This window comes from Pinus tabuliformis, chromosome J (genome assembly GCF_031772625.1).
Source record: "Pinus tabuliformis cultivar Carrire ecotype Pingquan chromosome J, CPIR1, whole genome shotgun sequence".
In the NCBI taxonomy this organism is placed as follows: Eukaryota; Viridiplantae; Streptophyta; class Pinopsida; order Pinales; family Pinaceae; genus Pinus; species Pinus tabuliformis.
The window spans coordinates 1,509,623,301-1,509,695,389 of record NC_142295.1 but is presented as its reverse complement, the minus strand read 5'-3'; the positions used below and the strand labels follow the sequence as shown (position 1 = coordinate 1,509,695,389).

General features: G+C 36.3%; 1 pseudogene; it reads right to left on the bottom strand.

Annotated features, from left to right (window-relative positions):
* Window positions 1-33,601: 33,601 nt before the first annotated feature.
* LOC149233173 (cytochrome P450 71AU50 pseudogene) lies at window positions 33,602-40,950 on the bottom strand (annotated as a pseudogene).
* Window positions 40,951-72,089: the final 31,139 nt, after the last annotated feature.

Genomic DNA, 72,089 nt, shown 5'->3' with positions numbered 1-72,089 from the left:
GAGTCGAGTTCCCTTGACCTATTCATGGCAAGAATGAGGAGGAAGGCCTTGTTGTGGTGTAGAGGAGTGAGGCCATGAACTTATAGGAAAAGTGTGAGCTAACCTTATCCTTTGCTCGGTCAAAAATCTAGTCAAGGGAGGGTTTCAATTGGTAGAACCATATTCCCCCTCGCATGATTGGTCAGAATGACGAGGCAAAAAATATGTAGAGCCAATGCCCAAAAGATAATTTAAGTTGAAGTCAGGGACTTGAGGGTAAAGGGCACCAAAGTTCTATCAAGTGTTGGTGACAAAAACTTCTTCCTTCACTCGAATCCATTAGGCGGGGAAGCTACCAGAGGTGGCCACCCCAGAAGCCGAGAAGGTTGGAATCCTGGAGTGTTGTTAGATGGATTTCTTAAGGGGCTCCGGGTTCAAGGGTTCCCGTTTACTTAGCAAAACCAAGTGTCAACCTAGTCATCGGGGAATCCCTCACTTTCCTTAAATAAGGCAAATGACGACTTATCGTGAAGGTTGAAATGACATCATCATGACACTGTGAAGGAAATGTCATAAGCATTTTGGGAGTGTTTGGTACCCAAAGCAGCCACACACGGGTGACATGTGGACCTCTTGCAAAACGACACAGTGTGGGTGATGTTGACATGATGTCTTCCGAGCGATGGTGAGACCCCAGAGGTCAGAAACCTTGTAATTATGGATGGATGAAGGTCCTGAGAACCGTAGGTTGCAGGGATTTTCAGTTGAAAGTGCACTGGTTGACAGATAAATTCTCTGTCACTTGGGGCCGTTAACCCAAAAGTATTCTGATAAGGGCATCAGGGTTGTGGAGCCCACAGGGGCACTAGTGGATAGTGTGTGGATGGTTGTGTGGTAGCTGGAATATTGGAAGTCCTTAACCATTATAGAAAATAATATCGAAAGTGTCAGGGTAACAAGATGGATAGAGTATGGGTGGTCAGACCCACACCAACATGGCAGGTCATTGATGGGAAAGAAGGTCATCATCGTAGAGTAGTGGTCTGTCAACCGAAAGGTCAAATTTCGGGGGGAACCTCAACTTTAGAGTTCAAGACACGCTGCGCGTCCTAGAGTCATCACATGCCAGCCAAAGGATCGAGATTTCGAAGGCGACTCTGGATTGCAATTTCAAGGTGTGTTGAGGACCCAAAGCTGCATCGAATTAGTTAGTGAATATATATATATATATATATATATATATATATATATATATATATATATATACCCGCATTCCTTGAATGAAAAATGAAGGGATCAGGTACATTACAATATTTTATTTTGGAATTTATTATAGGTCAAAATTCGTATTCACTACAAAATATTTAAGGGGAAAGTCTAAGGGCACCTATAAATGGTCACATTCCAAAACATTATTTTATTTATGGATTTTTCAAATATATATTAGAAAAATATTACATCATTGTAAATATTTTTCTTTTAGAATTTTTAAATAAATTTATTTTTCTTCTGAGTTTGTAGTTTTTAAATGGAAAACTCAATTTGGTGTTGTAGAGAGACATAAGCTGCTCCGCGCGCGCCTCCCCCTGGCCATGACGGCCCTCTCACCTTCCCGCCGCCCCGCGCCTTGCAGCAGGGCTGCAAGGCTCTGCGCCCCTGCCTGGCCTCCTGCCCTCGGGCCCGCTCTCCTCCCCCTCCCGTACTCCTTGATCCCTTCCCGTTTCTTTCTGCCTCTTCTGACCTAACCCCGGTTCAGCTCCGCTCCTGCGCCTAGCAGCGCTGCTGCTAGGTCGCCCAGACTCCTTCAGTCCCCCGTTCTTGGCGGCCATGGGCCCTTCTGGACCGGATCAGGATGATCTCATGAAATCCTTTGCCTCCCTAACACAGGAGAACTCTTCGGAGAGAATCAGGCCTGTCACTTCTCGTTTTGTCAAAAAAATGGATGAGGTTCCAGAAATCCCGCTTCCCCCCGCCCTTCCAAGGAGAGCGGCGGTGGCTCTTGCAGACAGAGGCCTGGTTGGCCAGTTCATGGGCTTATGGCCCTCCCCTCGCACTGTCCAGCGATGGGTGGAAAGAAATTGGAATTCGATGGTTCAAGGCAAGATAGCGATTCGATTCTGCGGAAGAGGGTTCTTCACCTTCCTCTTCGAATCCATGGAAGACTGAAACTTAATCTTCAGGAATGGCCCATACTTCATGGACACGAGAGGCCTTTACCTGAACAAGTGGACTCCCGACTTCGATCCGGAGATGGACGTACCTAATGCTGTTCCTGTTTGGGTCCGGCTCCCGCATCTGCCCCTCCACTGCTGGGGGGACGAGTCAGTGAAAGCAATTGGAAACGGAATAGGGAAGTATATTGACAGATCGGAGCCTAAGGAGAACATGCATGCATGCGCAAGAATTTGTGTCGAAGTGGACCTGGGAAAAGGACTGCCAGAAGCCATCAAGATTAGAGTCGATCAATGGACGCACCTTCAGCAAGTCGACTATGAACAGCTCCCCTTCAAATGTAAGGTATGTCATGAGTACGGTCATTTCGCTAACAGATGTAGTAAAGCAAAGGCAAATCTCTCTGATTCTAACATTGAAACAGCAGAAGAAGTCTGGGAAACTGTAAAGAAAAAGAGGCCCAACCCCCCACAAGGAAACAACAAGAACCCCCCAGTAGCCCCCATCCCCTCCACCCAATCAGGCCCGGCCTTCCCTTTATCCTCTAACCAATTCGAAACCCTATCTGACGCTGACCCAATTTCCCCTCCCCCATCCCCTAGAGCCCCCCCCGTGATTCCCTCTTCTCCCCCGCCATCTTCCCCCCCTCCCTCTTCCCCTCCTCATACAATAGAGAGAATTCTAACCAGGAACAAGTCCAAAGAAAGCAACACATCAGCAGATCCCCCAAGAAAAGTGGGAAGGAAATCAAACAAGGAGCTAAGGGATGAGACGGCAGCAAAAGAAATGACCACAGGGATTCAACAACCAATGGATACCTATCTGGACAAGACGAGAGGAAATGGGGAAAAAGGGAAAGAGAAGGGAGGTACCCACGCCAAGACTACTAAATGATGAATTTGGTCTCTTGGAACTGTAGGGGGATGGGCTCCTCCCTCAAACTTAATGCAGTCCGCGATCTCCTTAAATCCGAACACCCAGACATCCTCCTCATCCAGGAGACCAAAATAAGTGAACAAGATTTCGAAAATTTCCTAAAAAATAGCAGAACTCATGAAGGAATTGCAGTTAGCGCATCTGGCGCCTCAGGTGGCATAGGGACCATCTGGAACAAACAAAACTGGAACCTTTTAAATCAAAGACAAAGCAGCTGGTGGATTCGTTCAGACTTACAGAATACGGCAAAGACAGAAGAATACACAATCTACAATGTTTACGCTCCCCCTCACTTCAGGGACAAGGATGCTTGCTGGAAGTCAATTGCGGCAGACCTTCTGGAGACCCAAGGCAGAAGCATTATCCTAGGAGGGGACCTGAACTTAATAAGAAATGCCGAAGAAAAAATGGGGGGCAACTTTTTGGCGGATCCCTCAAGGGAAGCTCTAGAAGAAATCACTCTAAACCACAACTTGGTGGACTTCCCTCCTCAGAATGGGCGCTTTACCTGGTCCAACAAGAGAGCAGGCCGAAACAACATAAAGGAAAGATTGGATCGTATCTTGATCCAGGACAGAATAGTTGCTAATTTTGCATGCATCAAAAGCCTCATCATCCAAGGTTACCTTTCAGACCATAAGCCTGTTGCACTAAAATTGGACAAAGGAGCCAATTTGGGCCCGCTTCCATTCAGATATAACAGAGCATGGGACAACCAGGAGGAATTCCGAGACCTGATAAAAGAACAGTGGGCAATAGAGATAAAAGGATCTCCGCACTATGTTTGGGAAACCAAAATAAAAGTCTTGCGCTCAGCCATAAAACATTGGGCCAAATCCAAATCAATAGAAGGAAAAAGAGCTAAATCAGCGCTCCAAGATAGGCTCACGCAGTGGGAAGAAGAGAAAGACAGCAGACAAGATACGGAAGAGGAGCTAGTCAAAGAGATGGAACTTCAAAAGGAAATCTACAAGCTGAACAGAAGAGAAGAAGAAGAACAAAGGCAAAAATCAAGGTGTCTATGGCTAAAGTCGGGAGATAAGAATACTACCTTCTTCCACAACAATCTGAAAATGAGGAGAGCTGGCAATAATATCGACAAAATTATTGTGGAGGGAGTAGAATTAAAAGAACACAAGGACATAATGGAGGCCGCGACCGCGCACTTCCAAGATCTCCTTACCGCGGACCAGCAAGACAGTGACGGTTTGGAAATACTGAACACCATGGAAAGTAAAATCTCAGAGGGGCAAAATTTTGAGCTGGACAAAGAGATCACTGTCGAAGAGATAGAGCATACAATACGCAACATGGCCTCAGACAAAGCCCCGGGGCCAGATGGCTTCACTGTGGATTTCTATAAAAATCACTGGGACATCATCAAAAAGGACTACATCAGAACAGTTAGAAACTTCTTCCATAAATGCAAGATGGGAGGCGGAATGAAATCATCCTACCTAGCCCTCATTCCCAAAGAGCTCAACCCTCTCTCTTTCAACCGCTTTCGCCCTATCTCTCTCTGCAATGTCTCCTACAAAATCATAACTAAGATCCTGGCCAACAGACTTAAATCTATTCTTCCCTCCCTCATTTCTGAGAACCAAGGTGGTTTTGTTCCTAAGAGGCAAATCGCCGACAATGTAATCCTCATCCAAGAAGCTATCCAAAGCAGTATCTCTAGGAAAGAAAAGGGCATGATACTGAAGTTGGACACGGCCAATGCTTTCGATCGAGTCAATCATTCCTTTCTCCAAGCCGTCCTCAAAAAGCTTGGCATATCTGAGCTGTTCATAAGCAGGGTGAGGGAGTGCATATCAGGCAATTGGACTGCCCCCCTCATAAATGGAAGACCAAGCCCAGCCTTCAAAAGCTCAAGGGGTCTAAGACAAGGGTGCCCGCTCTCTCCCTTCCTTTTTATTCTCATGGCGGAAGCCCTCAGCTCGAAGTTGGAAAACTTGAGGAGGAAAAAAGAAATAACGGGGATTGAAATTGTCAGAGGGCTGAAAGGAATAAATCACTCCCTGTTCGCGGACGAAACCCTCCTCATAGGAGGTGCCTCTTGCATTATGGCGAGGAGATTTAAAAAAGTCTTGGATCTTTTCCTTCTTGCCTCGGGAGGCAAGCTAAACAATAATAAATGTATGTTATACGCCTGGAATGTCCCTAACCACATCATCCATCGCATATCTCTTATCTTGGAAATTCCGGCTCAGCTGAATTGGTCCCACTTCATGTATCTGGGGCTTCCTTTGGCCAAAGAGACAATCAAATCAGGGATTTGGGTCAAAATCATTGAAAAGCTCAGAGGCAAATTACAGTTGTGGGGAGTGCACTGGTTAAACTTAGCTGGCAGGTCGACCCTAATCAAGTCCATCCTCACCTCTCTCCCCATCTATCAGTTCGCCATAGCTCTTGCCCCTGCCAGTGTTCACAAACACATGGAACTAATAATCCGCAGCTTCCTGTGGCAAGGAGGCAAGCAGAATACCAAGAAGTTCAGCTTGGTTAAGTGGGACAAAGTTATCCTCCCTGTGGAAAAAGGAGGGTTGGGAATAAGGGTCCCAAGGCTGGCTAACCTAGCATTGGGCTTCAAGCTCATATGGAGGATCCTAAATGAAAAAGGGGCATGGTGGACTACTATAGTAAAGAAGAAATACCTGAATGGCCAAAACAGTAACATCCTCACTGAAAACATTATAGAAAGACATGGTACCCCAACCTGGAATCTGATCAAGAAAACGCTCCCCCTCTTCAAACCTTTCATCTCGTGCGCTCCAGGGAATGGCAGGGAGGTTAATATTTGGAATGACAGAATCATGGGGTCCCAGGCGAGGGGCACAATCCGCCATCTGCATCCTCTCCATCGGTGGATGGATGAAGCGAATTACACTTCTCTCTTTGACATTTCTCTATGGGATCAGGACTGCTGGGCAGGCTGGACCCCCCTCAATCTCCCCATGGACTTAGCAAAGCTTTGGAATGAGCTCAAGAGCTCACTAAGTGGCTCAGCCCCCATCAACAAAAGGAAGGAGGACAAGTTCGTTTGGGATCCTAATGGAGGAAATTATTCAGTTAAAGAAGGTTACAAAGCCCTCCAGGATATCTCAGAAGCTAACAATTGGCCTTTGTTCAAGGCTGTCTGGCGCCCTGAATGCCTTCCCAAGATTAAATTTTTCAATTGGACTCTCCTGCATGGCAAAATTTTAACAGCTGAGAACCTCAGAAAGAGAGGTATACAGGGTCCTTCCATGTGTTGTTTGTGCAGACTAGCTGAAGAAACCATCAAACACCTCTTCCTTGAATGCCCGATTTCTAAATCCTGTTGGCATCTCCTCTCGGGCGCAATCTCCTCCGAAATCCTCCCCACCCAGATCTCGACTCTTCACAAAAACTGGGCTAGAAGAATACATCAACCTAAAAAAGGAAATCTGATAGGGCACAGGATCTGGAACAGCATCCCTGCAAACCTGAGTTGGCAAATTTGGATTGCTCGTAACAAGTGCATCTTCAATAACGAAAAACCATCCATAACAAGTATTGTAGCTAAAACTATAGCCTTCACGGCTGAGTATTTCGAAGCAACAGGGATCAACCAGAAAGACATGGAGGTTGCGGATGATAGGCTTAAGGAATGGCTGAGCAAATTCAACCTCAATTCAAGTCCTTATGCTTATATCTGAAAAAGAAATGATAGCCAGAATTGGAAGCTGCGTGGTACTGAAGAGGAAATCAACAACTGGTTAAAAAGCCAAAGGAGACCTATCCTGTACTTCGATGGGGCTTCAAAAAAGAATCCGGGACAAGCCGGGGCAGGCGGGATCATAAAGGATCCGCAGGGGAATACTATGGTTTCTTTCGAATGGGGTTTAGGCCATTTGACTAACAACAAAGCAGAGGCCTATGGCCTTCTTCTGGGCACGTCTATCTTAAAGAACCTCGGCCTCCACAACCCCCTCATCCTAGGTGACTCAGCCATTACAATCGCTGCCATGTCCACAGGGAGAGATTTTAATCAACAGGCCCTTAACAACATCAAAATCCGAGTCATGGAGAATATCAGAGATTTAGGTGAGGTGACATTCAAACATATCCTCAGGAACTTCAACAAAGATGCAGACCAGCAAGCGAACCAGGCGGTTAGAAGGGAACTGGGTCAAGTCAGGGAGAATAGTTTCATCTATGTCAGGGATATTCCGTAGCATCAAGCCTCTCGCGGTCCCGAGTCACTTCAGGCAGCAAGGAAATCTGATCGTATCTCCTCCAAGATCACAAAGTAGCACTATCGGGCACCTGAGCGGATCTCTTCCTCCTCGGGCCTCCAATTCAATCACCTTTCTCAGAAAATGTGTGACTTCTCGTCCTTCCGAGGCAGACACTCTCTGCGTCATCAGTAGAACCCATACCTCCCCCACGAGTTTTGACAGCAGGGTAATCATCGCCCTTGACCGTTTCCTCCTCACCCTTGGACACATTCAGCTTTCCTCCATCAGCGCCATCGACCTTCTTCCCTCTTTAAATATTGGGCATGCCCTCGACTCCTCGCCAGACTGTGATCAAGTCTTAAGAGCTCTCTTAATCTCTTGGTGCATCGCAGATGATTTTCCTCCGCCAAAGCCTCGGCTCTTTAGAGACCTCAGGGTAAGACTTTCTCATCTGTTTCTGTTGCCTACTAACAGTGGTCCTTCTTTTTTTAGCAGTAACTGGAAGCAGGTAAGGATAGTCCGCTCTCTATTAAAGCTTCAGCTCTTCAGAAGCCTTGTCCCTTCCACCACGTTCCCTGGCCCCCCCATCAACAGCACGACCTCTGGTTTTATCCTGAGAGCACCGCCCCTCTGTCTAAAGCCTCAGCACTCCCGCAGTCAAGCTCCTCTCACAGCAGTACCTGTCTCTTTAATCAACAGCGAATCCTCTGACTTCATTCATCAGGCCAAAACGATGGAGGACAAGCAAGGCCAGCCTTCCAAACAGGGCCCAAACAAAGACCCTATGGCGAATCTCTTCAACAGCAAAGAATGCAATATGTGCATTGCACATACTGTTATGATCAACAGCATTAAAAAACAGCTAAAAGAATTAACAGAGGACTACCATGCAGATAGAGAATCCAAAAGAAAGAAGCTGGGGAAACGAAAAAAGGAGATTGAAGATCTGAAGGACCGCTGCATTCACATGGAGGCGGTAATTGATCATCTCCGCACTCTCACTGAAAGCAACCAGGCAGAAGCATCGACTAGAGCCAGCGCCCAGAAGGATGATTCGGTCACTCCACACTTTCCGTGATTTATGCATTGCAAATTTGTTTTGTTAGTAGGATCCTATGTAAGGCAGTATAGCCGTTTACTTTCAACTTTGTTTACAATCACGAGAAGCAACGAGGATTGCGGGTCTGTGTACCCGATTTTGTGCCTCTGCTCTCATACTCTTCCTCATTATGTAATAGCACTTCTTTCAGAAAGTTTTTTTAATATATGAGTAGCCGACATTGTAAAAAAAAAAAAAAAAAAAAAATGAAAACTCAATTTTTTCTTTGGCATATTCTTTTTTTGGAAAATTTTGAGTTAAATTACTTATTTGGCATTTTTTTTCTACACAAAATAAATTAAATGACTTATTTTGCAAAAACAAATCATTAATTTAGTAAATTTAAATGAAATTATATATGCTTTAATCAATTTCAAGTTTTTTAAAATAATTTTTTATAAAAATTTCAATTTTAAAAATTATCCTTTACAAAACTAAAAATAGTTAATCTTTTTAGATTTTTCATTTTAATTATTTATTAGAACGATTATAAATTTTACTTTTTTGGGATAAAATCAAATTAGGAATATCTAAATATATAAAAACATTTAACCATTTCCATTTTACAAAAATTCTAATACTCCCTCATACAATTTGTAATCAACCAATAAAATACCTGCGAAATTTTCTATAATCAACATATTAAATACATATATACTCATACAATTTGTAATCAACAAATGAAATAAATGCGAAACTTTCTATAATCAATATATTAAATACATATAAGAAATATAATTCAATTTCTAATAGAAAAATATAATAAATATAATTATATTTTTAATGGAAAATATAAATATCGTAGAATTATATCTTTTTGTTTACTACATAGAAAATCTTTTATTTATATATATATATATATATATATATATATATATATATATAAAATTAAAATCCTCAATTTCAATTTGCTTTTAAAAACTTGATTTAAATATTTTAAATAAAAAATTAAAAATAAAAAAAAAATATTTTACTTTCCTTATTTATGTCAAAATGACTATGAATACTAAATTTGATTAATAGCCAGGCATGAGTAAAGGGGTATTTCATCAATCCCCTTAAAAAAAATTAATGGTCATTTCATTAATTTTGAATTCTAAATATTTAAATATTAAAATTTATTTATTTTTTAATAAAATTTTCATTGAAAATTATATTTTCATAAAACTGGGTAAACATCATGCAAAATTTTAAAAGTCGAAATCACACTTTCAAATCCAAGTTATTTCCTGTGCAGCCAGGAACAAATAATGGAACGTGGTCGAAGTATTATATGAGACAAAACATATCATCTTATGATTCTCATGATAGTTTGATGATGGATCATGTTTTTGGTTTGAATTAGCTACCATCATTAAAGTTGATATTTTGTTCATGTAAACTAAAATAAAACAAAATAAAAATTAAAAAAAATAAAAATAATATGAATTTGTAAAAAAAATTACACTTGAAAATTTGGATCTCTCTCAGTTCATATTAGATCTGTATCTAAGATAGATCTATCCTAGTTTTATTTTCAATATTAACCATTTATTTTTATTTAAGATAATCTGAAAAAATGAAAGATAGAAAATAGGAAAAAAATGCAAGTAAAATCTAATAATATGAATGACAAAACCCTAAAACTCAAATGTAATGTAAAAAATGAGCTACTAGATATTAGTAGGCTTCAAGTGATCTCCATATACCAAGAAATTTATAGGTTAATCATTGTTCCCCTTCCATCCAAATTTATTCAACAATAAGTATGTCTAAATTAATCCTTATAATAGATCACAAAAAATAAATCTTTTAAATGAATTCCAAACAAATTATCATCATTATAATAATAACTATTCTCCAAATGACCAATTAATATTATCAAATTAAATTATAACGATGAAAAAATATATATTTTAAAATTTTTACAAATTTTTAAATATAAAAGTTAATCTTCTATGTAATTTTTTAATACAAAAATTCCAATTTTTATGAAAAGTTACCCAAAAAGGGGAAAAAAATGTATTGTAAATCTTCTTGAGGCGGTAGATGGATGCTTGCTACTTTAAAAAAGAAAAAGAAAAAAAGAGAATTATAAATTGTTTCTGAGTATCATGATTGGAATAAAATGAGTGCAATATAAAAATAAGTTGTTTTTAGTGTGATTTTTCAGATTTTCTAGTCTCTGAATTTTATGGAAAAATTTGAGGTGAAATCTTGATTTGTGTTATTTAAATTCAAAATTTGAGGTGAAATTTTGATTTGTGTTATTCAAATTCATTTTTTTGACTGTATATACGGATTTAGCACCGTTAATGCAATTCAATCATGCTAAGTTACCCATCAAACTTATGATTTCAATAAATTCCTACCTAATTTTACAGAAATTAAACCAAAAAAACTAAACTAGAAAATTTAGAAAAAAAACAACTAGTGTCCACACCACTTAACATTGACGATAATGAATTCTTGGTCATAAAGCATCAATGATGTTCTTATAATTGAACCTGAGAATTACAGGTATTCCTGTCATGATCTTGCATGTGTTCAATAATTTTGACTGGCTACCAAAAAATTCCAATGCAACACTTCGACTGACGAAAACGCACGACCAAGAAACACAATTGCAGCTTGAGCAGTCACATGACCGATGCGAAGGTCTGATGACGCCGGGGACCTTTAGAAAAAAACAAGAGTAGATCTGAAGAGTCTCTGTGGCCGGGGCATGAAAAGTTATTTAGAATGCATGTACGTTCATCAAAGATCATTAAACACATTATCATTCTCTCTCCTATATGTAAATAAATACTCTTTTCAAAGTAGTGTTAAATAGAGTCAATAACAAGTTAGAATCGAACAATAATTAAAAAAGACTATAGAGTAGTCAATACTTGAGATTTAGTTTAAATAGAGTTTAATAAATAAAAAAATAATAAAGACAAAGATTTCATCACAAAATAAAATCACTAATAAAATATTGTATTGTTGAATGTCATCACCAAAAATTAAAAAAATTAATTAACTAATATTGTTTATATTAAGATACATATTTTTTTATTGATATATCTAATTGTTTATAATTAAATTTCTTAAAATATGTTTTTAATATAATAATAAGTTATTTTACATTAAAAATATTGTGAAAAATTTATAATTTATGAAAAGAAAAAACTTTAAAGAAGAAAGAAATAAAATTAGTCACTAATAAAAATGGAAGGCATTTTTGCTATCAAATTCTTATTTGTAATGATAAAAAAAATTATGACATTTAAATTTATTAATTTAAAATTTATAAACTTTTAAAGAAATTTTATGATTATAAAAGTTTTATAATCTACCAGACCAAAGAATCCATCACAGTTTGTTATTGTAAGACCCATTCATCAAAATCAAATTTGAAAATGACATGACACGTGAAAAATAATAATAAAAACAGAAAAGTTGAGAAGAGAGGATGTTATGGCTTCGTGACTCTGATTCATGGGTAGGAGAGTTCCAACGTAGATTATACTACATCTACTAATAACAACGAACAAATACCCTTAACTCATCTCCTCAATAAGGCTTCTAAAACATCATATATTGGTTCAATGTATGTTTAGTATTGTGGGCAATTTTGGTATGAGTGTTAGTGTTTGATTGAATGTTTTTGAAGTTGCTAGTTGAGTTTATATCTACGAGAAAATAATTGAATTTGTGTTTCAGTTTGGATTTTTGTCAAGTTTATGTTTAGGTTGAGTGTAATTTAGATTTGGTTGGTTAGTTTAAATGTCCATGGATGAGTTTGGTTTTGATAGGATAATTGTTTCAAAATATTATTGTTGTTTATAAGTTATTTTTGAGTCAAATCTTAGGGAAATTTTGCAAGAAAAAAGAGATTCAAATATCTTTTGGGCAGAAGTCTAAGCATTAATCTCTCTTAAAAATTTTAAATGCACTTATGTACCTACAAGTTTAAAGGGAGGGGGTTTGATCCCCCGACCTCTTCCTGCCTCACCCTTTTTGAATTGGAAATTTCCATACAAACAAATCAAATTAGAGGAAGGGTTCAAACCGGTGACCTCTTCCACCTCAAATTTTGGTATTGAACTATAACGAAAATCTTGTTATTCGAGGATGAGGGGTGGAAATATATATATATGGGGCTTTCCACCCCTCATCCGCAAATAGTGCATGCAAGTAACCACCATCAAACAACTTGAAGCACCTACCTCCCAACCCCTCTAAATGGTCCTATCATCCAAGAATATCATTGCTCACGACATGAAAACCTCCTTTAGTGATGGTTTCTACCATTTCTTACCTTACCACTCATCAATCATCGCTGTCACTTCTCTATTAGTTTTTGCAATGCAAAGGGATTAGGGGCATATCTTACCACTTGTGTGGAGCCATCATAACTATTCTTGTCCACCACCAAGGGTTTTGGTTTTTGTTTATTTAATATGTAGTTTCTTATTTTATTTATGTTAATTTTTTATTTTTTTCCCATACATATATATATATATATATTCCCAAGGAAAATTTATGATTTTATTAATGAAAACAAAATTACATGTTGCACATGCTTGAAAGCATTCCATCATCTAGTCAATGATTGATGATCATAAATTCTGTCAGGCCAGGCAGTAACTCTCCAAAGGCAGAAAAAACTGATTTGTGTTTATTCCATAGGTAACCCATTGTTATATACAATAGGGAGTGATTGTTCAGTTCATCTCCCGATGACTGTTCACCTTCCCAATTTATTTATTTACATAAAATTCCCAATCATGAAGATTAGGTGTCAATATTCCCCCTCTTAATCTGAAGGGATGTTGGTGAGTCCAAGCATCATTCTGAATCGTTCAAGATTTTCCTTTCCAAGTGCTTTGGTGAAGATGTCTGCAATTTGCTCATTTGTGGAACAATGACGGAGATGGATTGTTTTGGCCTCAACATGATGTCGAATCAGATGATATTTAGTATTGATATGCTTTGTTTGATCATGGAACTTTGGGTTCTTGGCCAAATTTATTGCAGAGGTGTTATCAATCATGAGTGGAGTTGATTGTACTTGTTTTACCTGCAAATCTTCAAGAATTTTCTTGAGCCACACAATTTCTTTCGTTGCTTCAGCTTCTGCCACGTATTCTACTTCTATTGTGGAATCTGCTGGAACTGATTGTTTGCGTGATCTCCAGGAGACAGCTCCTGATCCAAGACACATAGCATATCCTAAAGTAGATACCCCAGTTTCTTTGTCTCCATCGAAGTCCGAATCAGAGTATCCAATCAAGCTGAAGTCGTCCACCTGTGTATACTTGATTCCAAGGTCTTGATTTCCCTTCAAGTACCTTAGAACTCTTTTTGCAGCAGAACAATGTCCCTCACAAGGCTTTTGCATGAACCTGGAGAGGATTCCAACAGTAAATGAAATTTCTGGTCGGGTAGTAGTGAGGTAGATGAGACTTCCTACAAGCTGTCTATACTTTGTTGCATCCTCAAATTCCTTTCCTCCAATAGATGTGAGCTTTAAGTTTTGTTCCATTGGAGTAGAAAGAGGATTGCATTCTGTCATGCCAAATCTGTTTAACAAATCTCCAATGTATCTCTTTTGAGAAAGAAATATGGCTTTTGGATGTTGGGTTACTTCAATGCTAAGATAGTAATGAACATAGCCCAAATCAGTCATTTCAAAACTTTTCCCCAATTCCTTCTTTATGGATGCAATGTAGCTTTCATTGTTCCCTGTCATTAAAAGATCATCTACATATACCACAAGATACACAACTGTTTTTCCAACTTTCTTGAAAAACAAAGTTGCATCATCAGGATCAAAATGATTGAAGTTGAGTTTCAGAAGATGCTCAGTTAGTTTTTCATACCAGGCTCGCAGTGCTTGTTTGAGGCCATACAAGGACTTCACAAGTTTGAATACTTTATGTTCATGTCCTTTCACAGCAAATCCTTCAGGCTGGGACATAAAAACATTCTCTTTTAGATCTCCATTCAAGAATGCAGTTTTTACATCCATTTGATGGAATTTCCAACCGTTCTGAGCTGCTAGTGCAAAGAGTGTCTGGATGGTGGCCCATTTTGCTGTGGGGGCAAAAGTTTCCTCATAATCGACCCCTTCCTTCTGTGCAAAACCTTTTGCCACAAGCCTAGCTTTGTGCTTGTCAAGTGAGCCATCAGCTTTGTACTTGTTCTTGTAGACCCACTTGCAGCCAATTGGTTTGGTTCCAAATGGAGGATCAACCAGCTTTCAAGTGCCATTCTTTATGAGAGCATCATACTCCTTTTGCATCGCTTCTTTCCATTCATCATGAGAAGCAGCTTCTTTGAAGGAAGTTGGTTCAAAATCTGTAGACAAGTTCAATTCACAATCATAAGTAACATCCATATCAACAGGTGAATTAGAGTCATCTACATCACCTCCATTTTGTCGGTTTGAATTTCTGGTTCTTGTTTTTCCAATTTCATCAGGAAGAACACTTTCAAGTGTCTTTTTCAACCACTTTGGGGGACCTTTCTGAGATGGTCCAGGCTGCTCTGTTGATTGAGTTGGGACTGAATCAAGATTGAGTCTCCGAATTTTATCAATTACATCACTTAAAGCATCATCCGTTGTTGGAGTTTCATGCAGGGGAGATTGTTCTTCAGAAGAAGATTCCACATGTTGATCTAGTATAGGAATCCCCCTTTCAAGATGTGGAATCTGATTATCAAATTCTTGAAATGATTTCGTTTTTGCGAATCTATCCAAGCGATCAAGTTTCCGCTCAACAACATTGTCAGATTTGGATGATTCAAGAAAAATGACATCCCTAGATACAACAAACTTTTAATTTACTTCATCATAGAGGCGGTATGCTTTAGAGGTGTTTGAATACCCCAGGAAGATACACTTACGACTTCTAGCACCAAGTTTGTTTCTATGTACCTTTGGTATCAAAGCATAACAGGTGGAACCAAAGATCCTGAGATGTTTTACCGAAGGGACATGTCCATACCACAATTCATAAGGAGTCTTGTTTCTTATAGCATTAGATGGACATCTATTCTTTATATATGCAGCACATAGAACAACATCAGCCCAAAACATTATCTTTACATTTTTGAAGAAAAGCGTGGACCGTACCATATTCAAGATTGTTCTATTCATTCTTTCAACTACACCATTCTGTTGGGGATTATAAGGCACAGTTGTTTGATGTTTGATCCCATGTTGGCGAAGTTAGTGTTCAAATTCATTTGATGTATATTCTTTTCCATTATCAGTGCGAATAGACCCAATATGAGATTGTGCATCATTTTCAATCCATTTATGAAAATTCTTGAATGTTTGAAAAGCATGAGATTTGTTCTTCAATAAATAAACCCAACACATTCTAGTGTAATCATCAATAAATGTCATGATATAATTATTTCCATTTGCAGAAGGAACAGGCATTGAACTACATAAATCTGAATGAATGAGTTCAAGCTTCCTATGTGCTCTTGAATGTGAATCATGAAAAGACTGTTTGTTATGCTTTCCTAGAATGCAAGCATCACATTGCTTATGTTTCCTAGGAATTCTAGGCAAACCAACAACACCATTTTTCTTAAATAAGCGGAGACTGTCATAGTTTAAATGTCCAAATCTAGCATGCCATAATAAACTTGATGGAAGTGTACCTTCTTCATGATGAGTAATATATGAGAAATGTTTTGCATGAGCAGAGGTTCCTTACAGTTTGAGAAGTCTTTCTTCTTCTATTCCCCTCATGACAAGTGAGTGGTCAGATGCTTTTCTTACCTCAAGTTTTCCATCAAACATATGAATGGAGTGACCTTGCTAGCGGATGTAGACCAAGGACAACAAGTTTCTCTTGAGCTGTGGGAGATATAGAACATGATCCAGAAGAAATTCTAGAAGACCAAGCAGTTTAAGCCTGATTGTGCCAAGCCCTGATGGCTTGATTTTTGACTGATCTGCAAAGTATACTGCTCCATCAACATTGTTAGTGAAATCTTCAAAAAAATCTTTTCTATGAGTCATATGACAGGTTGCTCCTGAATCAAGCAACCAATCATTTTTCGAAGAAGCAAGTGTAGCATTAAACAAAACTTCATTTACTCCAATGTTACATTGTGCCTCAATATAGTGAGCGGATCCAGGTGCTATACCTTTGTCTGTATCATCAATTTTACCTTTCTGCTGGTTTCTTTTCTGCTCAATTTTGTCCCATGGTAGCTTGCATGTAGAAGCATCATGTGATCCATTTTGTTTGCAGCGAATGCAATGCAGATCTGCCTATTCTCCTTGAGAATGTCTACCCCCCCTGCCTCTGAAGTATCTTCCTCTTCCTCTTCGTCCACCTCTTCCTCTTGTAGAATCTTGAGCAGGATGCTTTTCTTTATGAGCAAGGCACACAGTCTCTTCAGAAGATTTAGGAGCTGTCTTCTTTCCAAAGGCTTTTTATCTTTCAGCAACTTTTTCACAAGAGAGTCAAAGGTTATATCTTTAAGATTTCCATTTGCTTGTAAAGACTCAAGATAATTGGAGTAGGTAGGATAGAGTGCCTTGAGAAAAGCAATAAGAGGGGTATCCAGCACAACCTTAGTGGATTTAATATCATGCATTATAGACTTTACTTCAGATTCAAGAGCAAGAGGATCATTATTTTTCAGTTCAAGAGTGAAGAGTTTAATCATGAGCTGAACAACTTCAAGTGTAGAATGTGAGTCATAGAGTTCTTTCAGCTTTTTTAAAGCTTCAAAGGCAGTTGAATATGATGAAATATGGCGACTTACTTCTTCATTTACAGATGCTGCAATTAATGCATAGGCTTTTCTGTTCTTGTTTTCCCAAATGACGAGTTCTTTGTCTGATGTAGGCTGCACTGGGTCATTGTCTACTCCGACACACACTCCTTTCCACAACTCATTGAAGATGAGGGTGTGTTTTATCATCCTGGACCATTCAGGATAGTTCTCTTTGCCAGTGAGAACTATTCCTACCATAGATATGATTGAATGCATTCTCTAAAAAATACTTCTGCTGATAAAAAAAACTTTTTGCTGATAAAAAGAACTTCTGCTGATAAAAAATACTTCTGCTGATAAAAAAAACTTTCTACTGATAAAAAGAACTTCTGTTGATAAAAAATACTTCTGCTGATAAAAAAAACTTTCTACTGATATACAATGGAGTTGTACTCAAAAGGGCAACTCTACTGATTTCAAATTCTTTATGCACTCTGTTTTTTTTCTTTTTCTTTTTTTTTTAAATGTCTCCAAAATTTATAAAATATCTTCCCCTTTCATTTTCTTTTAGTGGGATTCCTTTTCTCGAGACAAGTGCAAAGAATAATGTTGAAAAAGCATTTATGACCATTCAAGTTATTCTAGTCAAGTAATTACTATAACCCAAATTTTCGCAAATTCTGACCGAAATTTTTATTTTCTGAACAAAATTATAAACTCTTTACCCATATCAAAATAGGTTTATAAACTCTTTAGCCATGTCAAAATAGGTCAAGGAATCCATTCCAGAGACGTCTGCTGTAATCCGCAACATTTCCACCTTTTAAAGGTCAATCAGCTAATGAAAATCACCCCAATCGGTCAAGTAATTCTAACTCTTTACCCACAATGTTTTCCCGGATGCGCTCAGCTTCAATACACATTCAATGCTCGAATATAGTGAGCGGATTCAGCTTTAAAATGGCGTTAGTAATGCAAACGCATTCAGGCATTCAAACATTAATAATGTTGCGCATTCAATAAAACGATAATACCACTGCCGTGAGCACTGAGAATTCAAAACTCAAAAACGATAATACCACTGCGTCGATGGCAATTGAACAGGCGTTCGCAGGAAGGCAAAACGTCAATCGCCGTTGCCGGGGATCGAACCCGGGTCACACTTGAGTACTGCCGTCGATTTTGAAGACCAAGAAGAAGGCTTCCCCCCGCTCGGCAACCGGTCTGCATTCCATCCCAACAAACAGCAAATTGAACGACCGTAACCCCGATGTGCAGCGAAGCCGATTGAATCTCAGCCTCGAGGGTGCATCCCTCCCCCAGATGAAAAAGATCAGGAACCACTCCTTCAAAAACGCACACAATGAACACTCACCGAAGCACTCTCCAGAGTTTTGGGCAGTATCTGGACTGATCAATTATCATGGAAACAGCAACGGCAAAGGCGCCGCCACTGGTGAGAGTTCAGGAGATTGAAAGATGATGATGGCAATTGAACAGAGCGACAGTAGTGCTGGCATTCAGAGCTGGTATATCGGCCTCAGCGTTAGGTAGACAACGTTCTGCGTGCCACCTTAACCAGAGAGGGCGAGGAAGAAATTATGGCATGGTCTGACTGCTCAGAGAGCGACAGAGGCAGAGGTAGAGTAGCGCTCTGGACAGAGGCAGTGGCAGCAATGATCAGGACAGAGGCAGTGGCAGAAATGATCAGGAGTTACAACTATTTTTAGAACTGGCTCTGATACCATGTCAGGCCAGGCAGTAACTCTCCAAAGGCAGAAAAAACTGATTCGTGTATATTCCATAGGTAACCCATTGTTATATACAATAGGGAGTGATTGTTCAGTTCATCTCCCGATGACTGTTCACCTTCCCAATTTATTTATTTACATAAAATTCCCAATCATGGAGATTAGGTGTCAACAAATTCATACAAAATAATCAACTAGTCAGATGAAGAGAATAGATTAAACTTTTCTCCATTCCCTTTTTCAACCTTTCGCCATTCTCCTTGAGATGGTAATGGGGAGACGATGGCTAGTTAATTTCCTTCTTCTATTCTTGGATTTCCTTGTCTGAATTAGAATTATCTGATGTGTGATGACGTTTGTATCCACTAGAATCCTTTGCTTCTAATATCCTGGCTAGCTGTGTCGCAGTGACCTGTAAATCAGTTGGTTCTTGAGATACTTCCCCCTTTCCTTCATTGTCTTGTGATTTCTAATTTTCCACATTGGCAGTGGATACTTTTTCTACTTCGTCCTCTTCCTCATCTAGCTCATTTGGTCGAAATTGCCATCCTTTGGGCTACTTCCGTGGTTTCTTCTTCCTTCGTGGTTCTTTCTTGGCTTCAGGGCACAAGTTTTGTAGATTTCCTATTTGTCAGCATATTTGACATATAAAGGTTGTGTTCTCGAAATATAGGAGCTAAGTCCAGTTCTACTTGTTGTGTATCAATTGTATGTGATCCCATAGGCCTTTACTGAGGTCCACTTATACGCATATTCGAGAAAAAGTGTAGATTTGTTCCTCCATTCTTTGTGTATCTATCTTTATGTATCGTCCTACAATATTCACAATGCCTTCTAGCACTAGGTCATGCCAGAAGTGTAGGGGAGGCTATAAAGTCTAACCACGATGACATTTTTTATACAGTCATGGTGTTTGCATCAAATTTTGGGAACCATGGGGTAATGAAAAGTCTCGTAGATCCCCAAAACCATGGGCCTTCCTAAAGTACAATTTCTTAATCCTTCGATGATACTTTACGATGAAGAATCCTTTATAGCAAAGATGTATTTCATATTTTGTTGTCCATTTTGTGAAGATCCACTAGAATAGACCCATTGGTTTTGGCCATAAACTATTAAATCTGCAAATGATGGTTTGGGCTTCATAAGTTGTGCATAGATTGATTGTCTCTAAAATATCTATGACTAGTTGTGGAGGGTAATTCACTTGTTCCACTATGTATGGACTATGAGTGTTAGGAATTTGTTCTCGCCATGTTGTAGTTGTTAGATCCCCTTGTAGAAAGTTTTTGCATAAGAGACCGCCCTTGATAAGTTCCTTGTTTGTTTTTGTACCCTTGGGTAAACTTGATCCAACAACCTCACTTACTGCCTTTGACTTACTTGAACCCACAACTCCACCTCTCAGTCTCAGATTTTGGATGATGGTGGTCGCAAGATGAATGTTGTAATCTTGTAGAATCTGATAATCTTGCAGAGATCTTTCACCATAGATCAGATTTTGTAGATGCGTTGAATAGCCCAGATTGATCATGATGTTCTGCTTCAGTTGAGAAACCTTGTCCAATGTTTGTACTGAAACTTATGATGATTTTCGAGCAGGGGTTTTTAAAAAAATTTGTATTGTATTATGTTCTACCAATTCTTCCTGATCGAGGGGGACATATGTTACAGTTTTAGTACCAGTGATATATGTCACCTCGGAAGCCTCCAATGAACTCTTCGCTGTGGGCATAATCCATATCGTGTTACGTTTTCTAACGAAATAGGGTCGAGCCGCATAAAAGGGTTCTAGTGGGCATAGATTTGATTCTGATTCGACCTAGCTGAGAGAGAAAAATTTTGGATCTAAAATGGACAAATCTAGCATAGATTGACTTGGCATTGTACTAGTTATCTACATTTCCGGTGGTGCCTCGATGAAATAGATAACCTCTTCGACAGAGATAAAATTCGGAGTAAGTTGATAAGATATCTTAACAGGTGCAATCACAGATGCAAATATCCAAAACCAGGCAGTGAAAAGGGTAGATCTGAGTGTGCATTGACGTGTCTCTACATGTGTGTATCGAGCCCAGAACAATAAGTCAATTAGAAGATAGAAATTTTCCTCCCTTTCGCAGATAGGAACCAAATCAGAAATGTTGTCTGTAAGAAATTGAAGGGAGTTCTCATGGCTTACCGATCTATCCAGCTCAATACAAAGGTTCTAGATATTTCCATCTGCATACTGGGCAGGAGATGCAATCCCAATGTCAACAATCTCCTAAACTATAGAGATCTTTGAAACCCTAGCTTTCTTCATCCTTTGAAGGTAAGCATAGTTTCGATTCGCATCATGGTGGAGGAGGGAGTTGTAGACGCTTATTCTCTTGATAGATCCTCCGTCGCAAATCTTAACCTTTGCCTCAAGCCTTCCATTGCCACAGATCACCAACTCCTCAGATGCTCTGTTGCTGCAGATCTTCACCATCACAGACCTATTTTTGATATCTTCATATCTTAATTCAATTCTCTTTGTTTTTTCCTTATATATATATATATATATATGAATTTAATAAATAAAAAAATGTATATATACTTGAAACGCTATATTAAAAATTCATTTTTCTTGCATCCTCAAGGTTATTGGGCAAAGTAATATTATATATTCCTCATGCAAAGGTGGTTTTTTTACCATGTTTAGGAAATCACACAAAAGCATTGAACACATCTACAACCATAATACTTAGTAATTCAACCTATATTCTCATAAAAAAATCAAGAGTTATATGGGCGCTAAATTTCTCCTTGAGGTAGGTGTTAGAAGGGGGCATAATTGGACGCCTCCATGAACAAATTTCACCAAATCAAAAGGAATATATTTCAGTTATATTGTAGCAACATATCAATTCTAGAATTTGTTTCAATTTTTTGGTTTAATTTAGAATCCCCCGAATCCCCACCTATATTGGCCTTTCAATTATTCGTTTGCATAACTTTTATAAGCCCATATCTCACTTATCATAAGTTGAATTGGTGCCAAGGGAAAGGCACATGGAATATGGTGTGAAACAATATAACATGAAGGCAACATTTAGGTCTCCATAAGTTCCACAACACCTGAGTCAAAGGAAGAGGCTTCATAACACTATGACTAAGTGATCATTCAGTCTCTTTGCATCATGGCTATTGTGCTTAACCTTGAGTTTAGTGGGATGGATGAATTTTCACTCATTTTAGTATATATATCACTTATTTTTCACTTGTTTTCCTCCTAAAGGGCCCCACATACCAAAACAAAAGCCCAAAAAACTCCAAAAACATTAAAAAACAAGAGGTAGGGATCCATCCAACAAGAGAAAACAAAAATATCTAGTTGTTGTACTTGCATATATACACATGTGTTATATGTGAGTCTATGCATGAAGCTGGGTTACACTTTTTGGCAAGAAAGGACGCATTTTAGGTGTAAAACAACAACTCAATCGAGCCATTTTAAGTGCTTTATTGAGCAATCTTTCAACCTTCGATCGAGTTGTTTGAGGGCCTAAATATAGCTCGATCAAGCATTAAAACAAACCCTCGATCAAGCTCTTGTGTAACCCGAGGTTATTTAGGAGCTTGATCAAGCCTTAAAGGTAGATCGAGCATCCGTTTAACCACATTATGGGCTCCATCAAGGTTTTCTTAAACACTTAATCGAGTTATTTGAATTTTATAACTCAAGTGCTTGATCGAATGTTTTAAGTGCTTCATTGAGCTCTTGTGGTCATAAAAATCACAATTTTAGTATCGCTTTTGTAGATTTCTATGCAACACCATCTTTTACCCTAATGGACTTAGGGCGGAATTTGTCCTTAAGTTGAGGAGTTGATCATGTTGGATTCGTGAAGGAATCCTCTATCCAATGACATGTGAGTTTCACATTTTTGAATTCACGTGATATTTTTCATCTAATTTCTTTTAACAATAATGTTTGAAATTTTTTGGATAGTTTCGAAGGGGTTGAATAAAAAATCAATAACATAAAATATACACAATGAAAAATTTTCAAAAAATACTAATATCTCATTTACGAGGCCTTTTCAAAAGGGTATTCTTGGTTTTTCAATTTATTTGAATAGTTGAAAATAAGCTTACGTGAACACGTGTTTGAAAAATGCAATTGAAATATTACTTCGCCAAGTTTGAAAAACAATAAAAAATATATTTTTGCATAACTTAGTTCTTTTTGTGTAGATCATATATATATATATATATCACATTTTAGACTAAGTTATGCAACAAGAATACACACATACCTCTTAAGGTGTGTGAAAATTTGCAAGGACAAACATTTCATTTAATGAAAAATTGACAAATCATACGACACTAGATTCATTTTGCAAAAAATATCATTAGGGCAACATCATCATTCTTTACAAATTTCCTTTCTACCCCGAATCAAAATTCATAACTCTTATTGAATTTGAAGGCTTCAATTTGAGAAAAGAGTAACATTTTGAAATTTGATCACAACATTTAGCCCATAAGTGTAACTTATATTCATAAATTCACCAATTAATTAGATATATTTCAATTTTAGTTTTTCTAACAAAGAGACATGACTGTAAATGCAATACATGATCTTACCTCATGGATGGTTCGGTATTTTCATTTATGCATTGACAAAATTTTAGAATACTAACAATTAAAGCCAATGAATTCTCATGAGGGGCCCCTTGAAAAGTTGTCTTTCCCATATGAATTGAGTGAGTTCTTGATTCACATTGGTTTTACTATATATTTTCAATCCTTTGAATTCTGAATAGTTTAACCAAAATTAGAATACTACACTACTTAGGTAATCTCAACCAAAATCCCTTGTGGTGACCTTGATCCCATCCCTTTCAACTTGTATCCTATTGTCATCTATGCAACTTTAATATCTTGAAAGAGTTAGTGATCAGAAAGGGCCAACCCCTCCTTTAAACTGCATGGAGCACTCATTGTTCCATTAAAGTGGTGTATGCCAACTCACTCAACTTATACTATTTACAAGATAAAAGATATGTTCCTACTCAAAAGGACCTTCATAACCGAGTGGTAGCTTGCTTGCTTAATTATCTAGATTGAAATATTAAACCAATACATAGTTAAAATAACAAAATTTGCATTAGTCCACCCAACATCTCAATAATATTATTTTGGAAACCAATTACCCTTTTTCCATAGCTATAATAGCTTATTGAGGGGATGGAATTGAGATTTGAAACCCCATTTTTATACACAACTACCCAAATCATTTTCTTAGTGATTTTGATTAGTTTTAGGGTAGTTTTAAATCCATTTGAAGTGAAAACATTTTGTATTCACAATGTCTAGTCATGTTAAATCGTGTTGCTATAGCTTTCCTAAGTATTTTGTAATCCTAAATTTGATAATTTTACACAAGTTATTCACTATTTAATTGGTTTCAAAATCAATAATTGAACTCAGTAATAAGTTTAGACTATCTTTCCAATGTCACAAGGAAGTGAACATCTTTTTGTTCACTTATTTTAGTTCACAGGTTTGAAAATCAACAAGCTCATTCTTGCAACTCCTTCCCAAAAAAACATATTGTCCTTTTTGGCAAACTAAACAATTAAGGGAGGACAATATCTATGTTGGGCGGTCCTAATAGGGCTTGCACACAAGTCCTCCACCTCTCTTTCTTCCCCTTTTCATCACCTTAAACACAATACCATCTAACGTATATGTAGCTTATGCCTTGTGCTAAATTACCAAAGAGATTGTGATTGGCCTCACTACAAGATAAGTGAGATTTGTCTCAATAAATAATTTTTTATTATAACAAGCACTAAGGGATTTATTAGTACATCCACATTTTAAGTATTTTATAAAGCTAACATCATTCTACCTATTCATATAAGAATCCTAGTAATGAAAATTCCACCAGAAATTCAAGAAAAACCTAATGATACACAAAATTAATCGATTTATACCTATGTAACAAACCAAATAACAAAATACAATACGAAAAATGAAAAGAGGACTATGGAAGATATGACAAGCTTGATAATCTTTAGATAAAGTCTTATATTATATAAAATTTGTTGTAGGTAAAAATTCTTATTCACTACAAAATTTATTAAAAAAAATAAAGTTTGAGAACATTTATGAATGACATTTTCCTAAATATGTTTTATTTATTTATTTCAAATATATATTAAAAATTATATGAGCACAAATTTTATTTTCTTTTAAGAAATTTTTAAATAATATGTTTTTTTATTATTTTGAGTTTGTGGTTTTGAAATCTTAAATCTCAATTTTGTTCTTGTATGCACTCTTTTTTCTTGAATTTTTGAATAAAATAATTTATTTTATGGAAAAGCTCGTTACTAAAAATCAATTCTATATGCATTTTAATAAAATTGTCTCTTAAATATTTATATGGCTTACCATTTCATGCTTTCTTTTTAATAATTCTTTAGAAATTTCAGTTGAATGTATAATCTTTTCTTTAGAACCAATAATTCTTAATATTACTCTTTTGAGTATAAAATCAAATTATGGATATTTTAACATATAAATGGATATAAATTTTTATTTACCATTAGATAATCATCCCAATTTGACTTACACGGTTACACGGATACCACTTTGCTATAAAATTAATTTTATATAGATATAATATGAAAATGAAATTCAATTCAAATTTTAGTGGATAAATATATATGTTTTTGTTGGAATTATAGATTTATATTTACTGCATAACAAAACATATGGTAATAGAATGACTTCACAAACGTTATTATCATACATGTGAAGTAAAAAAATATTGAAAAGACATAATTGACCTACTTATATATAATTTTTAATTGTAACTCTCACATTTCAATATGTTTTTGATTGAAATTCTGAAATTTCAATATGTTTTGAAGATAATGTTTTGAGTATTTTTTACTAAATTGAATTATAAAAATCTAAATATTAAATAGATATTTATGTGAAAATAATTATAAAGAATAAATTTAATGAATAAAATATCATTAATCAAAAGAAATAATTTTTTTAAATGTTTTAAATTAACCATTTGCTATTATATAATTATTATATTTTATATTTATATGTCTATTATTGATCGAAAATTATAATAAGTAAATAAAATTGAAACATTTATATTATTATTATTGAAAAATCAATATTTAATATAGTTTTATACATCATTTTATCATAAACCTATTTAACATATTATTTGGCATGTTGATAATTTATTTATTTATTTATTAAATTTCGATTTGTAAAACAACTATTGACATATATCTCAAACACATAACATTTACTATTATTTGAAATCTTATTTAAAAAATCCCACACACACACATAAATTTCTCATCATAACTTTTTATTAAATTTCAATTGGTAAAACAACTATTAACATATATCTCAAATACATAACATTTACTATTATTTGAAACTAATTGTAACTCTCAAATTTCATTATGTTTTTATTGAAATTCTGAAATTTCAATATGCTTTGAAGATAATGTTTTGAGTATTTTTTACTGAATTAAGTTATAAAAAAAAAATGTATTTAGATTTTAATTATTAAATAGATATTTATGTGAAAATAATTATAGAGAATAAATTTAATGAATAAAAAATCATTAATCAAAAGAAATAATTTTTTTTAATTTTTTAAATTAACCATTTACTATTATATAATTATTATATTTTATATTTATATGTCTATTATTGATAAAAAATTATAATAAGTAAATAAAATTGAAACATTTGTATTATTATTGTTGAAAATTCAATATTTAATATAGTTTTATACATCATTTTATCATAAACCTATTTAATATATTATTTGGCATGTTAATAATTTATTTATTTATTTATTAAATTTCAATTTGTAAAACAACTATTGACATATATCTCAAACACATAACATTTACTATTATTTGAAACCCTATTTAAAAAAAAAAAAACAAAACAAAACAAAAAACAAAAAACAAACGCGCACACACACATAAATTTCTCATCATAACTTTTTATTAAATTTCAATTGGTAAAACAACTATTAACATATATCTCAAATACATAACATTTACTATTATTTGAAACCCTATAAAAAAAAAAAAAAAACAAACACATACATTTCAACTAAAGTAAAGGAAATATTAAGTTAAATAGTAGCCAAACAATTTAAAGATGATATATAATCATAATGATAAGCAAAAAACAAATAATTTTCAATTGTTTATGTAAACTAGACCCTCAATGGGGCACAAATTTTAGCTTACTTGTTGAAACATTTCCATTTTAATAGCTCTGGTTTGATTTTAGCAACAGCTTGCATTAGAATATCAATCTTTCTCTCAATTATAGCATTGATATTGGGCATGGTCTTGATCTAGATCTTTGAGTCTCATCATTATACATATCTCCATTCACATTATCATTCCTTTTGGGACGTCAATGCTTCTTCCTTGCTAGTTCATTGTCTAAGAGACTTTCTTCCATAAACTAAAACATTGAAGACATGAGTGCTAAAACATTGAAGACATAATTCAATCAGGCAGCAACATTCTCTAAAGTCAATTCCTTATTAGTCCCTGTGCAAAGGGCCGGTAGGGACTATAGTAATCGGTTTTCCGAATATGCATTAGTACGACACTGAAACCAAGGACTTTTTTTCCCTTTTAACCAAAGTTTGTTTATATTACTGAAATTCTTTTTTCCTCTGACCAATTACTGTACTTAAATCTTATATTTTAACCAATCAAAGAAATCATAGTCTTATTTGGCCTCAAATTGAGGCATTCTTCATTTTAAAGCTTAGAGTAATAAGTAAACGCGTCATATAAATGTTCATATAAATGAACGTTGGTTTAATGCTAGCATTAATTTATAGACATTAAATGTCTATAGTGATATGTCTGTTACTATATATCATGTATGAGAAACAAGCTAGAATGTTTGACATGTCATTGCAGCTTCCGTGTCAAATTTGCAGCTTGCATGAGAACCCAATGGTGCATGCTTGACAATTGTTGTTCGCTTGAGAATCTGATCTGGGTGTGGTCTTCCTTGTTTTAAACCTGAACTCCCTTTGCTGGCCTCACTTTGTTTCACCTTCCTGGTCACCTAGTAAATGCTGTTGTTCCGCTGGCTTCGTTCATTGGTTTCTTGTAGGTCACCTGGTAAATGTTGTTGTTCCGCTACATTCGTTGGTTGGTTGCTTGTTACTTACAGATTAATGTAACAGATTAATGCTGTTGTTCAGGCGGCTTCGTGTTCGGCCTGGCATCCTCTAGAGATGGAAGAAGCAGAGGTTATACCTGGTCGCAACCTGGGACAAGGTTTCATAAGATATTCATACGATCGCTGATTTTCTTCCTCCTAACCTGCATTTGATGAGGATTTAATAGAAATAAACTTCTCTGTATTATTAGATATGGAAAGAGTAAATACTAGTGTTATTTACGTAGTTTTACCCTTTCTGCAAGGCTATGACTATCGGTAGCCTGTCCTCTTCCTGCTCTTACGTATATGCAGTCATTTCCAGACTTTGCACTTGGTTCCTTCGCCACAATATTGGGCAGCAATCCCGGAGTGACCTGCCTGGTAACATCTATGTCGGTGCTCGATTTCTTCTGAAATCACAAGTCAATAATAGCGTGCCTTGTCCTTGTTATTCTAAAAACAAGATGACTGTCAACGTAAAGGAATAAAATATGATTTTATGGAAAAATGTAATCACTTAGTGACAAGCCAAGAAGTTCCATTGTACAATTTTAAGCACGTCACCTATAAAGTCAGTATGTGGAAGTTAACTTGGCATGCATCCTACAGGAACTTCATGGTGATTTGAAAATGTAGTTGATATATTCTTGGATGTAATTGTAATCCATATTGTGTTGAGTGGAGAAAATAGTAAATACTGCCCAAACACACTGCATTTGGCAGACAAGAAAATGGACTACCACTTTAACTCGACAGAGTTGCCTAAGAAGAGGAAGTGGGAAGAGCGGAACTTGACAGATCTCGCAGCTTATTCTCGCAGCTACTAAGCTAACGGGCAGCTTTGAAAAATGGCTACGGCATCTGCGCTATGCTAAGATTTGGTGCGGAACTGAAAGCATATATTCAGAATAGGATAGCTTACCCAATTCCATGGATATTTCATCTTCTGGAAGAGGGCTTCCTAGAATGGCTGAGTCTGTATCAGTGTAATAACAATCTTCTCGGCATATGTATTTGTACATATGAATACGAGCACAAGCCGTAATAGCAGCTGCAATTTGTACAGCAGATATCTTAGGAGGATTCCAATCCAGGTCTGAAACATGTGAAGCATTGCAAAGGTAACAGTAAGTATGGAATGAACTCGGCAAGGAGAGGATTATATTTCTCACACATGCGAATTACAGAAAACAGAAAAGGATTATATTTCACACACACGCGAATTACATTCATTTCTTACAGATCCAAAGGCATCCACCCTAACCAACATCCATAACCCGAAATCATAGCTAGGAACAGAAAAATACGCAGTTGGAACCTGGGTCTGTGAAGGCTAGGAACTCTAGCTTGGTGAGTAAAAAATTCCGGAGAAGTCGAGCAACAATAGCGTGAAGTGAACAGCTATGTGAAACCCGCCTGTAACGAAGCCAAGAAAATCGATTACCATTGTTTTCAAACGTAAGGAATTTTAAAAACCCTAACGAATTAACTGAGATATCAGTTTCCTTTCTGTGCTTGAGGAGTACACCTGGAAGTGGTCACCAATAAGCCGCTAGCCGCACTGGTAGCCTGGCCTAGCAGAGGATTTATCCCCTGGAAACCTGTAGTGCTGCCTGGCATTTATGCCCTTCCTCCTAAGTACACGAAAACCCTGAGTAAACAGTAAGACTAGATTCTTATTATTTGTAGCATGGTTCTGGCAGTGTGTTGCAGGTCTGGAGAGCCATGTTTCTGGCACAAGTGTTGCAGATTTGGAGAGCCATGGTGGTTCTGGCAGCGTGTTGCGGCTCCAGAGAGCCATGGTTGACCCTCCTTCATAGATCAATTTTCAAAAGCGTTCATCCCTTACTTGGCCTTGTTTCCCACATTCCGTAAAAACACGTCGCTGCGTACAAACACGTTACTGCATGCATGTGATCACATGTCTCCTGTGTAACGTGTCACCTCGTCGTGAAAGTTATTGGATTTCACTTGGGTAGAATATTGTTGTTATAAAAATGCGTGAACTATCTAAGACTTCTGTTAACGGAAATTAGTGTTATTAAAATGTCTAAATTAATCTTCAAGTTTAAACCTATATTTTCTAATGCATTCTAATCAAATTTATATAAAATAAATGACTTTGAATATTCCTATCAAATATCCTACTTTTTTCAATCGTTTTTGGAAGAATCTGTATCTTCGGCCCTTAACAAAACATAAATGCAGCCAATACCGGGCTGTCCACGCAATATTTTCTCCAAGAAAACTGCACCAAACAAATAGCAATTAAATTCATTATCATGAAACCCAAATGTACGTAAATATCAATTTAACATTCATAATGCCTGAAATACTTTTACCAAGGAAGTTGATCGATCCAGTCACTAATATCTTCTTGTCCTTGAGAAATCCTGAAACCTTGGACGCCATCTCTTACTTAACACTAGACAAATCTGGAGCTCCCACTGAAAGTATCAAAAGCAGATAGGTGCATCTGATACATATTGTTCGTGAGTATTGAGGAGTTTTTTTATATGTTTAATTTAAAATAAAATAGAAATTCACTCCTTCGCGTTCAAATCTTATTTTCTCCAAAATAAGAAGTGTACGCAAAATATTGTTCCCACAATCGAGGCAGCTATGATACATGCGACCTGCACTCAATTGCTTAATTTTCATCATTGAGAAGATCGTGCAAAGTTGAAGATTGTTTCTAATGACATAATGATATATAATGACTATAAAGTAGAAAATTGGGACTCAATACGTGTGCAATTTGTGTCCTGACTGCTGCCATTTTCAGGCCATTTCTTGGTAGACTTTGTTGGAAAATCCCTAATTCCACGCCTTCCAGAACTTTGGATCCTGCTCCAGCGTCAATTGGATAATTTTCACAACAATGGAGGAAAGCAAATCATCAAATTCACCTATTGTTCACAAATAATACACGAATGGAATCTCAGTCAACATAGCAGTAAAGGAAAACGCATTTTGAAAATCATAAATCTCACGCACTTAATCTTAGTCAATCTGGCATAATACAGTGTCCGCACTAATATGCTTATTTAAATAAAAATTATAGAGAGGAATATGCTTATTATATGTTTTTTTTAAATATGATTCTATATATGATTGTATCTGGCTAAATACAATGAGAATGCAAAGAAATTTTCCGTATTACATCTGCTTGAACACATGCAATTAGAAATTTTCCCTATTACATCTGCTTGAACACATGCAATTACTAATGCAAGGTCAAAAGACTATGCAAGTGGATCATGTAGACACTATGCGTGGCGTACCTTTCTTCCCTATTACATCTGCTTGAACACATGCAATTACTAATGCAAGTTCAAAAGACTATGCAAGTGGATCATGTAGACACTATGCATGGCGTACCTTTCATTCCCACCAGATTCGGCTGCTTCTGTTTTAATTGCTTCTGTTTTCTCTTCAGTTAGCGGCAGGGACTTGCTGCTTTGCAGCCTCCCTTGTTTCTCATTGAATTTAAATGATCAATTTTCCAATATTATAGACCCGCAACTTCCATAAAAGTATAATCATTTAGATTGAAAGAAATAATTCATCAACATTTCAAGTGGATAAGCGCAAAAAAATAAAGTAACACCTAATTTTTAAAGGATATTAAATTAAAATCTAATCTTAAACGCATACTTATTCAATCTTGAAGTTAAAATGAAAAATAAATTCCTAACCTATCAATGCTCTTAATAATTCAATGCTCATTTAGTAGTTAATAATTATTATGCGTTTGGAAGTTTGAGAGATAGATTAATGGATAATCACAAACATTTGATGCTTAATTCATGTAGCATGTGAAAATTTGTTAAGAACTCCATTACCCAATAAATTAGCCATTGAACTTCAATCTTTGATGCTTCATGGAGAAGAATCATCACCATTTAAAGCTCGATGTTACAACTATAATGATTTTACACAAATGATGGTGATTATTCGAGGAAGACAAATCTAGGGAGAATCAATTGACTCTTTCGTGCTGCATTAGAGGCTGTCCATCATTTGGTTAGGGAGCAGCTCACTGGGAGATTAATTCTAAAGGGTAGCTTTTTAGCTATTGTACTTTTGATTATATATTAATGGAATTGTCTTTTTATGAGTATATTATTATGATTATGGTTAAAGTTTAGTGAAATTTTAGTTTAAATATTACTATAATTATTTGTTGGAATGACGCTTCTGTGATCCATATTAAGTATGAAAAAATTTTCGGTGTAAATCACATTATAAAATATTTGTCCACATGTTTCGAACTAACGAGAGTGTGGTTCAACAAGTTGAAGAATCAGATCATGGTTGCATTTTAATAGGGAGAACAAATCTTCCAACAACTATTTTAATAGGGAGAACAAATCTTCCAACAGCTAAGATTGACTAGGAAATGGCTACAAGCCACTGATGATTATATTTGACTAAGTAACAGCTAACTTTGACTAGACAATTAGACTAGACATGGACTAAGGGATAAGGACATAGACAAATATGTATATTATTAAAATATATTTTGGGTTTTGAATGTTAAATTAATGATTTTATGAATATTTCATTTTAATATTATAATGCTTAACTAACTTATATTAAGAATAGTTATAGGAAAGTTAATAAATAAGTAAAAAGTTACTATGTTTAAGTTAAAATGTTTAATAGTGATTAATATTAATAATAGTGTGTATCTATTACCCTAATATCACTATAACTGTAATACTAATATTATAGATTTAAAATTATATTATTATTATCTAATAGTTAGTAATAGTATTATCCTAATGTTACTAATGGATTGTATAACCTATTAATAGAACCCAATAATTAAACATGTATATTTAATTTATCTAATAAATTTTAGATTAATAATCATTTATAATCTCATTATGATAGTCATAAAAGGGGTCATCAAATAAATCTAAGGGAAACGAACGGATGGAAAATTATAAAAAGACTAGTAGGACAAAAACAAAAATTATGGACTTATAACTCCTAAAACTTTGACATTGATATTATAACTTTAATTATTATAATATTCTTATTTAATAGTTAATAATGGTAATGTTCTTCTTGATATTAATATTGTATAACTTATTAATAGAGCCTATTAAATAAAACTCAAATCATTCTAATAAACTCAGAACATGGGTAAGAAGGGTAAGAAGATGGGAAAAAAATCAACTAGGAGGAGAGGGCGGGGATCCAACAACAGTTGATCTTAGACCAGTTATTTCTATTGAGATTGTTTGCCTTTTTTTCAATGTCAATTGCTTTTCTAAACTTCTGATAGTGAAAATAAAAAACCTTCGCAATAACTTAAACCTCCTCGATACAACTATGATACTTGGTTGTCTCCGCGATGTCCGAGCAAAAGACCGGGTCCTCCCATGTTTTAGGTCCGAAAACATGTGTGGCTTCGAGAGATCTATTATTTCAACACGACATTAACCTAAGCCAAACACGATAAACATGTGTCTATTTTATTGAAACCAAGGAAGACCGTTCGGAACGTCAACATAAAATCAGAGTACAGAGAGTCGAGGAGTTGGAACAGCCACGAGTTCATAAACCCAGGGCAGTGTCAGTCCATTAAACCTTTCACTCATATCCAACTCCTGCCCATTCATCTTCCCCGAGAGCCTCCAGTTGAAACAGTGCAACAGCTGCCCCATCCCAAACTCTACAACCAACATTCCTAATTGTTGTCCGGGGCATCCTCTCCGTCCCGCTCCAAATGGAATCCACTCAAAGTTCTGAACATTTACATCCACCTCTTTCGCCCCAGTTTTTTCCTGCATGAACCTCTCTAGCTTGAAACTTTCTGCATCCTCCCACGACTTTGGATTCCTCCCAATCGCCCAAAGGTTGAGCAGAACACAAGTGCCACCAGGGATTTCATAGCCCGATACACTGTAATCCTCCAAAGATAAATGGAGAATGGCAAGAGGCCGTGGTGGGTGGAGTCTAAGCGTTTCTTTCACCACAGCTTGTAAATTAACGAGACAAGGCAGATCATATTCTTGTACCATACGCTCCATTCCAACCATGCGTTCAAGCTCCTCCTCAAGCTTCTTCAGCAATGGCGGGTTTCTCAGCACTTCGGACATTCCCCACTCTATTGCAATCGATGACGTGTCCGTTCCCGCGGCGAACATATCCTGCAAAGACAACGTACACCAATCTCTACTTTTTAAAAGTCATAGAAATTGAATGTTTTATTGTGAAAAAACATTTGATGTACAGCAATGACGCCTTTAATATGTTTTCGTTTAATTTGGAATTCTGTATCATTATCTGCACAGATTGCAAGCAAAACGTCCACAAGATCAGGGGTGACGTTGGGTCATTCCGCGCAACGTGTTCCTCTATCACATTGTTGAAGAAATGGTCTACCGTCTTGTGTATTCTCTTAAATCGCCGTCCCAAACCTTGCAAATCCAGCCACGCCAAGTATGGTATATAATCTGCGATATTGAAAGTACCGGCTAACAGAAAACTTTCTTTGACGCTCTCAATTGACTGTTGGTCTGAATACTTTCTACCGAAGGCCATCCTGCAGATAATAGAAGTCGCAAGTGTTGACACAGCTTTGCTAATGCTTACGAGAACATGAGAACCCTCAGTTCTGCAATAATAGAACGAATCATAGCCGACACTTCCTCTTCTCTTATGAAGCGGAAGGACTCCAAGCTTTTGGAGCTGAGCAACTGTAAAACACAGATCTTACGCATTTGTCTCCAGTAAGGACCATACGTAGCATAGCCCACGTTAGAGAAATTATATGACAAATACTTAGCAGCCATGGATTGAGGTCTTCCAGCGAAAAGGCGATCATTATTCTTGAGAAATTCCTTGGCCATATCTGCGGAGGAGACGACTAGGGTGAGGGCAGAGGACCCCAGGCGCAGAGACATGAGAGGCCCGCATTTGAGAGAGAGAGTTGCTAGGGCTTGGTGTGGAAGGTGTCTGAGCAGGAGGTGTAGGTTTCCATGTTGGGAATTTCTGATGATTCCGAACAAAATTCAATAGAGCATAACAATGCTCTGATACCACTGTTGGGGTTTTTTTGGTAAAATCTCAAAAACAAACAAACTGAACACACACAGAGACAATGCTCTGTTTTTCTCTCCACAAGATCTTTGCACAGGGAAGCTTAAATTTTTTTTCTGAGAACAGAGTATTACACACCCACACAGAGATTTGTATTCATTAAAATTTAATGCCTGATACATATTTATTAAAATTTTTACATTACATTCACAAAAAAAATCTTTACTCACACCATACGATTCTCCATGCTTCCTCCTAGTTTGGGCAACCAACCAAAATTACATTTCAACTTGGTTTTTTTTATACTCTGCTTGCTTCACTCTACGCACTGCTCTGCGATATTTCACCTTACTTCACACTGGTCAACAAAAAACATTACCTAAGCTTATGCGCTCCCCCCATTTTTCTTTATGCACTGCTGTGCAATATACATTGGTTTTTTGTTGCTGCCTCGTTCTTCAAACGGTCAACACACTAAAAATATTACGGCCCTCCCATATGCAAAAATACAACAATACAGAGCACGTTTCTGTTGGGCTCGTTATATCAAAAAAACACATAAAACAAAACATATGTAAAAACAAAACGAACACGCACAATTACATTTTACGTGCCGTAAATAAAAACTTAAATGTTCACCTACTCATATGACACTTTATTAAATGCCTTAATAAAAGAGAACTGCTGTCAACCAAACTTGTTTCACTTCCATGCAATGTTTTTAATGTAGGCTCGTATGCAGGTATGCAAGTTTCATTGATGGATGGCGGAGAACGACGAAGCAAATCGGACGGTGGACAAGGATATCGGAAGACCTTTTGCTGCAGAACGATAGCGTCCGATAAACCTGTACGGAAGTGGAATTGGCTGAGGACGCGTGGCTGAAATTTGTTGGATCGGAATCGATTATATGGAAACTACTTTCACCACAAAAGCGGTCCGAAATCTGTCAGGCGGTTTGCTGGTTTCGCTGAGCGGTTTCGGGGTTGTACGTGCTGGCTGAGTTGCTGTCCACGCTGCGTCCACGGTGCCTGCAGTTGGAATTAATATTCCAACACTCCCCCTTAATTTCAACTGCTGAAAATAACATCTTCCTCACATAGAGAGATTCACTAACTGCTGTTACAAAAATATCTTCCTCACATAGAGGGATTCACCAACACTGCTTCTGATGCAGTTCCACAAACAACAAAATAGTCTTCCTCTTAACAGAGGGATTCACTTGAGACTGTGCTGAAGAGCACCTTCCTCATGACAGAGGGATTCACCAGTGTATGCTAAAAAGCATCTTCCTCTTGACAGAGGGATTTACCACACTATGCTGAAAAGCATCTTCCTCTTGACAGAGGGATTCACCAAAAGACAACAGATCTTCCTCTTAACAGAGGGATTCTCCAACATGCCTTCTTCAGAGGCACTTCAATCTGTCTCTTACATTCATTTAGCACATACGCGCTGCAGCGTATTGCCTTTTGTTTTCTCAACAAAACGACTGCAAAGATTTCACGTTGTTGTGTTTTCTTTGCATTGCATTTCATTTGTGCTACTGCGCATTCCCTTTCTGTTGTTTTCACAATGAAAAAATACCAAAACTTCACGTTGCTGCCTGCTCCCCTTCATTGATTACAATTGTACTGTTGCTGTGTCTCACTTGCATTTCAGATGCAAACAACAAAAAACTGCATTTACATTTTCTGCTGCAAAGAAAAATTTCTTTTACATGCGCTGCTGCCCATTACATTTCGTTTTTTTTAACAAAAAAAACTTCATGCTGCTGCATTTTTCATATTCACATTGCTATGTGTTTTTACTACATATTCTCCAACAACAGAAACAAGACTTACATTACCCTTTTCACTGCTGTGTGAAAAATTTCATTGCATTCTCAAACACTGGGCATTTACGCTTTGTTGCGTTTTGCCCTCTTCTCATTTTCCTCTCACTGATTTGCGTTTTCATTGCCAATATAAAACATTTCCATCTGCTGTGTATTACACTCACTCTGCTGTGAGTATATTCTCTCATATTACATAAAAGGAAAACTACATTCCATTGCTATGCATTTCAATCCATGTGTTCCACAAAAAAAAATTCCATGCTGCTGTGCATTCTAATCCATGTGCTCCACACACAAAAGTTTCCACGCTGCCCCTGTTCTATGTTTTTCCTTCGCACTACTGTGCGTTCTACTGCTTCTCATTTTTCTTATCGCGATGCTGCACTTCACATTTCAACGCTGCCCCTTTTCCTTCTCCGCACTTCTGTGCATATTGCATTGCATATGTGAAAAAAAATTACATTTTTCAACACCGCTGCGTATTACATTTCAGAGGGATTAACAAAAAGATTTCATTTGCGCTCTGCTACGCTGCAATACATCCTCCACGCAATCTCCATGCCCTGCAGACTTTTCTTCTCTGCTTTTATGGCAGATTTAATTCCATATCTCTCCCCTATAAGAAGATCTTCATCAAAGAATGACTGTTAATAGAGTTCAGCAATTATGATAAAAAATTACAGGCTCCCCTTAACTGTATGCATCATCTTCTTTCAGCAAAGTTTTCTCAAAAGAAACTTAGATCAACTAGGGAGCTCAAGGGACTTTCAGGCTGTATTTCCTTCTTTCTCCATACTTGTGTAACTTTCTTCTTTTGCATGGGTCTAGCTTGTGTAAGAGCCCATGTTAAGTTACAATCACGTGCCATATGCCTAATGTTATGACACTTGAAACATTCTACATTGTTCATGAATAAGAATTCATGATTTATTCTTGCAAAATTGTTTCTTGGAGGTTGTCGAAGACCATAACATCTATCTCTATGAAATGCTCTACAGTCTTTTGCCATATGACCAAAGTTTGAACAATAATAACAATAACCAAAAAATGAACTTTGGTACCTTGGAGATGGAGGTTTCCTTGATGTGCTTCTGAAGCTTTTCTGCCTTGTGATCCCTTGATGATAACCATTGCCTCTTGCCTCTTTGACATCATTAACATTTCTTCTTGGAGTTAGTTTTCTACTTGGAGTAGGATTTATTCTATTGTACCCATGATCTTTCTCCTTGACTTTGCTGGAACTAGGAGCATCACCATTTCTTTCTGGCTTCTTCACATCTCCTTTGCTTAAAGCATCTTCATTCTTGTTTGAGGGTTCACCTACATACCCGAGTCCTGATTTATCAGATGGAGATCTGTGATAGCTGAGCATGTCATCCAAGGCTTGAGAGCTCTTCATGATTTTGTTCATCCCTTCAACCTTTTTCCTGAGGAGGACTATTTCTTCTTCCAATCTTTCACATTCATTATTTTTCTTTGTAAGTTGTTCCTCGGTTTCTTCCTTGCTACGAGTAGCTTCAGCTGCTACTATTTTAAGGGAGATAATATCTAACTTCAATTTGGAGATTTCTGCTTGACTACTCTCCATTCTCTTTTCAGATTCTTGTGCCTGCTTCCTGGCTTCTTGTAGTTTAGACTTAAGGGAGGAGACCTTTGCCTTGTACTGTCCAATCTCTTCTACAAGTTTGTTCACTCTCTTGTGCCTTTGTTCAAGCTGACTTGACAATATATCTTCCTACTTATTTGCTTTATTCAACTGATTTGTCATTGATATGACTTCTTCATGATGCTTCCTCTTGCTTTCATCAAGTTCCTTCTTAAGCTTGACGAGCTCTTCATCCCTTTCTTTTACTTGAAGTTTAATGAGGTCAACCTTCTCACATTCAGCTTCTATGATGGGTTCAGAATTTTCTTCTTCACTGATGGTCATGGTCAGTGCTCCCTTTGCATGAAGGTCATGAAGTCTGTCCCATATCTCCTTTGCTGATGAATATTTTCCTAGATTCTTCTTTACAGAATCAGGCAGTCCATCCAAGATTATTTTTGCTGCTTGTGCATTACACTCCTTGGATTCTCTATCCATCTTGCTATCATCAATCACTGATTCCCAGATTTCAATCCCTTCAGACTGTAAGAAAGCCCTCATTTTTATTTCCCATATATCAAAGTTCCCATCGAACCTTGGAGCCTCAAATAGAATGCTTTCAAATAGATTGTTTTCTATTTTAATAGAAGAGGGAGACACAACCTTAGGGGGTTTGGACACTTTCTTCCTTGACCTTGCCATTCTTAACTATGTTTAAAATACCTGACTGTGTTTTTAAAATGACTCACTGTTTCTTCAACAGCAACACAGAAAAAAAACTTTGAGGAATACCTGGGTTCTTTTGCCTGAGACTTCACTCTGCTGGAGAAGACTTACTGCTGCAACAAGATTCTTTCCTTCAGCTTCTTTGACACTTTTAAAGAGACTGAACCAGCTTTGTCACCATCAAAGAGCCTGGACCAGCTCTGGTACCACTGTTGGGAATTTCTGATGATTCCGAACAAAATTCAACAGAGCATAACAATGCTCTGATACCACTGTTGGTGGTTTTTCTGGTAAAATCCCAAAAACAAACAAACTGAACACACACAGAGACAATGCTCTGTTTTTCTCTCCACAGGATCTTTGCACAGGGAAGCTTAAATTTTTTATTTTATTTTTTCTGAGAACAAAGTATTACACACCCACACAGAGATTTTTATTCATTAAAATTTAATGCCTGATACATATTCAGTAAAATTTTTACATTACATTCACAAAAAAAAATATTTACTCACACCATACGATTCTCCATGCTTCCTCCTCGTTTGGGCAACCAACCAAAATTACATTTCAACTTGGTTTTTTTTTATACTCTGCTTGCTTCACTCTACGCACTGTTGTGCGATATTTCACCTTGCTTCACACTGGTCAACAAAAAACATTACCTAAGCTTATGCGCCCCCCCCCCCCCCCCCCCCCATTTTTCTTTATGCACTGCTGTGCAATATACATTGGTTTTCTGCTGCTGCCTCGTTCTTCAAATGGTCAACACAGTAAAAATATTACGGCCCTCCCATATGCAAAAATACAACAATACAGAGCACGTTTCTGTTGGGCTCGTTATATCAAAAAAACACATAAAACAAAACATATGTAAAAACAAAACGAACACGCACAATTACATATTACGTGCCGTAAAAAAAAACTTAAATGTTCACCTACTCATATGACACTTTATTAAATTCCTTAAAAAAGGAGAACTGCGGTCAACCAAACTTGTTTCACTTCCACGCAATGTTTTTAATGTAGGCTCGTATGCAGGTATGCAGGTTTCATTGATGGACGGCGGAGAACGACGAAGCAAATCAGATGGTGGACAAGGATATCAGAAGACCTTTTGCTGCAGAACGATAGCGTCCGATAAACCTATACGGAAGCGGAATTGGCTGAGGACACGTGGCTGAAATTTGTTGGATCGGAGTCGATTATACGGAAACTGCTTTCACCGCAAAAGCAGTCCGAAATCTGTCAGGCGGTTTGCTGGTTTCGCTGAGCGGTTTCGGGGTTGTACGTGCTGGCTGAGTTGTTGTCCACGCTGCGTCCACGGTGCCTGCAGTTGGAATTAATATTCCAACACTGGCGACCACAGTGGGAGAGGACCCCATATCTGCGGAGGAGACGACTAGGGTGAGGGCAGAGGACCCCAGGCACAGAGACATGAGAGGCCCGCATTTGAGAGAGAGAGTTGCTAGGGCTTGGTGTGGAAGTTTTCCGAGCAGGAAGTGTAGGTTTCCAAAGATCGGCAATGGAAACGGCCCCGGTGGCAACCTCCTTTTTCTCACTTGGAACAAGAATGCGCATGACACCGCTAATGCAAGTAGGATAGGAAAGGAAAATTTTATACAAAAATCAGCACATTCCAGCACTGGCCGCTCAGAACACAACAAATTTGCCATTGCTAGCAAATTAGCCACCCACAACGAATGAGGTACTCCATAGGCTCGTCACATCTATATATAACAAGAATTGGATCTGGCACTCCTAAGTGGAGTCGTCTACCGAGGCGGAGGAATTGTCGGAATCCGGGAAAAAAAATCAAAAAATCTTGTAAAAGCAGTGTTTGAATCGTGTTTTTGATGGTGGGAATGGATTCAGCACCATCACAAATGTTTAGGACACCTAAAATTTCGAAGTTTAACAACTATAATTTAGATTTACAAAAATCTACAAAAATCCTTGCCAAATATTACGATAAAAATTTCCATAAATTTCTAAGCTATTCCTGCAGCTAGTTAGACTACGGCGTCCTGAGTTTATGTTCGAAAGTATACTGTAAAATGATGTGATTGACCGTAACTCTGCACCTGTAAACCAGCCGGAGGAACCGCATTTTCAAATAAATAAATAAATGTAACTAACTTCGTAAGTTTCATACGCACACACTGCCCAATAGAAAGGTATGACGACCTTCATAAAATTAAAGATATTTTGTTCACTAATACCGCCACATTGTCGACATTTTCAATCTGCCACGAAACTGACAAGAATTCTTGTCGCCCTTTTATAAGACAAGAATCTCGGGAGTAGATGTCTCTCTTTTGCTGAAAGTTGATTAATATATGGAAGCGGAGTAATTGTTTTAACAGTTAAAAGTAGCTGGAATTTAGGTAAAAAAATTTCAAAAAATCTTGAAAATGTCGTGTTTGAATCATGTTTTTGATGGTAGAAATAGATTCAACTCCATCAAAAACATTTTGGACACCTAAAATTATGAATTTTGACAGTGTTTAATTGAATTTACAAAAATCCTTGTGAGATTTTTTCAAAATATGGCCGAAATTTCCACAACTTTTCAGGGCAAAACGCATAATTTGTAGACTATGGTAAAAGGTAAAGTTGCCAAGGAAAGAAGAAAATCAATGGTATCTAATAAGTATGGTTTGTCAAGTATGTTATACTTAATATATATATGATTTTACCATCAATTCATAACATAATTCTTAATATAAAGATCATTAGAACATAATAAAAAAATTGATATGGGAAATGTTTTTATTTTTTATTATTACTATTTTTACATAGTTAAAAAAAATTGTTATAATTTAGTTGCGAAATAAGTAATAGGGATATTTTTATTACTATTATTTAAGGTAAATTACATTACCGAGAATTATTAGCTAGTAGTCTATAAGGGACAGGTTTTTCTAGTGCTATATGCTCTTGCGTTTTCCTTACTTTTGAGGAAAATAAACTCTTAGCCAATCAGAGAAAAAAAAAACACTTATGACATTCCATAGGAAATCAAGAACAAAATGCCAGATATATATTATATCTTAAACATATCATGAAGCTTAACTAAATCTTATTTGAACAAGATCAAACAGTTTAAAAGACAAAATAGATAACACATTACTATTAGACACTTCCGAGATGGATACTAACCCAAGATCTAATAGCAAAGCTTCTTGGATAACACACCCCAAAGCATTATTTTCACTCTATGTATGAAAAATTTGCACATCTTTATATTGCTCATTATATTTCTCCTATAGCTAGAAGATTTTCCTTTCACTCAATTCTAAATGAAGGATTCTTAAGACAACTCTTCCATTAAACTAGTCTACAAGGACTTTTGAATCTCATACTGTAACGTCTTGCAGATGTGTGACGCGTTTGGGCACTAGGCGAACCGGGCACGCGTGCGGGTAGGCGACGAGTTGGAGCGCACAGTGGTTGTGCGACGGGCGCAACACGGGTGCGACAGACTTGTGATAATACTTGCAACGATATACGATACAAATGAAAGTGCGATGGAGTTTATACCCGCTTGCAGCGTTTGGCGATATACTTGAGGCCGACTTGCAATGGAGGGTGGGCCGACTCATGTGTTGTGCGTTGAACGACGGCTAAGGGGTGTGCGCACGAAGGTTGGGTGGTTGGCTGGGCAAGCCCCACCCACACATTGCGATGGCTATATATGAGTGCGTTTTGGAGAGCATCCAATCATCATTCATTCGATCAACACTTCACACAAGTAGTGCACAGTTCAAGTGCGCAGAAACAAGAGGAGGTGAGGCGCATATCTCATGCGCTAAGTCTTGGTTTAGTCACACGGTTGGTGAACGCACTTGGAGTTGGGTGAAGGTGTTGGGCAAGGTGTGCCCGTCGGTCGGTTAAGGCATGCACGGTGAACGTGTGGTTCCTGATTTGTGCGATGGCTTGGCATGGGTGTCTTGGCGACTCGGGTGAGCAGCTGCCCATCATGCAAGTGTGCACGAAGGCTTGTTGGTGTGTTGAGTTGTGAACAGAAGTGTGTCTCGGGTGGAGGCGCCCCTATGTGGCGACTTGGAGGCACGCCCAAGTTGGGCAAACAACACGATTGTGCGACGAGGTGAACGAAGGGTTGGAGAGTCGTGCGGCGACCGTGCGGAGGCACCGACGAGCTGAGCAACCGAGTTTGCCGAAGTTGTGAAAATTGACTAAGTGTAAATTTTTGGTTTCCCAATATTTAACTTATACATTGTAAAAGTGAAGATTGTATAATATATTGATATCGGGCATACTCATATTGCAGGGAGTTGCCCCTCCCTTTATACTGTGCAATTGTCTTCTTCGTTTATAATTGCTGATGTTAATGAATGTGTATGGGTATTCATTAGTATAAAGAAACACACTAATAATACTTGGTTGCGAAACACAAACTAAGTAGGAAAAGTTGAATGTTAGGCATAGTCCACGAACATAAGTATTGGTGAAAATAAACTGTTCGGTGGTGCCGCACCTCGCTATAAGCGGTTGGAAGACTACCGCAGGTGTAGGGGCGTGACAGTTGGTATCAGAGCTGATATCCTGGTTGAAGCTGCTACACAACTTCACTGAAGTGAAGTTGGTATCAGAGCTCGGTTGGAGCTGGTGTTAGAGCAGGGTTGCTCGTGACGAAGTGCAGGTGTGGGTACACTTGGAAGCTTGACAGCTGATGACAGTGGAAGCAGGTACTTGCAGGTGAAGGAAGCTAGTTTCACATACAAGTGGAACAAGGGCTGGTTCATGGTTGCAGGGAACTTGGTGAAGCTGGTGAATGGTGAAACAGGTTTAGCAGGGGTGAAGCTTAGTGCTTGGGCCAAGCTGAACGACAAGGCATGGCAGGTTTGGAAGAATGCGAAGGGAAGCTCTTGCTTACCTTATACATGTTGAAGTGATTGAAAGAAGAGAATCCCCAGATTCAAAAGGAACTTGAAGTCTTGGAAAAGAATGTTGAAGAAAAACTTCTTCAACTTGGTTGGACAATGGAGCAAGATGAAGTTGCAGATTTTGCTAACAGGGAAGAGGAAGCCGTGATGATTGAGGATGTTGCAGATGTGACAACGATGGAGGGTGAACTTGAGATTAATCAAGTTGGGCCAGGATCGTGCAGTTTGCAGACATGGATGGATGAGGATACTCATATGGGGGAACCTCATGATGATGATGTAAGTACTATTGATACTTGTGTTTCATTTGAGCATTTGGTAGATGGACCGTATACAGGGAAGACAAAGTCAGTTTGCCGATGCTAGGGAGCATCTTACCATGGATGACTATGATGAGACCTTGTATGGAGAAGCAAGGATTTTTTATTATTGCAGGACTTGTTGGGGTTGTTTGTGACCTTATGATAGAAGGTGCAAAGGCCCGTGACAAGGGAGGAACATGATGATCGTTGCGGAGGATTGGGTCATGCTTTAGCCACTTTGGCTAAGTGCCCGGCATGACCCATGAACAGATTGGAGGAGGGCACACACTTGAGGTATGATGATACTTGGGTGGACTTCTCATGGCCGAGACCAAGATCAAGTCTTGGTGGAACCTTTAGTGGGGGAGCTATGATGGAAGGGACTCGTGATGATGATGATATGGTTGGGTGACCGAGTTCACTAGACCGAAGATTGCAGACTTGGATGAGGATGACCAATTGTTGTGATGGGTCTACCTGGTTGGACTACATGGGCAACTTAGTCATGGACATCAGGTTGGAGACATGGATCATGGAGCATGGGCATCCAATGAGGAGTGCCAAGGCAGGGATGTTGTGCAGATGGATTTTCTAGTGTGACATGGAGACTTATTACTTATGAGCCGATGGAGAGGTTGTGCACTCTTGTACAACAAGGCCATGGATTTGGATGGAATTGTGAGCAGACTATGGAGCATTTATACTACGTGGAGAGCTGAGGCATCTTGCAGAGACCTTTGGGCCGAGACTTCTATGCTTGCTAGGATGTTGGTTGGGGATGACTTATGGAGCTCATGATGACATGAGATTGTTGTGACTTTTGGGAACTTCATATATGGTGGACTTGGGGACACTTTGGAGCAATGGAGTTACAACGATGATGATGCCTTGGTGGCAACACTTGGGCATGGGTTGAGCTGAGACTCAACCACTTTTGACACATGGGAGCTAATTGATCTATGATCATGGGCAGCACATGGATAGATGAGACAAGTGTATACTTGTTTCTATGGCAGACTTGAGGGATGGCACATTGCAGATATTATGGAGGTTGCTTCATGGACCTGGATGTGGCATGCTGAGAGTTGGAGATTGATGAGATGATCTCTTCATATGGAGGAGATACACATATGGATGATGATGTTGGGATAGATGCGGCTGATTTCATGCAGCACATTGACACCAAACATCATGGACAACATGTTGCAGATGAGATGAGGACTACTTCATGGACCTGAGCATGGCTTACACCTATATGGAGATGGATTCTTGATCGAGTTGAGGATGTGACGGGATGTTTTGAGAAATGACTGATGATGGAATGAGGATGTTCACTCTCATGGTTTAAGCGTGACAGTTGGATTAGCTACCCAACTAGTTCAAACATGGGGTCGCGAAGTGTGGAGAGATGTGTTAGCATTATGTTGGAGTATCATGGCAGCAGTTCACATGATGACACGTGATGAGGTCGACACGAGATGTTGTAGTGCGAATGTAGCTTGAGATGGAGGGACCAGCCTTCCATGGCGGAGAGCAACATGTGGAGATTGTGACAGGGTGATCGATGGTCATGGATTGAGATGATATCTGATGTATGACATACCAATGAGGTGTATACCTTGGTATGGTGATCTTGGTGACAGAGGGTTGCCAAGGCAAGACATGGTGGAGACGGTGGTTCTACATATATTGCAATGATGGTTGCAGTATGTGGAGGAGTTGATATCATGGATATTGATGATCTTGGTGGATGGCTACTAGGATGATGTGTTGTCGAGGACGACAACGATTTCAGGTGGAGGAGGATGTAACGTCCTGCGGATGTGCGACGCGTTTGGGCACCGAGCGAACCAGGTGCGCGTGCGGGTAGGCAACGAGTTGGAGCGCACGGTAGTTGTGCGACGGGTGCGACACGGGTGCGACAGACTTGCAACAATACTTGCGACGATATGCGATACAAATGAAAGTGCGTTGGAGTTTATACTCGCTTGAGCGTTTGACGATATACTTGAGGCCGACTTGCAATGGAGGGCGGGTCGACTCATGTGTTGGGCGTTGAACGATGGATAAGGGGTGTGTGAACGAAGGTTGGGTGGTCGGCTGGGAAAGCCCCACCCACACATTGCGATGGCTACATATGAGTGCGTTTTGGAGAGCATTCGATCAACACTTCACACAAGTAGTGCGCAGTTCAAGTGCACAGAAACAAGAGGAGGTGAGGCGCATATCTCATGCGCTAAGTCTTGGTTTAGCCGCACAGTTGGTGAACGCACTTGGAGTTGGGTGAAGGTGTTGGGCAAGGTGTGCCCGTTGGTCGGTTAAGGCGTGCACGGTGAACGTGTGGCGCCCGATTTGTGCGACGGCTTGGCGTGGGTGTCTTGGCGACTCGGGTGAGCGCCCACCCATCATGCAAGTGTGCACGAAGGCTTGTTGGTGTGTTGGGTTGTGAACGGAAGTGTGTCTCGGGTGGAGGTGCCCGTGTGTGGTGACTTGGAGGCGCGCCCAAGTTGGGAAAACGACACGATTGTGTGACGAGGTGAACGAAGGGTTGGAGAGTCGTGCGGCGATCGTGCGGAGGCGCCGACGAGCTGGGCAACCGAGTTTGCTGAAGTTGTGAAAATTGACTAAGTGTAAATTTGGGGTTTCCCAAGATTTAACTTGTACATTGTAAAAGTGAAGATTGTATAATATATTGATATCGAGCAAACTCATATTGCATGGAGTTGCCCCTCCCTTTATATTGTGCAATTGTCTTATTCGTTTATAATTGCTGATGTTAATGAATGTGTATGGGTATTCATTGGTATAAAGGAACACACTAATAATACTTGGTTGTGAAACACAAACTAAGTAGGAAAAGTTGAATGTTAGGCGTAGTCCACGAACATAAGTATTGGTGAAAAGAAAGTGTTTGGTGGTGCCACACCTCACTATAAGCGGTTGGAAGACTACTGCAGGTGTAGGGGCATGACACATACAATCTGAATGTTTTTACCTGCTTTCAACAAACATTCCTTGTGGGACACTATACATTTTTTTCCATTTATTTAACCATTATATATATATATATATATATATATATATATATATATATATATATATATATATATATGACTAAATATCCATAAGTATTTAATTAAATATTTAGAATAAATAAGCAGTATTCTAACCACCTAGCAAGGTTACAATTGTCAAACTACAAGATTTTGGATGCCTCGGAGATTTTTTATGGTGTTGAATTTATTTCCACCATCAAAAACATGATTCAAACACTCTTACAGTGAGATTTTTTGAAAAAAAATTGCATAATTCACTACTTTTGTCAACTTTTTACCCTTGAGACAATTCTGCCTACGCCATTTCTTTATATTAACATATTGTTAAAATTGATTGTACACATAATTAATTCTTTTTTAATATAATCCTAATCAATAATAACAAGTTCTTTATATTAACATATTGTTAAAACTGATTGTACACATAATTAATTCTTTTTTAATATAATCCTAATCAATAATAACAAGGTTTTATTAAATTAAATATTTTATATCAGATATAATATATAAATAAAGATTTTAACTTAGATATAAATATGGAGTTGTATTTAGTGCGATTTTTTGGACTTTACGGTGCCAGAATCTAGTGGAAAATTTTGAGGTGAAATCTTGATGTGTGTTATTTAAACTAGTTTTTTGATATATATGGATTCAGCACCGTGGAAAACCCGTCAACGCTTCGATTGCACAAGATTACCCATCAAGCTTGTGATTTCAGTGAATTCCCTGCGGGATTGTAAAGAAATTAGACCCAAAAAACCTACCGTAAAAACTTCCAAAAATCACACTTAAAACAACTCTATTTATATATAAATGTTTTAAGTATATTATTTTTTGGAAAATATTTATTTTAAATTTTTATGTGTGAAAATTGAATATTTAAATTTAATCATTAGTAAATAGGAAAAAATATGCCAACATTAATTCAGCTAAATATTCATTAGTATTTAATTAAATATTTAAAATAACTATTATTTCTTTATATTAACATAAATTGATTGTACATTTATTGAGTTTTTTTTTTTTTAATATAATCTTAATCGATAGTAATAAGTTTTTATTTTATCATACATATTTTATATATATAGATAAATTTTTTAACTTAGATATAAATATTTATATAGAAATAATTATATGCGTGAACAATCAATATTTAAATCTAATCATTACTTAATTTTTAAATCTAATCATTACAATATAGAATCCAAGAGGCTTCCAAAAATTGCTTCTAACTTTAGTCAAAACCCCCTCAATCTTGATTCAACCTTTGGGGGATTAAGGGGGAAATCATTATGGGAAGCAAGGACAGTGTCAAAAATATGAGTACCTCCAATTTTAAGGACAAGATATGGGATACTAAGGAGTTGGAGGATAAAAGGAAGCTAAGGTACTATAAGGAGGTTATCAACCCCACCCTCTATAACCAGAATTATCTCTCTATGTTGACTAGCACCAAGAAGAAAATGAACATCGCTAGGATCAGAAATAACTCTCATGAGCTTCAAAGTGAGACTCTGAGGTGGTCTACTCCCAAGACTCTATGGGACCATATAATGTCAGATTTGTGATACTAAGAAGTTGGAAGATGAAAAGCACTTCATTATAGAGTGCCCAACTCTTGCCCATATCTGCTCTCAATTGGCTATCATCAGCCGACCTCCAATCTTCTTGACTTATTAAGCTAGCCCAACTATAGCTATATTGGAATGCTTCTTCCCCTGCTCTTTGATCACATAAACAAGATTTTGAAGAATGACAATTCGACTCTCCTTTTTTGAGGTCCAATAGACCACATTAATCTTACTTACGTTAATCATCATCATCTTCATTATAAATAAAATAAATAGATAAAAATATAAAAACATTAAAATTTACATCGTAGATATTGTATTATTCTTTTTCTATTATTATAACTTTTTTATAACTAAAAAATATGTAATATAATCCCATATATATATATATAAAATAAAAATTAAATTAATTTTAAATATAATAATATAAGTATACCAACCCTAAATTTAAATGCACTTATGTACCTATAATATAAGTATAATAATAATTTTAGATGCACTTATGTACCTACAAATTTAAAGGGAGGGGGTTTGATCTCTTGACCTCTTCCTGCCTCACCCTTTTTCAATTGGAAATTTCCAAAAAAGCAAATCAAATTAGAGGAAGGTTTCAAACTGGTGACCTCTTCCCCCTCAAATTTTGGTATTGAACTATAATGAAAACCCCGTTATTCGAGGATGAGGGGTGGAAATATATATATATGGGGCTTTCCACCCGTCATCCGCAAATAGTGCATGCAACTAACCTCCATCAAACAACTTCAAGCACTTACCTCCCAACCCCTCTAAATGGTCCTGTCATCCAAGGATATCATTGCTTGCGACATTCCATCATCTAGTTAATGATTGGTGATCATAAATTCATACAAAATAGTCAATTAGTCAGATGAAGAGAATAGATTAAACTTTTCTCCATTTCTTTTTTTTCAACCTTTCACCATTCTCCTTGAGATGGCGATGGGGAGACGATGGCTAGCTAATTTCCTTCTTCTATTCTTGGATTTCCTTGTATGAATTAGAATTATCTGATGTGTTATGACATTTGTATCCACTAGGATCCTTTGCTTCTGATATCCCGGCTAGCTGTGTCACAGTGACATGTAAATCAGTTATTTCTTGAGATACCCCCCCCTTTCCTTCATTGTCTTGTGATTTATGATTTTCCACATTGGGAGTGGGTACTTTTTCTGCTTCGTCCTCTCACTCATCTAGCTCATTTGGTCGAAATTTCCATCCTTTGGGATGCTTCCTTGGTTTCTTCTTCCTTCATGGTTCTTTCTTGGCTTCAAGGCACAAGTTTTATAGATTTCCTATTTGTCGGCATATTCGACATCTAAAGGTTGTGTTCTCAAAATATAGGAGCTAAGTCCAGTTCTGCTTGTTGTGTATCAATTGTATGCGATCCCACGGGCCTTTACTGAAGTCCACTTATACGCATATTCGAGAAAAAGTGTAGATTTGTTCCTCCATTCTTTGTGTAACTATATTTATGTATCATCCTAAAATATTCACAACGCCTTCTAGCACTTGGTCATGCCAGAAGTGTAAGGGGAGGTTATGAAGTCTAAACATAACGGAATTTTTTATACAGTCATGGTGTTTGCATCAAATTTTGGGAACCATGGGGTAATGAAAAGCCTTGTAGATCCCCAAAACGACGGGCCTTCCTAAAGTACAATTTCTTGATCCTCGATGATGCTTTACGATGAAGAATCCTTTAGAGCAAAGATGTATTTCGTATTTTGTTGTCCATTTTGTGAAGATCCACTAGAATAGATCCATTGGTTTTGGTCAAAGACTATTAAATCTGCAGATGATGGCTTGTGCTTCATAATTTGTGCATAGATTGATTGTTTCTAAAATATCTATGACCAGTTCTGGAACGTAATTCACTTGTTCCACTGTGTATGGACTGAGAGTGTTAGGAATTTTTTCTGGCCATGCTGTAGTTGCTGGATCCCCTTGTAGAATCTTTTTGTAGAAGAGACCACCCTTGATAAGTTCCTTGTTTGGTTTTGTACCCTTGGGTAAACTCGATCCGACAACCTCACTTGTTGCCTTTGACTTACTTGATCCTGCAACTCTGCCACTCATTCATAGATTTTGGATGATGGTGGTCGCAAGATGAATGTTGTAATCTTGTAGACCCCGATCATCCTGCAGAGATCTGTCACCATAGATCAGGTTTTGTAGATGCGTTGAATAACCTATATTGATCATGATGTTCTGCTTCAGTTGAGAAACCTTGTCCAATGTTTATACCCAAACTTATGATGATTTTCTAGTAGGGGTTTTTACAAAAAATTGTACAGTATTCTGTTCTACCAATTCTTCCTAATCCAGGGGGACGTATGATACATTTTTAGTATCAGTGATATATGTCACCTCAGAAGCCTCCAACGAAGTCTTCATTGTGGGAATAATCCATATTGTGTTGCGTTTTCTAACAAAATAGGGTCGAGCCACATAAAAGAGTTCTAGTGGTCATAGATTTGATACTGATTCAACCTGGCTGGGAGAGAAAAATTTTGGATCTAAAATGGACAAATATAGCATAGATCGACTTTGCATTATACTGGTTATCTGCATTCCCGGTGGTGCTTGGATGAAATAGATAGCCTCTTCGACAGAGAGAAAAATCTCAGTAAGTTGATAAGATATCTCAGCAAGTGCAATCACGGATGCAGATATCCAAACCTAGATAGTGCAAAAGGTAGATCCGAGTGTACATTGACGAGTCTCTACAAGTGTATATCTAGCCTAGAATAATAAGTCAATTAGAATATAGAAATTTGCCTCCCTTTCCCAAATAGGAACCAAATCAGATATGATGTCCGTGAGAAATCAGAGGGAGATCTCATGGCTTACTGATCTATCCAGCTCAATACAAAGGTTATAGATATTTCCATCTGCATACTAGGCAAGAGATGCAATCCCAATGTCAACAGTCTCCTCAACTACAGAGATCTCTGAAACCCTAGCTTTCTTCATCCTTTGAAGGTAAGCATAGTTTCAATTCGCATCATGTTGGAGGAGGGAGTTGTAGATGCTCACTCTCTTGACAGATTCTCCATCATAAATCTCCTCTTTTGCCTCACGCCTTCCATTGTCGTAGATCACCAACTCCTCAGATGCTCTATTGTTGCAGATCTTTACCATCACAGATCTATTTTTGATATCTTCCTATCTTAATTCAATTCTCTTTGTTGTTTCCTTATATATATATATATATATATATATATATATATATATATATATATATATATATATATATATATATATATATATATATATATATATATATATATATATATATATATATATATATATATATATATATATATATATATATATGAATTTAATAAATAAAAAAATTGTATATATACTTGAAACTCTATATTAAAAATTCAATTTTTCTTGCATCCTCAAGGTTATTGGGCAAAGTAACATTACATATTCCTCATGCAAAGCTGTTTTTTTACCATGTTCAAGAAATCACACAAAAGCATTGAAGGCATCTACAACCATATTACTTAGTAATTCAACCTATATTCTCATAAAAAAATTCAAGAGTTATATGGGCACTAAATTGCTCCTTGAGGTAGGTGTTAGAAGGGGGCATAATTGGATGCCTCCATGAACAAATTTCACCAAATCAAAAGGAATCTATTTTAGTTATATTGTAGCAACATATCAATTCTAGAATTTGTTTCAAATTTTTGGTTTAATTTAGAAACCCCTGAATCCCCGCCTATATTGGCCTTTTAATTATTCTTTTGCATAACTTTTATAAACCCATATCTCACTCATCATAAGTTGAATTGGTGCCAAGGGAAAGGCACATGGAAGATGGTGTGAAATAATATAACATGAAGGCAACACTTAGGTCTCCATAAGTTCCACAACACCTGAGCCAAAGGAAAAGGCTTCATAACACTATGAGTAAGTGATCATTTAGTCTCTTCACATTATGGCTATTGTGCTTAACCTTGAGTTTAGTGGGATGGATGAATTTGCACTCTTTTTAGTATATATATCTTTTATTTTTCACTTGTTTCTCCTCCTAAAGGGCCCCACATACAAAAAAAAAAATGCGCAAAAAACCCCAAAACATTAAAAAACAGGAGCTTGGCATCCATCCAACAAGAGAAAACAAAAATATCTAGTTGTTGTACTTGCATATACACATATATGTTATATGTGAGTCCATGCATGAAGTTCGGTTACACTTTTTGGCAAGAAAGGGTGCATTTTGGGTGTATAACAACTCGATCGAGCCATTTTAAGTGCTTGATTGAGAAATCTTTCAACCTTCGATCGATTTTTTTAACGACCTAAATATAGCTCGATGAAGCATTAAAACAAATCATCGATCAAGCTCTTGTGTGACCTGAGGTTATCTAGGAGCTTGATTAAGCCTTAAAGCTAGATCGAGCATTTGTTTAACCATATTAAGGGCTCCATCAAGGTTTTCTTAAACCCTTAATCGAGTTATTTGAATTTTATAACTCAAGTGCTTGATCAAATGTTTTAAGTGCTTGATTGAGCTCATGTGGTCCTAAAATCACAATTTTAGTAGCCCTTTTGTACATTTCTCTGCAACACCATTTTTTACCCTAACGGACTTAGGGAAGAATTTGTTCTTAAGTTGAGGAGTTGATCATGTTGGATTCATGAAGGAATCCTCTATCCAATGACATATGAGTTTCACATTTTTGAATTCACGTGATAATTTTCATCTAATTTCTTTTAAAAATAATGTTTGAAATTTTTTGGATAGTTTCAAAGGGGTTGAATAAAAAATCAATAACATAAAATATACACAATGAAAAAATTTCAAAAAATACTAATTACGAGTCCTTTTCAAAAGAGTATTCTTGGATTTTCAATTTATTTAAATAGTTGAAAAAAAACTTACGTGAACACATGTGTCTGAAAAATGCAATTGAAATATTACTTCGCCAACTTTGAAAAATAATAAAAAATATATTTTTGCATAACTTAGTTCTTTCTATGTAGATCACACACACACACACACACACATATTAGACTAAGTTATGCAACATGAACACACACATACCTCTTAAGATGTGCTAAAATTTGCAAGGACAAACATTTCATTTAATGAAAAATTGATAGATCATATGACACTCAATTAATTTTGCAAAAAATATCATTAGGACAACATCATAATTCTTTACAAATTGTCTTTCTACCCCAAATCAAATTCATAACTCATTGAATTTTGAAGGCTCCAATTTGAGAAAAGAGTAAAATTTTGGAACTCAATCGCCACATTTAGCCCATAAGTGTAACTTATATTCATGAATTCACCCATTAATTAGATATATTTCAATTTTAGTTTTTTTAACAAAGAGACATGATTGTAAAAGTAATACATGATCTTACCTCATGGATGGTTCGGTATTTTCATTTATGCATCGACAAACTTTTAGAATACTAACAATTAAAGCCAAGGAATTCGCATGAGGGGCCCCTTGAAAAAATTTCTTTCCTATATGAATTGAGTGAGTTCTTGATTCACATTGGTTTTGCTATATATTTTCCATCCTTTGAACTGTGAATAGTTTAACCCAAATTAGAATACTACACTACTTAGGTAATCTCAACCAAAATCCCTTGTGGTGGCCTTGAGCCCTCCCTTTCCACATGTATCCTATTGTCATCTATGCAACTTTAAGATCTTGAGAGAGTTAGTGATGATAAAGGGCCAAACCCTCCTTTAAAGTGCATGGAGCACACATTGTTCCATTAAAGAGGTGTATGCCAACTCACTCTACTTATACTATTTACAAGATAAAAGATATGTGCCTACTCAAAAGGACCTTCATAACCAAGTGGTAGCTTGTTTTCTTAATTATCTAGATTGAAATCTTAAAACAATACATAGTTAAAATAACAAAACTTGCATTAGTCCACCCAACATCTTGATAATCTTATTTTGGAAACCAATTACCCTTTTTCCATAGCTATAATAGCTTATTGAGGGGAGGGAATTCAGATTTTAAACCCAATTTTTATACACAACTACCCAAATCATTTTCTTAGTGATATTGATTAGTTTTAGGGTAGTTTTAAATCCATTTGAAGTGAAAACACTTTCTATTCAGAATCTCTAGTCATGTTAAATCGTGTTGCTATAAGTTTCCTAAGTATTCTGTAATCATAAATTTGATAATTTTACACAAGTCAATCACTATTTAATTGGTTTCAAACTCAATAATTGACCTCAATAATAAGTTTAGACTATCTTTCCAATGTCACAAGGAACTGAACATCTTGTTGTTAACTTATTTTAGTTCACGGGTTTGAAAATCAACAAGCTCATTCTCACAACTCCTTCCTAAAAAGAAACGTATTGTCCTTTTTGGCAAACTAAGAAGCTAAGGGAGAACAATATCTATGTTGGTCGGTCCTAATAGGGCTTGCACACAAGTCCTCCACCTCTCTTTCTTCCAATTTTCATTACCTTCAACACAATACCATCTAAGGTATATGTAGCTTATGCCTTGTGCTAAGTTACCAAAGAGATTGTAATTCGCCTTACTACATGATAAGTGGGATTTATCTCAATAAATATTTTTTTATTATAACAAACACTAAAGGATTTATTAGTACTTCCACATTTTAAGTATTTTATAAAGCTCACATCATTCTACCCATTCATATAAGAATTCTAGTAATGAAAATTCTACAAGAAATTCAAAAAAAAAACCTAATGATACACAAAATTAATCGATTTATCCCTATGTAACAAACCAAAAAACAAAATACAAGAGGATAAATGAAAAGAGGACAATGGGAGATATGAGAAGCTTGATAATCCTTGGATAAGGTCTTATATTATATAGAATTTTTTGAAGGTAAAGATTCTTATTCACTATAAAATTTATAAAAAAAAAAGGTTTGAGAGCATTTATGAATGACACTTTTCTAAATATTTTTTATTTATTTATTTTTTAAATATATATTAAAAATTATATGAGCACAAATTTTATTTTATTTTATTTTAATTTCTTAATTTTATTTTATTTTTATTATTTTGAGTTTGTGGTTTTGAAGTTTTAAATCTCAAATTTGTTGTTCTACACACTCTTTTTTCTTCAATTTTTGAATTAAATAACTTATTTTATGGAAAAACTTATTACTAAAACTCAATTCGATATGCATTTTAATAAAATTGTCTCTTAAATACTTATATGGCTTACCATTTCATGTTTTCTTTTTAATAAATTTTTAGAAATTTCAATGGAATGTATACTCTTTTTATTTAGAACCAATAATTCTTAATATTATTCTTTTGAATATAAAATCAAATTATGGACATTTTAACATATAAATGTATATAAATTTTCATTTACTATTACATAATCATCCCAATTTGACTTAAGGGATACCACTTAGCTATAAAAAATCATCCCAATTTGACTTGAGGGATACCACTTAGCTATAAAATTAATTTTATATAGATATAATATAAAAAAAAAAAATTCAATTCAATTTTTAGTGGATAAATATATATGTTTTTTTTTAAATTATAGATTTATATGGACTGCATAACAAAATATATGGTAATAGAATGACTTCACTAACGCCATCATCATACATATGAAGTAAAGAAATATTGAAAAGACATAATTGACCTATTTATATAGAATTTTTAATTGTAACTCTCAAATTTCAATATGCTTTTGATTGAAACTCTGAAATTTCAATATGCTTTGAAGATAATGTTTTGAGTATCTTTTACTAAATTATCTTTTTTTCCAAGGAAAAAAAGATCGAACTTTTTCATTAGGAATAAAAAAGTTACAAAGCATATGAGTTAACATTCTACAAAATCTGCATGAGAAGGAGCATAAACTCCTCTGTGTAATCAGCAGCATAACTCTAGAGTTCTATAGACTCCTGAACCCGGCCTGTACAGCCACACCAAGAAACACTGTAAACAAGAAAGTCTCAAGGAAAGCTAAGTCTCCTTTCGAAAGGACGAACAACCCATAACAGGGATACAAAGACACAGATCACAACACGCTCTAACAAACAGAGCATATCCGAAAAACAAAAAAGAGGTAGTCACAGTTTTCATATGCCACTAGTATCATATAAACCGCTGATACAACTAGTGCATATATATATAGGAAAAAAACACATTAAGTATATGGGGGGAGATCCGACACACGGATCTGGTCCTGGAACTGTTCAGTTATTCTCCATGTGCCCACAGCTTGCTGCAAACCAGCTTTAGAAAACCGGTCTGCTTCTTCGTTTCTGTCCCTGTAGATGTGATCAATGGAAAAAACATTAAACTGCAGCTTTAAATTCTGAATTTCTTCTAATAAAGGCAACAACATATAATTCTGGCATCTATATTTCCCAATGACCCAGTTTACAACATTCAGCGAGTCTCCAAAAATCTGAACTGCAAGGATATTTTTGTGAATGAGCCAGCAGAGGAGTAATTTTAAAGCTGAGAGTTCAGCAAAATTATTGGATCCTATTCCAAGACCCACAGAGGCTTTAAGAGAGTTAGAAGGACTGATGTGAATAATGATCCCTGCTCCTGTGGAATTATTTTGGGCTGCCCCATCAAAGAAAGCCCACGGAATCCCTTCTCTAATATGAAACTCCTTCCAATGATCAGCTTTTAAAGGTCTTTCCGGCTCAGGAATGTTGTCAAGAATGGCAAAGCTTTGGATTGCAATGGCTGCCACTGGGGTGGATTTTTCTCTAAATATGCTTCGATTTCTGGCTAACCAAATGCCCCAACAAATAATGTGAGGAAGGTTCCTCAAATTCTTCTCATGAAAATGGCTCCACCAAAATTCCCAGGCATTTGTCATAGCTTCCCCCTCCCACCTTACTTTGACATTCAATAGCTTTTCCACTTCATGCCAGACTTGCCTTGTGAAAGGACATGAGAGAAACAAATGCGAAATGGATTCTGAATCAGCAAAACATAATGGGAATCTGCCAGGACCCTGTTTAAACCGAGACTGTAGAATTTCCCATGAAGGAATCTTGTTTTTTAAAGCACACCAGAAGAAGATCCTAGCCTTTTTGGGGCACTTCAGCTTGAATAGAGGCTTTGCCCACCAGACAGGAGGGTCCCAACCTTTTTTCTTCATCAGAAAATTATACCCGGCCTTAGGGGAGTAAAGACCTGTCTCAGAATGAGCCCAAACCAGGGAGTCTGGTCTGTCCTTTAATCTGACATTTGATCTTCTAAGCTCCTGAAGGAAAAGCTGCCATTCATTCCTCCAAATGGGATCCAAGCCTAAATCTTCCTCAGATTTCCAAGACTGCCCCCATATGGATGACTGCTCCATATTTGCTATCTGATTTAGGCTTGAGATTCCTCTTTCATCCAGATGGGTAAGAAAATCAGGGGATAGAGCAAACCCTTCACTACACCCTACCCACGGATCCGTGCCAATCCTCAAACTTTCACCATTTCCAACCCGCCAAGCCAAACCTTGTTCAATGACTTTAAAAGCCTTTGTAGTGGCTTTCCAAATAACAGAGCAATTTCTTCCCTTTTTGTTTGGCCTCCTAATCCTGTCTTCAAGAGGGACAGGGTCAATATATTTTCTCCTTACAACTCTAGTCCAGATGTTCTCCGAATTTATAATTCGCCATCCAGATTTTGCTGCCAAAGATTTACTGAAATCAAAGGGGTTTTTTAAACCCCATCCACCCCAGTCTTTTGGTTTAGCAATTTTATCCCATGCCACCCACGGGAGAACCGAATCCTCCTTTGATCCTGACCACAGGAACCTGCTACAAATCTGTTTGATTTTATGGAGAACCCCTTTGGGGATCCAAGTCAAAGCAGCCCAAAAGACCGGAATAGCCTGAAGAACAGAATTTATCAAAGTAAGTCTACCTGCCCGCGATAACCACTTGAAACTCCAATGAGAGATTCTTTGTTCAATTTTTGCCACCAACCAGTTCCAATCCTGTTTCGTATAGGAAGAAGGCTTTAGCCAAAACCCAAGATATTTGAAAGGCTGCTCCATGTTACAGGTTCCGAAGGGCAAATAAGAAGCAATCAAGGTCTCCTCCTGTCTGCTAAAACCTTCAAAAATTAATTGGGATTTCCTATCATTTATTTGAAGCCCTGTAGCTTTTAGGAACATATCAAGAATGATTTTAATCTCTTTAATTTCATTTAAGTTCCCACTTGAGAATAATAAAATATCATCGACAAAAAGAAGATGAGTAATGAACAAATTAACAGCAACTTCCAAACCTTTGATCAAACCTGATCTCTTGGCATTTGAAAGCAACCTACTTAAACCTTCTGCAGCCAGGAGGAAAAGCAAGGGCGAAAGAGGACATCCCTGCCTCAGTCCTCTTTGGCTTTTAAAAAAATTGGAAGCAGCCCCATTTATCAGAACAGCAAAACTTACATTTGAGATGCATCCCATGATCCATTGTATAAACTCCACCTTAAAGCCTAGATGGGTCAGGAGCAACCTTAGGTACGTCCAACTGATCCTATCATATGCTTTGGAGAGGTCAATTTTGAGCACAGCCCCCTTCTTGTTTGTTTGCTTGATGTTGTGAATAGTTTCCTGAGCTACCCCGATAGCCTCATGGATTTGGCGACCGTCCAAAAAACCAAATTTCTCCTTTGAGATGCATATGGATAGAATAGGTTTCAAACGGACCGCAATGATTTTTGCAATAATCTTGTAAATCGTATTGCACAGCGAAATAGGCCTGAAATCTTCAAAAGTCTCTGGATCCTCTTTTTTTGGGATGAGAGCAATGAAAGTTGCGTTAAAAGGACCATAAATTTCTCCTTTCCTCCTTGATTCCTCCACTACTTCAGTCAGTTCTGCCCCAATTGATTCAAAAAAGTGGGAAAAAAGCTCGATGGTCCAACCATCAGGTCCCGAACTTTTATCTTTAGCCATAGATTTAATAATACTTTCTACTTCCTCCTTAGTCACTTCCCTGAAGAGGTCTTCAGCATCGTCCTCCTCCACAAAACGGGGGAAATCTTGGGCTGTTCTGATGATTTCAGCTAAAGAGGTCCCCCCAGGATCAGCGAAGAGGGATTGAAAATGTCTCTTACCCATATTTGATAAATCCTCAAAGGATGAGGCCTCTCTACCCTCCGGGTCCTTCAGCTGCCATATGGTATTTGCATTCCTCCTGCCCTTTGCATAATTATGAAAAAAAATTGTGTTTTCATCCCCCGCTTTCAACCAGATAGCCCTGCTCTTCAGTCTCCACTCCTCTTCTCTATCCAATAAAATCTTGGCTCTACTCTTTTCTAGAGCCAGAATTCTTTCTTTGGACTCCTGGGTTGCATAAGCATCATTATCAGGATCTTCTAACACCCGAAGGGCCTCGTCAATATTGACCAGATCTTCATTTTGTTTTTTCCTTCTAGCTGAGGCCCATTCAATGGTTGCTCTCTTCAGTCTTTTTAGATTTTCCATGAAACAGGCTCCTTTATTCTCCACATGACCAGAGCCCGAATGTCTCCAGGTATCTCTGAAAAGTTGAATGAAAGAGTCCTCCTGAAGCCAAGAGGCATTAAATTTGAAAGGAGCAGCCGGCTTAGGAGGGGGAGTGGAGAATTCTAGAAAGATAGGAAAATGGTCCGAATTCCCCCCTTCACCCACCCATTGCCTGAATAGAGGGATATTAGAGGACAACCTTTCACTGATGAGGAATCGATCCAATCGTTTTGCAATTCTATCCTCCCCTGTTCTTCTGTTCCTCCAAGTAGGTTTTGCTTTTATGATATTGACATCAATCAACTTATGCGAGCGAAGGGCATTTTGGAAAAAATCAGTCAGAGGATCTTCCCTCGCAAGAGGCCCCTAGGCTTCAGCTAAACCCATGGAAAAGTTTAAATCTCCCCCGATTATCAGATTTTTATCCATTATCAGCCCCTTTGAAAGTAGATTGTTCCAAAAAGAGACCCTTCCCTGACAAGGACCATAGACATTGAAAAACAGAAGGGGAAAAGCAAAATCAGGGGAGATGACCTCCAAACCCAGAGCATTTGGCAGACCCCAGAAATTTAACAACTTCAATCTCCCTTCCTTAAAACCAATAGCAATCCCTCCCGAATGACCTGAGGCGTCAAGAGCAAAAAAAATCCAACCCGGAAAAGAGGAGCGAAGGGCAGCTTCAATATCAGTACTTTTGCCCAAAGTTTCTTGAAGGAAAACAATATCCGGGTTGTGACGAGAAATAAGATCTTTTAAAGCCAGTTTTTTGGGTTTGCTGGCTAAACCCCTGCAGTTCCATGAAAAACAAATCATTTTTTAACTGCCTCAGGGGTTTTTGCTGCTCTAAGCGCCCCAGGAATCGACATTTGTTTACCATCAGCTACATCAAAGATTGCTTTTGCTTGAGCTTTTGAGAACACGGATTTTCGGCCTCTACCTTTTTTGGAAAAGCTCTTTGAAACCTCAGCCCCTAGCCCACCTACAGGCTCCAACACTTCAGTCGGACATACAGACTTCTTACTGAGGGATCTAAGGTTGTAATGACAGACAGAAGAGGAAGGACCCGGACCCTGACTTTTCGGGGGGGAAGCCTCACAGTTCAGATTTAAGGAGGGGATAGCAGCTGAGAGGTTTTCAAAATTTTGCATAACATCATTACATTTATTTAACATTGGACTACCCCCGACGAAATTATCCGAGGAAAAGGGAGGAAAGATTGAGAATGACTGCTTACCGGTTGGGTCACTTTCAGGCTCAGGGGCCGGATCAGCAAGAGACGCATCCAAATGTGGCTGATCAACTGCAGCACGAACCGGTTCTCCGTCCTCCCGCGGGTCTCCCTCCTTTGACAGATGAGAGGGATCTTTCAACGAAGTTCCATTTGGTGAAGACCCCGACACAGGATTCTCAGCATTCCCCAGAGACCCCTCCCATTCCTCTTCTTTGCTTTGGGTCCTCCTTCTTCTCCTCCCCAGTGGGCAATCCCTCGCCAGATGCCCATACTCGTGACAACGGTGGCAACGAAAGGGGAGAAGCTCATAGTCCAGAGGTTGTTCGAAGACAAATTCCCTGTACTGCAATGTAATTGATTCAGCCAGTCCTTCTTTCGGATTTACTCTAACCAGAATCCTTGCCACAGCTTTCTCATAGGTATGGAGAAAAGATCTATCAGCGTCCAGATAGGTGCCCAAGAGATTCCCTATTGATTTGAAGACAGAATCCACCCATAGAAAGGGCGGCAAACTAGGAGCCCTGACCCAGACAGGGAATTCTTCGACCCTTTCTTTCGAGGCATCGAAAAGGGGGGACCATCTTTTGACGAAAACAGGTCGATTTCCGAAAATCCAGTTCCTCCCCTCGACCCATTCCAACGCCTCCTTGCTATCAAAGCTGACCATAAACCAACCCTTTACCAGAGTGTTGGTCTTGAACGAGCTTGCCGGGGTTCCCATCCATTGGCTCTCTGCCCACTGCCTTAAAGATTTTCCTGAAATAGGGCGTCCTCTTATTCTGTCCACAAGAGTACTATCTGCCACAACAAGAACATCCTCCGCCTGCACGTCCATCCCGAGTACCAGATTCGCAAACCACTTCTTCTTCAGTGGTTTAGGCTTCTTCCTTTTTTCCCCTTTCTTCTGTGTTTCTGGCTCTGAAACCTTTCCTCCGAAATTTTGATCCCCTTCCGCCCTTTGCGAACCACCACCATTCACAGCTGACTGATTAATCCCAGGTCTGGGAGGGTATTCAATCAAACCTTCAACAGGACTCCCCGCTTCTCCTTCAGCCCAAAGCCCATCCTCTATCGGCTTTCCGAAATCAAGGGGATGAGCCATATTCCCCTGATTTAAACCCTTACCAAGACCTGCGTATAAAACCTCCGCCCCTACAGACTTCTGGAATGAGTCTTTGGCAAAGAGACCCCTGTTAACAGGCGTCGTCTTGTTTTTTCCGCCCGCCTCTTTCCCAACGATTTGGATACCCCCGACAGGCCTCCAAATCCCTATATTTTGAGCAGAGCTAATAATGTCCTCAAGGCCGCCAGAAGGACAAAAACCCTTAGAGGGGAGAAAGACTTACTGTTGGGAGGGTCGATAGCCTTATTCCTCCATGCGTCTAGCTTTTCTTGAGCATTTTCCTCCTCAGAACCCTTGCCGACACTGCCAAGCTCGCCTGAAAAACCCCAGCTCTCGTCCCGCAGACATTTGTTATTTCGCGTACCTCCTGCCGAGAACAAAGCCGATGCATGACTGTCGAAATTCCCAAAAAACTTCCCAATATTCTGCTCCGTGATCTCCTTTCCCCAGACCGAGAGTATATCCTCCGGTGTTGGGTCAAGCTCCACCGATTCATTGGGAATTACCATGGTAAAAACACAAAAAACCCCGTAACAACTGCCACCTCCTCACAGCCGTTACCCGGGGAAAACGCTGAAAACCGCTTGCAGACAGAGTTGTTGACCTCAACGGAGAGAACAGTCGAAAGAAAGCCACGAAAGTTGCAAACGGACAAACCACCAGGTAACAAAACCCCACAATGCCCAAAACGGAAACGGGGCCCGTCGCCAGACTGCAAATGGAAAGTTTTATCCAGCTGTCTCCTATTCCGCTTGTCTACCAGAAAAACGCCTCGTTAGACTGCCAGCACCCTACGCTCCCGTACCTGCGTGTCCTTACCTGCGCTGTCTACATCACCTAGGCCTAGGGCCTAGGGTTCCCGGATCAAACCCTACTCCCTCCATCCTCGCCACCATTTACTAAATTATCTTATAAAAATAAGAAATATATTTATATTTCAATTATTAAATAGATATTTATGTCAAAATAATTATATAGAATAAATTTAATGAATAAAAAATCATTAATCAAAAGAAATAATTTTTAATTTTTTTTAAAAATAACCATTTACTATAAATATAATTAATAAAAATTATAATAAGTAAATAAAACTAAAACATTTATACTATTATAATTGAAAATTCAATATTTAATATAGTTTTATACATCATTTTATCATAAACCTATTTAATATATTATTTCGCAGGTTGATTATATATATATATATATATATATATATATATATATATAATTTCAATATGTAAACCACTATTGACATTTATCAAAAATACATTTGAAACCCTATAAAAGGAAAAAAAACACACATAAATTCTCATCATAACTTTTTTTTAAAGAAAAGGAAATATTGAGTTACATAGTAGCCAAACAATTTAAAGATGATATATAATCATAATAATAGCATAAAAAAAAAAGATAATTTTCAATTGTTTATTTAAAATATATCTTTAATGGGGTACAAATTTTGGCTTACAAAGTCGTCTACGGAGGCGGAGGAATTGCCTGGACAGCCAAAAGTGGCTGGAATCTGGGCAGAAAATTTTCAAAAAATCTTGTAGATGTAGTTTTTGAATCATGTTTTCGATAGTGGAAATGGATTCATCACCATCAAAAATGTCTAAAACACCTAAATTTATAAATTTTAACAACTTTTACATGGATTTACAAAAATCCCTGCCTCATTTTTCAAAATATAAACAAAATTTCTATAACTTTCAGAACAAGAAAACATAAATTTTAGACACATGCTTAACATAGTCGTCTGATCATTTCCATTTGAATAGCTCTCGTTTGATTTTAACAAACATCTTGCATTAGAATATCAATTTTTCTCTCAATTATAGCATTGAAATTAGGAACAAGCCTTGATCTAGATCTTTGAATCTCATCATTATGCATATCTCCATTTTTCAAAATATAAAAGAAATTTCTATAACTTTCAAAACAAAAAAACATAATTTTTAGACACATGTTTAACCTAGTCGTCTGATCATTTCCATTTGAATAACATAGTCATCTGATCATTTTCATTTGAATAGCTCTCTTTTGATTTTAACAAACATCTTGCATTAGAATATCAATCTTTCTCTCACTTATAGCATTGAAATTAGGAATAGGCCTTGATCTAGATCTTTGAGTCTCATCATTATGCATATGTCCATTCACATTATCATTCCTTTTAGCACGTCAATGTTTTTTCGTTGCTAGCTCATTGTCTACGAGACTTTCTTCCATACTAGAACATTGAAAACATAATTCACTCATGCAAAATAAGAAATATTCTCCAAAGTCAATTCCTTATTTCCCATTGGATTTAAATGATCAATTTTCCAATATTATAGACCCACAACTTCCATAAAAGTATAATCATTTAGATTGAAGGAAATAATTCATCAACATTTCAGGCGGATAAGTGCAAAAAATGAAGTAACAACCATAGTTACCAAGTTCGAATTCGAATTCGAATTCGATTCAGTACGGAAAAAATTCGGTTACTTAAAATTTAATACGGGAAAAATTCAGCAGTACAGTATATTTGTTATTCCAATATTTTAAATAATTCAAATATACAATTATAACTTTGAAAACAACCAAAACTCTTTTAAAACGGTTTCAATTATAAATATTGCAGATAAAATTATATAGTTTTATATTTAAAATAGCAAGTAAAATAGTAAGTTTTAAGAATTTTTGTATTGATTCATTCATCCACTTGCACCACAAATTATGACATTAATATAAAGTGAATTTTCAAGAAATAATATATTACAATGAATCACATAAATTCCACATTATTAAGCATTTTATGGTCACAATGAAATGGTATATTAAGTGTGTACAAACAATGTTTAAAAATATACGCTTATATTATCATTATTTATTTTTCAAACCAAACTCACGTCTAATTTATAAAGTATAGTAACAAAGTCTATTATTTAGTATAATACAAAATGTTAATATGTATAATTGAATACTTAATACTTACTCAAAATCTTAATTAAGAAAATCCACTTTAAAAGAAATTCCATTTACTAATATAATTGAGATAGTATTTCTGCTTTTTACTAATATAATTCATGCAATATTTCTATTTTTAAAATATATTTGTTTAAATTTAATAAACTTACAAATTTCCAAATTATATATATCATATATATTTTTTGCTTTACTCTATAAACACATAATTATCGTAAAAATTATAGATTTTTACATATTTCATTAAAAACTTGCTAAATTTACTATAAATTTCTTATTACAAAAACTTGTTAAATTTACTGTAAATTTCTTATTGCATAAACTGACAAGTAACCTTATCATTTATTAACCATATTCTCATGCTATTTCCTAAATTTAAAAAAGGTTTTGAACTGTAAATTGAAAACTAGAGTCTCGATTAGAAAGGTACAATAACATTAGCTCATTAAACCAAAATTGCATGTAAAAAGTTCTTTGGATAAGGCCTTTCACGAAATTATGAAAGTGCGGTCTAAGAATCAGTCTAAGAATATAATAGTTCTTTGGATAAGGCCTTTCACGAAATTATGAAAGTGCGGTCTAAGAATCAGTCTAAGAATATAATAGCAATGTCAGCGGTAATTCCTCGACTTTCCCACTCTCGTCAGTCTGAAGTCTTTTCTGATCCCTCTCGCTCGATCGCTTCAATGCCTATAATTTGAGAGATAACAGGAAAGCGTTCTGTCGAATTCGAGGATGTGACACAAATAATGACTCTCTTCGCCGGGGTGTTAGCGGGTTAGGTAGCTGTAAGGTTTTTGATATTCGGTGGAAGGCAGACTGAAACTCTGCCCCAACCAAGTGAAACCAAGGCTAACGGTCTGGAAGAGTTCACGACCTGATCTATGGAGGTGTTAACCCTCGGAGGACGGCTAAGAATGTCCCTTATGAAAAGGAGCGGACCGATGGTTTTTCAAGCAAGAGGCGTGGATTATTAATCCGTGAACGTAATATTCAGTGAACCGAATCGAACCCGAATTTTCGAATTAATTCGCAAATCGAATCGAACCAACGAATTTTCGAATTTTTTTCGGCAGTACGGCCGAATTTGGTAACTATAGTAACAACTAATTCTTAAAGGATATTAAATTAAAATTTAATCTTAAACAAATACGTATTCAATCTTGAAAGTAAAATGAAAAAGAAATTCCTATCATATCAATGCTTTTAATAATTCAGTGTTAATTTATTAGTTAATAATTATTATACGTTTGGAAGTTTGAAAGATAGATTAATTGATAATCACACATTTGATGCTTAATTCATGCAGCATGTGATTATATCAATGCTTTTAATAATTCAATGTTAATTTATTAGTTCATTTATTAGTTAATAATTATTATACGTTTGGAAGTTTGAATGATAGATTAATTGATAATCACACATTTGATGCTTAATTCATGCAGCATGTGAAAGTTTGTTAAGGACTCCATTACCCAATAAATTAGGCATTGAAGTACAATCTTTGATGCTTCATGGAGAAGTATCATCCCATTTAGAGCTCGATGTTACCACTATAATTGATTTTACACGATTAAGGATTATATACTAATGGAATTGTCTTCTTATGAGGATATTATTATGATTATGGTTAAAGTTCAATTAAATTTTATTTTAAATATTATTATGATTATTGTTGAAGTTCAGGTAAATTGTAGTTTAAAATTCATTATTGATAATATTTGTGAAAGGAACTAAAAGTTTGATTAAATTCAAAGAATTATTTTTGACTAATCATAAATTTAATGTCAAAATTTTAAATATGGTGAATAAAAAAACATAAAATAATTGTTGAAATTAAAGTAATTGTATATTAAAAAAATTTCTGAATATATAATTTGAGTGGGCTTAATGGTTAAGAGGATGTGTTTCATCTTAAGAGATTACAGGTTCAAAACCAAAAAGGGGTAGAGTATGTATGTGTTCATAGATTTAGTAGTCAATTTGATACCAATTTGATATATGGATTAGTAGTCAATTTGATATATGGTAGTCAAATCTCTACACAAACAAAGAGGTCTCATACACCAATTTGATATCTGGCTTAGTACCAATCTCTGCACAAACAAAGAGGTCTCATACACCAATTTGATATCTGGCTTAGTAGTCAATTTGATATTTCATAGTCAAATCTCTGCACAAACAAAGAGGTCTCATACACTAATTTGATAGAGGTCTCATACACCAATTTGATATCTGGCTTAGTAGTCAATTTGATATTTCGTAGTCAAATATTTGCACAAACAAAGAGGTCTCATACACTAATTTGGTAGAGGTCTCATACACCGATTTGATATCTGGCTTAGTAGTCAATTTGATATTTGGTAGTCAAATCTCTGCACAAACAAAGAGGTCTCATACACTAATTTGATAGAGGTCTCATACACCAATTCAATATCTGGCTTAGTAGTCAATTTGATATTTGGTAGTCAAATTTGTGCACAAACAAAGAGGTCTCAAACACCAATTTGATATAATTTGCTATCTGGTAGTCAATCTCTGCACAAACAAAGAAGTCTCATACACCAATTTGATATATGGCTTAGTAGTCAATTTGATATCTAGTAATCAAATCTCTGTACAAACAAAGAGGTCTCATACACCAATATGATATAATTTGATATCTGGTAGTCAAATCTCTGCACAAACAAAGTGGTCTCATACAACAATTTGATATCTGGCTTAATAGTCAATTTGATATCTAATAGTCAAATCTCTGCACAAACAAAGAAGTCTCATACACCAATTTGATATACGGCTTAGTAGTCAATTTGATATCTGGTAGTCAAATATTTGTACAAACAAAGAGGTCGCATACACCAATTTGATATAATTTGATATCTGGTAGTCAAATCTCTGCACAAACAAAGAGGTCTCATACAAGAATTTGATATCTGGTTTAGTAGTCAATTTGATATCTGGTAGTCAAATCTCTGCACAAACAAAGAGGTCTCATACACCAATTTGATATATGACTTAGTAGTCAATTTGATATCTAATAGTCAAATCTCTACACAAACAAAAAAATCTTATACACCAATTTGATATCTAACTTAACTATAATCTTAAAATCAAATAATAATAATAATAATAATAATAATAATAAAAATTAACATCACCCTTTACTTTTCCATTTTATAAAGCTAAATGACATCATTTAAAGCTACCTCATGCTTTGTAAATCCCGTATCCAATTTACATGAAATTTCGTAGTAATTGTGTTATATGAGATACCATTGATGGTATACTCATACCTAGATTTCTACGACCCTACAAGAACCCGCGTCAGTCAGACCCTATGCTGATCACTGTCTACCATCCGCCATTACCGCCAAATTTGTTCTTCAAAATCGTTCCCCCTCAAAATGTAATGAAAAAACGATTTTCTGCCACTAAAATTAATGAAAAAATATAAGTCACATAAAAAACAATTACAGCAATGTTGAAACTTTTGGAGGTTTCTTCCCGAACAAGATGATCTAAATGTCACTTATCAAACCTTAATGATTATTTGGAAATTTTTATAAGTAACCGACTGTTCTCAAATTGTACAAATTTAACAAAATAACAGATTAAATTTTCATTCGGTTTAGACTTTGATTTAGTTAAACCTTAATGAGTATTTGGAAACTTTTATCAAGTAGCCGACTGTCCTCAAATTGTACAAATTTAACAAAATAACAGATTAATTTTTCATTCCATTTAGACTTTGATTTACTTAAATATATTTTAAATTTGATTTTTTTAAATCGTAGATTTTCATTTAATCAAAATTATTTCAAATTATATATATATATATATATATATATATATATATATATAATTTTTTAAATGGTATATATATTATTTATTTATTTTTTATTTATATTTATTTAAAATTTGATAAATTGTAAATATATGTTTTTAGAAAATAATTGGTACATAAAAAATGGTCAAATTCATAGAGGTGTACTTTTTTTTTCAAATTTTCATTTGACATTAAATATGAATCTATGTTAATTATTAATATGTCACTTGTCAACTCCATGTTTATTACGAAAATATTGCACTTCTATCTCATGCTAAGTAACACTTTATTTAAATGTATTAGCTACTATGCATTGTGAGGGATTAAGTTCTTAAGTCGAGAAACCTTTCCTCAAATTTTGATCTTTTTTTATGTGTGATAAATCTAGAGTTAACATAGATTTAAATTGGTTCTTAGAATGTTATATGTAAACTTCATATTAACTATAAAAATAATTATACATCTCCCTTATTTATATTAAGCAACACATTATTCAAATATTTTATATTTTAACTATAAGAATCTCAATTGCATATTTAAAAAGACAATTTAATTTACTTCACATATTTATGTTATCTTCTTAAAAATTACTAATAAATCACTTAATATAATGTGAATTTTTAAACAATAATAATAAATCAACAATAAAAAACATGAAGTAATGCCATTAATAATAATTTTATTAATATCATTTTAATAATTAAAATCCAAGCTATAATAATTATTATAGCTATTAAAAAATTGTAAATTTATTAGAAAGTTAGAAATGTGAAATATAAAATTAGGCATATTACCAAAGTTTATCTCATGGATTTTTAAATGATTAGTGACTAATTTCTTAAGAGTCACATGCCAACAACAACCTAGTGACTAATATTTTATATAATGTTATTATTCTTAATATAATCATTTAAACCAATTTATTTATTGTTGAAAACATTTTTCTGTTTACAATTTTAGTTATTTATTGTTTTTATTTTAATTAAAGTGTTAATTTATTTTTACATAACAGACAAATACTAAATAACCACCCTGCATATTACACTTGTTTTCTTATTGATTTAGATACCATATTTGAATTACACTTGTTTTTTTATTGATTTAGATACCATATTTGAATTACACTTGTTTTCTTATTGATTTAAATACCATATTTGAAATGTTTCTACTACCCAATAGCTAGAAATTTCTTAATAAAAAAGTTTTGATTACATATTTCAATTTTCCTATTAATTGAACATAGGAAATTTTTATTGGTAAATTTATTACTAGAAAATTTAATCATTCCTCGACTAACACTACTTCTTCTAAGATTTCTTTCTCAACTTTCAATGTCTTGTTTAATAATGGGATATAATAATGAATACACTATTGATAACACATTCATAAAGTTAATCATTCCTCGACTAACACTACTTCTTCTAAGATTTCTTTCTCAACTTTCAATGTCTTGTTTAATAATGGGATATAATAATGAATACACTATTGATAACACATTCATAAAGTTTATCTTATGCTATCATAGTCCAAATTAGTAAGCTATGCCAAATATTTATGCAATGCCATCCATGATCAATTTTCCTAGTTTTATTGACTAAAATATTTTAGTTATCCATCCTACTTGATTTATTTGATTATGTATTACCAATTTTTTAATTTTGAGCATTTAGGGTTGTACACAATTTATTAGCATGGTAAACTTTTTTTGGTTTTAGAGTGGACAAGGATTGTTCCAAAACTAAGGTTAGAAAATGATTTTGAATTTTTTTATAAATGATATCATATTTGTTGTTTGTACATGTGTACACTATGAGTACACAGTAAGATTATGTTTAGAATGACAACATCTGTTTCAATTGAATCTTGATTTTAGAGTAATAAAGTAGTTGGTTTAGAGATCAACCACCTCTACTTTCAAGTTTTCCTAACTCCTAGAATTTTTTCCTTTCAAGTATATTAAGCAAATATTAAACTTATTCTTTATTATTTTGCTACAAAAATTTAAAATATTAATTTTCTTACCTACTAAGGTTTTCTCTTTTATGATCAGAATAAATTATGCTCTACCCATGGTGGAGAAATTTGTGAAATCTTTTAATTTATATGAGGGAAGGGTTGGACTTGTCATACATATAAGGTCACTTATAACTTGAGAGTTTTCATTAGCTCCGCACTTTATATTCATCATGTTAATATGAAAATAGGGATATTATCAAATAAGAAGAGCTTGTTAGAAGTTCAAAGAGGTTCTACAAACTCATCATGTTATATCAAATGTAAGATAAGCTAATTAAAAAGAACTAGAACTAGCCCATAAGAAGTAGATAT